Source organism: Pyrus communis, chromosome 5, assembly GCF_041283825.1.
Source record: "Pyrus communis isolate YQ-2024b chromosome 5, ASM4128382v1, whole genome shotgun sequence".
Taxonomy (NCBI): Eukaryota; Viridiplantae; Streptophyta; class Magnoliopsida; order Rosales; family Rosaceae; genus Pyrus; species Pyrus communis.
The window spans coordinates 27,492,107-27,561,686 of NC_142569.1; the positions used below are offsets into that span (position 1 = coordinate 27,492,107).

The window sequence follows — 69,580 nt, forward strand, 5'->3', positions numbered from 1 at the left end:
TGACCATCTAGCTTGGATATGCTTCAGAAAAATTGTCTTACTCATTTATTACACAATTCATACGGCCCTTCCCACTTATCCCACAATTTTATTTTCCTTTTTTTCAATGGTAACCTTGAACCATTGCTATCATAAGGAGAATCCATCAAACATGGTCACACATGAACAAGATAAAACAAAATCAGAAAATTCCCCCATTGGAAGTATATATAATGATACAAAATCCACTAAAAATTCTCTAAAAGCTTGATTTTGCACTTTGTCTTTCTCAAAGGTCTCCCCAACCACAAGCTCGACGACCTCATCATCATCTTCCTTTTGTGTAGTCGATGCACAAACACCATTCCATTTCTTGGACTTGAAATTGAGGAGACAAACCTAGGTTTTCCAACGAATTCGTGAAGCCAACACCAGAATATGATACAGCAGCAGTGGTAGAGGCAAGCATATCTCACAACAAATCGAAAAGATTTGAGTCGAAATCGAACAAATTCGAAACAAATCAATTGACTTTCGTGGCAGAGACCGTCGTTTATTTCTTGTAGTTTCACATAGGCATTGAAATCTTAGACTCCACGTCCATTTTCTCACCACTCCCTCCATGTTTTATGGAGTGAGCATTAGGTTCCTTGATTATAGTACCCATTTTCTCTCATGTTTTTACGTTATTAGCTTGATTACTTGGAGAGTACTTTTGACTCCCACACAAACCAGGAATAAAAGCACGTATTTGATAACTTGCTTTTCTCTCCAACTTATGGATCTTTTTTTAATTCTCTCTTTCTTCAAATTTTGAATTACTTTATTCAATTAGGTAAAAATACGTATTTAGAAGTGCAAATGAACTCACACAAGGTATAGATTTGCAATTTGAGGTAATCAAACAAAACCTATGAACTTCGGTAATTTATGATTCTACTACTGGATTGACATAATCCGACCCGGAATGTCCACCAGGACTCTGAATCAAGCTGTGTTGGGTGACACCTAGAAGGTGACGAAGCCATAAAGTATAGTGATGTGGAAAATGTGAATAAATTTAAACCTAAAAGTGCCTAAAGACAAGAGTGCGCTATGGGCATGAATGAACCCATTTCACACACGACGTCAGAGCATAAGTAAAGTACAGTAGTGTGGGTAAATATCATACCCTCAGAGGTAGCCACCTATACTGAGATTCGCCAAAAATCCTCTACGATACGAACTTTCATCAGCTAAAACCTGGAGGGACGAAAAACAAGGGTGAGTAGGCCTGAAAATAAAGTTTTAATAAAAACCTTTTGAAAATGTTACAACCCCTAGCTATAAAACCCATATAGTTTTCAGAAAATAATACTATGTATATAAGCAAAACAATGCACAAAGATAGTAAAAACCAAGTATGTCATGTCATAACGTTTCAACACTGAAATATGTAAGCCAGGTGTGAAAATAAAGGTAAAATAATATGCTAGCCGGAGTCACCGAATGTGACATGTACGACTCAACCTATAGCTTATTAACCTATGCCTGCACATGAGTCGGAACCAACTAATGTGGTATGTATGACAGGCTGAATGTAAATAAGTACGCTCAAGTGCTATGATCATGTGAAGGCTATGCGATGAATTGTGGGTTACCTACGAGTCGGAATCACTTATTGTGGTCTGTACGACAGACGGGCACTAGACTTGGATCCAAGGTGAGTGTGTGGTGCGGGAGGTGAACATATGTGAAAGACTGTGCCCTGGCCTCAAGCGGGAGCACTAACATCGGGGTGCAGCAATGATGAACACTAAATGCATCTATGCATAACAATGTGCAATGCAACCAATACCATCACAATATACTCACCTGAAGCTTACATGGGCCTCTGCAGCATCAAACGATATAATTCACGATTTATAATAATGCAATACTTAAAATGTAACTTATTTTCGACGTGGCATTTAAAGCTAAATCATTTTTAAAATGTTCTAGAAACTACGATACACACAAACACACACACACACACACACACACACACAAACATATATAGAAAGTAAAATGGCCACTCACTTGAAGTTCGCACTACAACTCCCTAGCATAAACATCGAGGCATCACGAACGATCGCCACTTGGAATAATTATCAAACCACATCTCAGAATCCTTATCAATAGAACACGTAACTTACATAAAACACATCCCCAAGGACATTCTAGAATGATTTGAGACCCATTGACCAAAAGTCAACCTTTAGTCAAAGATCGAATGTAGGGTTTACAACCCTACGTAACTTGATCTAGAAGATCCGCAAGTCGAATTTCCGAACCGTAACTTCCAAATATCCACATTATACTTCTAAAAGATCATACTAAAGTTTCATTACGATCCAACTGTTGGATCTCCACCAATTGCCAAAACCAAGTGGCAGCTGACGTTTTATTTTACAAACTTACAAATCCAATTCGAAAAGACCTGTGCATCGGATTCCCGATCCGTAAATTTCTGTGGTCCTCAAATATTACGTATTATAATGTATTAAAGTTTGGTGACAATCCAACAGTCGGATCGTTGATTACTATTCTAATCAAGTGGTGGACCTTAATGGAACTATGTTCAAACAACAGAAATTCGTCAATTGGACTTCACAAATGGAATCAAGGTATTCAAATTTAGCCTAGAAAGGTCAGGGAACGTCTTGGCCCACATGCCGCCGCATGTGGTGGTTTGCTGCCCAGACTTGTTAAAAAAATCAACTATTTCCAAAAATTGCCAAATTTTACAAACAAGTAGATCTCAGTAAGGGGAACAATTTTCATACTTGTGGCCAAGTCTAATTTGGCTGGGAAACACCTGAAAATCCACCTCGATTTGCCGGAAACCTTTGAAATGGGTGTTCTTGATTCGACTCCAAACAAGCTCCGACGCCTCAACCATCACTTGGGCTTTGTTCCTGGGGTTGAGGGGAGTCTATTGGTGGTGGTGGTCGACGAAATTAGCTTCAAATTTTGGTGATTCGAACCCAAAACCGCACCCCACCATGCGGGCTCTTCCAATTTCAAGGCCAAATCCCTTCATTTTTGGGGTGTAATAGGAAAGGGGAAGGTCATGAAGGGTTTTCCAAGTGGTGGTTTGATGAAATTTGTAGGAAAAAAATGAACGATTCACTGTTGTAAAATATCCCAGAAATGGGTCAGGTCACGAGTTAAGGGGAGGGTTCGATTCTCTCTTTCTTTTCTCCCTCATTTCCCCTATTTTCCTTTCCTCCTGATTGGCTGGTTCCCTCCCTTCTTTCTCTCATTCTCATCCTAGCTGTCCATTTCTTCCTTCCCTTTTCTTTTCCTTTCATCTTAGCCACGCATGTGGCATTTCACATGGCTTCAAATTTTCTGGAGCCTCCTAAAGAAGGTTAAAATCACCAAAATATCCCTAACTTTAAACGTTAATATCTCCTTTGTTATAACTCCAAATTACATTCCGGTTGTGCCCACGCGTTCGTAATGACGAATATTACGAGGATACGTCAAGAAAATAGATCTTACATGACACGACAAGGCGGTCAAACAAAATCAACTCATTTGCCTGGAAGGGCATTTTCGTATATTCACTTATTAAAATTATAAAAAAACCGTAAAATTGGAAACGGGTAATTACACGAATGCTTTTCTAATATTTCGTAATTTTGATGTTAATTTTAGGAAGAAATAAAAAGATAAATTGACTATTAATTTTATTATATTCTTCAATTAAGTTCCATTGTTTCTTACTCTTTTGAAATTTTTATCTTATTGTTGATTACTGATTGTAGTTTGTTGGGTTGTGAATGTAGTACAAATGCAAGACTAAATTACTACTTCTGTGACTAAAAACACAAGATGAATAGTATTTCACTATGTTGTGATGCAATTATCAAATGTATATTTTATTAAATGTTTGTTTGGTGTTTATTGCTATTTGCGTTCTTGAAGTATCTAAGTTATAAGACATGACATAACAATAAATAAGCGATTATGTATTCAAAACACAACCTATATGAATATACACCATATTAGAGTCCTTAATAACCTAAGGGTGTGTTTGATTGCCCTCCTTAGCTCTCACTGGACTGGACATGATTACCTTTTAGTCTAATCCCGTGTTTGTTTACAGAAGGGCCTAACTTTAGTGGGACTCGCCCCAACTAAATTGGACTAAACACTTCGCTAAAAGGGCTTAGCGAGACCCCTCGAAATTGGGCGGACTGCTAAGACCTTAGCTTCCCCCTCCCGCTTTGCATATCCATCTACTTCGTCCTCACTTCCCAGAACCATCTTCAAGACAAGATTCGGCAAAACCGAAACAAAATAGAAGAAAAATCTGCAAACTTTATATTTTCAAAACCAGATACAACACCCAAAATCTCAGAAAACCTATAAAAAAAAAATTCTGAAAGTGAGAGGAGCTTGAAATTTTCAATCACACAACACCAACAAAACCAAAAACCCAAAAAATCTGCAGTGAGGTGAGCTTGAATTTTTCAATCACAGCACCCAGAAAACCAAAAACTTAGAAAACGCAAACCAAATCCAACCCCCATCTTCTACCTTCGGGGCAATCGCACATGCAACCTGCTCCCCAACTCCTAAATATTCAATCTCTTTCTTGCTTTGTGGTTTGATTGTGAAGATTTGCAATCGATTATGAAGTAGAGAACAAAAGGAAGAAGATCGGGAGATGAACCGAGAACAAAAGAAGAAGATGGAGATGAAGAGGGAGAGAGACGAAGGAAAAAAAAAAGGGAGAGGGATGAAAAAAAATTAGGAAGAAAACAGAGGGAGAGGGGCGGAGAAAATTAAGGAAGAAAGAAGGGATGAACAGAACACAATTGAGAATGGAAGAAGGTTTCTAGAATGAGAAAATAGACAAAAGTAATAATAAAATATTACTAAATATTTATTAAATAATGTAAAATATTAATAAATAAGAATTAAATAATATAATATTGGAATTTGTTATTAGTCTGTTCCTTAGTCATGACGCTGCACCAAATGCTTCATTGAGCAAGTCCAACTTAGCCTAGTCTAAGCCAGTCTAACTTAATCCCTGTAGCTAGTCTAGTTTGAGACAATCCGGTGCAACAAACACAACCTAAAAGTCTTTTTTTTTAGTGTCTTGTCTTGGGCTTGCAAAATATTAGGGCCATTCCTCGGTCTAAATGCTCAACCATAGTTGTTGTTGGTTTTATTTATTTATTTATTTATTTTTATTTTTGTTTAAAACCAAAGTTTGAGTAATTTTTTTTATAGTAATTTATACAAATCCAGTGTAATAATTTTTTTGGGCATTTTGATCTAGATGCTTGGTTTTGTAATAATTTTTTTGGGCATTTTGATCTAGATGCTTGGTTTTTGGATTTCTTAGACTACACCTAAGACTTTTAGAGATTTGATCAAACTAATTTTCAACCATTTTAATTTAAATATTTTGAAATTTCTTAAATATTTTAGATATATATTGATTATTAAATTTAACAAATTGTGAAAGGGATCAAATTTTATAGAAATAGCAATTAATTAATTAATATTATTGAGTACATTTTTGACATAAAATGAATTAAAAAAACATTTAGATTAAGACTACCCAAAATATAAAGTTTAATAAAAACTTAACAGCAACAAGTGACACAGATTGTAACTCCTCAATAAACAAAAAATGTGAAAGGTCTCTGAACTGGTTAGTCTGATGGGCTTGCCATGACACACCCCGACCGAGATCGGAGCGTGCTGGCCGTCACACAAAGGTAACGTAGCCATGTGCACGTGCGGAAGCTAATAAAGTAGTAAAATCAAAGTACGAATAATTAAAAACTAGCATACAAGTACTAGAATAAGTGCTAGTTAGTGCGATACAAATTCAGAGCAGGTCTATAGCAGTCCAAATAAAACGACAACAGTAGTACGCCCGAAGGCGACCCTACAATGTGGAGTGTCTGTCAGAACGCCGAAAAGCTCACAAGGGAAACCTCCGCAACGGCTAAGCAACTAGAACCTGGAGGGGCGCAAAACAAAAGCGTGAGTGGGCAAAAACAAAACTTTCTAAAACCATTTATAAAATACTTTCTAACCCCTCGCCGTAAAACCTGTATACTTCCCAGAAAATAAACATATATACGTATGTGTAAACATGCAAAACATGCTCAAGGGTATACCAATCATGCTCAAGATATGCCATGCCAAAATCTCATAGTGATATGCAAGTGCCCAGGTATAATCATAATCAATATCATGTAATCAGGCAGCCGGAGTCACCTACGTGACCTGTACGGCTACATCTAGAGCTCAAATCTCATTCTCGATATCTAAACCTGCCCACGAGTCGGAACCACCTAAAGTGGTCTGTACGACAAGCCTGGGTGTAACATATATATACGCTCTAGTGCTACGATCACGTGAAGGCTGTGCGAATAATCGCGGGTCACCTACGAGTCGGAACCACCTATTGTGGTCTGTACGACAGGCCTATGCACCTAGCTTGGATCCAAGCTGAGCGTATGGTGCGGGAGGTGAACAACACGTGAAGGACTGTGCCCTACTCTGGGCGGGAGCACTAACACCGAGGGTGCAGGTTATGAGCTCTCTAAGCATCTCTAACCACTAATTAATGCAATCGTTAATTAACGCTTACCTGGCACTTACCTATGCCTCCACAGCACCCACATATAAATATGTATATGCATGCCACTACTAATGAATGTGATGATGCATAAACGTTAATAATAACATGCATGGCATAAGGCAAATAACCCTTTTAAATCAATTTCTGGGAATATAATGTATATAGGTATATACGGAAAACAAAAGCCCACTCACTGGTATGTAGAAGGGTCGTAGCCCCCCTGTCTCGCGTGTGCACGCTCGTCCTCTGGGTACGTGTCACCTAAATGCGAAACAACTATAAAAACGTTAACTTTAAAGCACATAACCCGTTTCTCGTAATAACTTCTCATACATTGCTCAAAATGGACAAATGAATATACCAACGTGCTCTACACAACCTCAGGATCACAACCATATTTTTAAAATAATTTTTTGGACCCCGCACGCGCCCCCACGCGCCAGCACAGGCACGGACCTACGCGCCCCCACGCGCGGCCACGTGCCAGGCACACTGACGGTGTCAACAGACGCCGTCAGGAATATTCCGTTAAACTGACGGAATATTCCGTCAAATCTAACCGGATACCGTTACCTCCGTTAGGAATATTCCGTTAAACTTAACGGAATATTCCGGTTTCTTCTCCGGTCGACCCTCGCCGGACTCCGGTCGCCGGAAAACTGGAAAAAGTTTAAACTTACTAATCTCCTTCGTTTCTCAACCATTTTCTATGATTCTTGGACCAAAAGAAAGCCCTAGACTAGTAGAATCACGTTGGACCACTTTTAAAGGCTAAAAATTACAAAATCTTACCTGTGCAAACAACCAAAACCGGCCAACTTCGAGTAGGACGATCCCGACGTCCAATTTCGTCCAACGAAGCACTCCGGGGCTCCTTGGGACACCACCAAGCTACCTATGAGCTTAGAAATCCCAAAAACTCAATGTATAAATTTTGCATGAACAGTACATAAATCGGAGCTTGTGAATTCGACGTGAAAACGTTGAGGTTCCTACCTGAAAATGATATATTCGTGCTCCCCTTGACCTCACGATCACGACTGCACCCTTGGTTTCCTCGATCTGTGACGGTTTGAAGGTCCTTGGTGTGTGTCCGTACACTCACAGAAGGGAGAAGAAAAAAGAAGGGAGAGAGAGAGACACGGGGGAGAGAGACAGAGGGAGGGGAAGAGTGACTGTGTGTGTGAGTGTGTGTGTGTGGTCCAACTCATGCCACACCACACAAAACAACCCACAACGTGACAAAAAAACGAACTAAGGGCAAAAAGGTAATTTCACACGTGCATTTAATAATCCCGGGACGGGATGTCACATGCCACCTGTTACCTCCATTTTTAGACAAAAAAAATGTAAAAATGCTTTAATTTAAAAAGATTTAATCTAAAAAAGTATAAAATGAATTATCTTATAAAGAAAAAAAAAAATAGCAAAATGAAATTTATGGAGAGAGCCGAGAGAAAAGAGCCCCCAAAAAAAACAAAAAACAATGAAATAAAAAAATAAAAAAAGAATTCGCCGAAAAAACAGAAAGCAAAATCGGAGGAAGCACAATTGCCCAAAAACAGAAGGAAAAAAAGCGGACATTTCCAGAACCAGACACACACAGACACTCCCTCCTCTAATTTCCTCGTTCTCTCTCCTGCATTGTACGGCCATGGAACCTTCCAGTCCAGCTCCGAGGCGGAAATCCTGAGGAGCTTCAAGCATTGTTCAGGCTGGATCGAATTCGTCACGGAATTTGAGTTTCTTCGGATTTTGGTTTTTGTTCTCGGATTCGATCGCAATGGAGGCGTTGATGGAGCTGTGCGACCTGATTGCGGAGCACCCGGCGCAATTCACCGAGAAGCTTTCGTGGATTTGCGGCCGTTGTCCGCCTCCAGAGTTTCTTCTCGGCGGATCGCCGAGGGTTTCGCGGATTCAGCTCAATGCCGTGCTCGCCATCGCTCGCTTCATCTCCAAATGCCCCGATTCCGCCGATCTCCGCCCGAAATCGGTGGTTCTCGAGTTCCTGCGCTCGGTTCCCGCGTCGTTCAATCGGTCGTTTTGGCCCCAATCGTTTGGAAACGACTCGATCGCTTCTTTCTTCTCCGATTTTTTAGGTTACGTTTCTAAAGCCACCGAATTGTCTCCCGATTTTGCTACAGAGATTTCTGGGTTCACTGGTGAGGTCATAGTTTTGGCAATTAGCAATGGCGGCGAAGATTTAGGGATTTCTCGGGCTTTTCTTATGGCACTGTCGGAACATTTCCCGCCAATTTTGCCTTCGGATGCTGAGAAGTTGATTACAATGCTTATTGATCATTTTGCGGTTTCGGGACCAGTGGTTCAGTCGCCGGTGACACCGAGGCGAATTGGGGCGAACTCGGAGACCTCATCTGCACAGAGCTCCCCAATGAACGGAAACCATTACCAAGCGAATGAGGGTTCCAGCCCCAGAAATGAGGCGAGTACTGTGTCAGGTTCATCGGGTAGTATATCGTCAAGGGGGTCGGTGATGATGAATGGGAGCAGCATTGTGTGGAAGAGTGGTGTTGATCAATTAGGTGTGAATTTCGGTCTCGGTGATGGAGGCGGAGCTGTGATGCTTAGGCAGCAAGTTTCTTCATTTGAGGAAGAATCTGTTGAGAATTTGGAGAAGCAAGATATTGCTTTCAAATTGGTAGCACATATTTTGGATAAAGTCCGCATTGATTCTGCGCTTTTGGAACAGGTCAGATTTATTGCAAAGAGGCAGCTACAGTCTATGTCATTGTTTCTGAAGGTAAGGTTTTAATGTTTTAGTTTTGAATATATTGTTTTTGCAATGAGAAGTTACTGCTTTACAGTGCTGTCAATGTGAAAAACTAGAATCGAGTTTATATGAGCAAAAGGAAATGTAAAAATATGAGATTGTTTTTGTCATTTGTTACTTGTGAGCAGATTAGAAAGCGGGATTGGACTGAACATGGGGCACTTTTAAAATCAAGAATTAATACGAAACTGTCAGTTTATCAAGCTGCTGCCAGGTTGACTCTTAGTTGCCTGTCTTGCTATGATACGGATATGAAATCAGCCAAGAAGTTGGCACATGAGAATCTGGCATTGTTGATGGATGCTTCTGAAGCCTGTTTGCTCTCCGTGTGGCGGAAAATGAAAGTTTGCGAAGAGCTCTTTGCTTCTTTGCTGTCTGGGCTTGCACAAATTGCTGTGAAGCGTGGAGGCCAGGCACTACGTATTTTGCTCATCCGCCTAAAACCTGTTGTGTTAACTGTATGCGCACAGGTGCATATTTTCAGTTGTGCTACATTTTAAATATCATTCTGAAGTGTGAAAGGGAATTTCACTTTATTTACTTTTGCTTTTCTACTATGTGATTTTACAGGCTGATACTTGGGCAACCAGCCAGGGAGCAATGTTTGAGAGTGTGATGAAGACAAGTTGTGAGATAATTGAATCTTGTTGGATCAAGGAGCGTGCTCCAGTTGACACATTCATAATGGGATTAGCTACAAGTATTCGTCAACGAAATGACTATGAGGAACAGGTTGGTTGTTGCATACAGGATTCTAATTAACAGATTTACATGTATAATGCGCATATGAACATTTACTTGCATCTGAAAGTGTATTGTTTTGTCTTTATTTTAATTTATGTCTCTACATGCTAGATGTAAACATGCTTTTGAACATATACTTTTCAACAAAATTATTGTTCCTCCCTTTCTTGTATGTACTTCTTGCGAGGAAGAGTTTTTCTTAATACAAAAATTATACCCGAAAGAATGGCACACTGTGCCTTTTCTTAGCATGTCAAACCGTGGTGCCATATAAGTAATGAGTTTCTTCAATTTTTTCTGTCTATCTATCTTGACTTAATCTAATTCTTATAAATCTTGCTAATATCAGGTTGATAAAGACAAAGAGGCACTTCCTGTTGTGCAGCTTAATGTTATACGCTTGCTAGCCGATCTGAATGTTGCTGTTAAGAAGTCTGAAGTCGTGGACATGATATTACCTCTATTTATTGAAAGCTTAGAAGAGGGCGATGCTTCAAGTCCTAGTTTATTGCGACTCCGGGTATGATATCTGTCTTTATGGCATAAATGTTATTATATAGGTTTTTCTTTGAACATCTTTAACAAGTAACTTTGATTAATATTATCCAGCAAAAATGCTTAATTATATGGTTTCTTAATTATTTATTGTATTGTACAACAGCTCCTTGATGCTGTATCACGCATGGCAAGTTTAGGTTTTGAGAAGTCCTACCGGGAGACTGTTGTTCTAATGACAAGGAGTTACTTAACTAAACTTTCAAGTTTAGGATCTGCTGAAAGCAAAACTGTGCCACCAGAAGCCACAACAGAGCGCCTTGAGGTCTGTATACTTAAGCAAAACTACACATGATACTGTTGATTGCTTGACTTGATATAAAACGGATTCTCACTGGTTCAATCATATTCTAGACTCTTCCTGCAGGATTTCTTCTGATTGCTAGTGGTCTTGCAAATGCGAAATTACGTTCAGACTATCGTCACCGTCTACTGTCTTTATGCTCAGATGTAGGCCTCGCTGCTGAATCCAAAAGTGGAAGGTAGACATCTTTCAAATAATATATCTGCTGATTGCATGCTCTAGAGTTTTTCATATAATTCTAATTTAATTAATTTACAACTTCTGCACTCGCAGTTTTTTTTCTATTTTTTGTTACTTTTTCAAATTATTTCCTTTTCTCATTGCAGTTGTGTTTCAAATTTTTATCTGATATCTAACTCTTGCAGGAGTGGAGGAGATTTTTTGGGACCACTACTTCCTGCTGTAGCTGAGATATGTTCTGATTTTGATCCTACAGGAGATGTGGAGCCTTCACTTTTAAAGTTATTTCGCAACCTGTGGTTCTATGTTGCTCTTTTTGGCTTAGCACCCCCCATACAGAATGCTCAGCAACCTGCAAAGCCACTTTCCACTTCACTCAATAGTGTAGGAAGCATGGGTACTATTCCACTACAAGCTGTGGGTGGCCCATACATGTGGAGTGCACAGTGGTCTTCTGCTGTTCAGCGAATTGCTCAAGGAACACCTCCACTTGTAAGATTTTAATGAAGTATTTTTGCTTTCTCTTGATGTTGTGCTGTAAAAGTGACTATGGACTTGCTATCTGTGCTTTCACTTGTTAGATTTATTTATTTTTTCTGTTGTTGGGATGGTAGTGCCAAAGTAATCTCTCGTTCTCTGACACACACACACACACTATGCATTGCCTGTGAATTGTCTCAGGTTCTATCGTAAACAGGAAATCATTTGTCGATGATGCTTGTACTGTGTATGTATTTAAAATTAAATACTCTTCTGTTGTCTCCTTAACATGGAAAGTTAGTTTGGGGGATGCTTTCTGGTTTGTGAGGCAACATAGTTGCTTAAATTTGTTGAAAAAACCCCGCACACTGGACCTTGTTCTTTGATGTAACCAACGGCAATAGACTAAACTAGCAAATATAGAAAACTTAGAAACACACAAGAATTATAGTGGTTCGGCAGAACTTATGCCTACGTCCAGTTGTGATTTCCCTAGGTAGAGAAATCACCTCTTCTTTGATTAATAATAGAGATTACAGAACTTATGCAAACCCTAGAACTAATCTCAAACCTCTCTGCTGTTTGGCTGTTTTCTCTCTCTCTGAAAATCAGCCTTGCCGCACCCTATTTATAGATATAGGGTTGGCTTACATGTCCTTTACAGATTATAATTCCTTTTCTAAGTGGAATAGGAATTTAGACTTCCTTTCCAATTCCAAATAGACTTCTAGGATTTCTAATCTACATTGAATAAGGAAACTAAGATTCTTTCCTAGCCCTTTTAGGAGAAGAATTGGTGCACCCTTTCCCTAAAACAATCCTAAACAGAAAAGGACACAAATTGACGAGCCCAAAACTAACAATCTCCACCTTGGTGAGTCAAACCAAGTCTTGATCGTTTGCACCCCAGAGTATCTTTGAACCCTCTTGAAGTAGCTCTGGAAAAACTTCAAGAGTCTTCACCTTGGCAACCTCCTTCTTGCCTCATTGCACCTCAGGTGAGGAGGTGCTCCACTTTAATCAATCAACGAGATTGATCAAGTTCAAACAATGCTTGAACTTCTTAGCCGGCACTATCTTTGTAAGGAAATCTGCGGCATTGTCATCCGTATGAACCTTTTCAATCCAAATTTCCTTAGACTCCACCCAATCTCTGATTCTGTGATATCTTGCTTCAATGTGCTTTGATCTTCCAGAAAAAACCTGATTCTTTGCCAAGTGAATGGCACTTTGACTATCACACTTAAGCTTCACACAATCTTGAGTGATTCCCATTTGACTTACCAAGCCACTAAGCCAAATTGCTTCCTTTCCAGCTTCGGCCAATGCAATATACTCTGCCTCTGTGGTCGATAAAGCTGTAATTGGTTGCAGTAGTGCCCTCCAACTGATTGGTCCTCCTGCGCATGTAAACACATAACCAGAAGTTGACCTTCTCTTGTCCAAGTCCCCTGCATAATCGGCATCCACATATCCTAACACCCCTGCATTTTCCTTTTGCTTCTCAAACATAATTCTTTGTCGCCAAGAACCCTTCAAATAACGCAAAATCCACTTGACTACATCCCAATGTTGCTTTCCTGGATTTGCCATGTATCTGGAAACGACACTGATTGCTTGAGCTATGTTAGGACGTGTGCATACCATTGCATACATGAGGCAGCCCACGGCATTAGCATAAGGCACCTTCTTCATTTCTTGTTGCTCTTCCTCGGACGTAGGACACTGTTGTCCACTTAACCTGAAGTGAGCTGCCAAAGGAGTCGAAACTACCTTTGCTTCTTGCATGTTGAACTTCTCAAGAACCTTCTGAATATACTTGGCTTGTGATATCCAAATCCTTCCAGCGGTCCTATCTCTCTGAATTTCCATGCCAAGGATCTTCTGTGCGGCACCTAGATCCTTCATGTCGAACTCCTCGCTCAACATCCTTTTCAAGTCTTGAATTCTAGACTTGTCTTGACAAGCAATTAACATGTCATCCACATATAGCAATAGCAATATGATCATCCCATCTTGGAACACATGATAGTACACACAACAGTCATACAAACACCTTCTAAAATTAATTTTCAGCATGAATGAATCAAACCTCTTGTACCACTGTCTTGGAGATTGTTTCAGGCCATACAGGGACTTCCTTAGCTGACATACTAGGTTTTCTTTCCCATATTCAACAAACCCTTCTGGTTGAGCCATGAATATCGTCTCCTCTAAATCCCCATGAAGAAATGCTGTCTTCACATCCATCTGCTCAATCTCCATGTCATGCTGAGCTGCCATTGCTAAAAGCAATCAGATAGAAGTATGCTTGACTACAGGTGAAAAGATCTCATCATAATCCACCCCTTCCTTTTGTGAGTACCCCTTAGCCACGAGCCTTGCTTTGAATCTCACGACATCTTGTTCATGTAGTCCTTCCTTTTTCCTAAATACCCACTTGCATCCAACTAGCTTTCTGTCTTTGGGTTTAGGAACCAACTCCCAAACAGAGTTCTTGTAAAGAGACTCCATTTCCTCTGTCATAGCACTTATCCAACTATCTCGCTCATCACTTGCTATAGCTTCTCGATAAGTAGTCGGATCTCCTTGACTAATGTTAAGAGCATAATTAACTTCGTTTTGGTCAAACCCAAACCTGTCAAGTTTCTTCTTGTTCCGCTTAGGTTTGTCCAGTGCTATGCATCTTTGGAATGCAGGTGGATTGTTGGGTGGAGTTTGACTCCTTTGGGATATCTGGCGGATTGGAGTACCTTCAATCTGTCCTGTTTCTTGCTCCACCTGATTCCTAACTGGTGAATGATGCTGATGCTCTTCTTCTTCCTCAAAACCATCAGATTCGGCCTCTTGCTCAATTTGCTCCACCTGAGCTTCTTCTTCATCTGAACTGATTAACGGAATCTTTGTTGCTTCAATTCCAGCATCATCCTTCTTCTCCCTACTGCTCTCGACTTTATTCAGAGGCATGGTTGTCTCATCAAAGACAACATCTCGACTGACAACCTTTTTCCTGTTGTTGAAATCCCAAAGCTTGAAACCCTTCACTCCTTTCTCAAAACCTAGGAATATGCAATGTATAGACTTCGGTTTGAGCTTGGACCTTTCATCACTTGGAATATGTGCATAAGCACTACAGCCGAACACCCTGAGCTTGGAATAATCCACCGGCTTCTCAGACCATACCTCTTCTGCACTCTTAAAACCGAGAATTGTAGATGGTGATCTGTTAATCAAATAACTTGCATGATTAACAGCCTCTGCCCAAAAACTATCAGGCAATCTTGCATGAAATCGCATGCTCCTTTCTCTCTCCATGAGAGTTCGGTTCATCCTCTCAGCAGCTCCATTTTGTTGGGGATTCTTCTTTACTGTGAAGTGCCTTATGATGCCTTCCTGCTTGCAGTAATCGGTGAACTCATTACTTGTATATTCACCTCCATTGTCACTTCTCAGATACTTCATCTTTCTTCCAGTTTGATTCTCGGTTTCTGTTTTCCATTCCTTGAACTTTGCAAAAACCTCGGATTTTTGCTTCATGAAATAAATCCAAACCTTCCTAGAAAAATCATCCATGAAAGTAACAAAATACCTGGCTCCACCATTTGATTGAGTTGGAGCAGGACCCCAAACATCTGAGTGAATATAGCTGAGTTGCTCCTTACTTCGGCTATCTGCACTGCTACTTGCGAATGATACCTTTCTTTGCTTCCCAAGAACACAGTATTCACAAAAGTCCAGTTTGCAAGTTGACACGCCTTCCAACAGGCCTTGCTTGTGTAATTCTTGCAATCCCTTCTGGCTTATGTGCCCGAGCCTATGATGCCATAGTTCAGTCTTGTCTTCTATACTTTGATTTACAGAAACAGCTGCTCCCCCGACTATAGTGGTCCCAATTAACTTGTACAATTTATTGGGTTGTAGGTCACCCCGCATTACCACTAGCGATCCTTTGGTTACCCTGAGTCTTCCTTTTTTAGACTTGTACCCATAACCGGCCTCATCTAAAGTACCCAAGGAAATCAAATTCTTTCTTAGTCTAGGGACATACCTGACGTTCCCTAAAGCTCGTATCATCCCATCGAACATTCTGATTCGAACAGTGCCGATTCCTCTTACAGGACATGAAGAATCATCCGCCATTAAGACTTCCCTGCTGCTGACTTCTTTGAAAGTATCAAACCATTCTTTTACTGCACACATATGAAACGTGCATCCAGTGTCCAAAATCCAATTGAAAGCCTTGGAGTCCGATGTTACCAAAAGAAGTTCCCCGTCACTCTCATGTTCGGTGACTGCACTAGCGGAACCTGAGCTTCCTTCCATCTTGGCTTTCTTTTCTTTCCAAATCTTGCAGTTCCTCTTCCAATGATCGGCTGAACCACATTCGAAGCAACCTTCCTTCTTTTCCTTTTTCTTCTTGGATTTTGACCTACCTCTGTTGCCAATTCTCTTCTCTTGTCTTTTCCCGCCCCCTCTCCTTGCCTTTGGCATAAAGGCCTTGAGAGCTTTCAGTTATATCATCAAGTTTAGCATATGACTGAAGAGCTTGAATTACGTCTTCAAGCTTCAAGGACTCTTTTCCAAACATTAGAGTTGTTCGAAAGTGCTTGAAAGACGAAGGTAGAGACCTTAGCAGGATGATAGCCATATCATCATCTTTGTAAGTTTCTTCGACTTTCTGAAGATTAGCTATGCAATTCTGGAACCTGCATACGTGATCTTCAATATCACCTCCTTCTTCTAGTCGAAGCCTGAATAGTTCATCCTTTAGAAAAAGTTTATTGGACACGGTTTTTCCCATATAAACATTCTCCAATTTTTCCCATGCTTCCTGGGCAGACATCTTTTCGGTGATGTGTGACCGAACTGATCTTGTGAGATGGATCTCGATGGAACTCTTGGCCTTCTTGAGAACCTTATTCCATGCTGCTTCTGTCATGCTTTCCGGCTTCTTACCATCAAGTGCATCATCCAAATCCTGCTGTATCAGTACATTCTTCATCATCCTTTGCCAGTCCGTGAAGTCATCCTTGCCGTCAAAGGGTTTTAACGCAGGTCCTTGATCCGCATTCATCTTCCCTTTTAACATCGTGGAACACCTTGATCCTAGCTCTTGATACCAATTGTTGAAAAAACCCCGCACACTGGACCTTGTTCTTTGATGTAACCAACGGCAATAGACTAAACTAGCAAATATAGAAAACTTAGAAACACACAAGAATTATAGTGGTTCGGCAGAACTTATGCCTACGTCCAATTGTGATTTCCCTAGGTAGAGAAATCACCTCTTCTTTGATTAATAATAGAGATTACAGAACTTATGCAAACCCTAGAACTAATCTCAAACCTCTCTGCTGTTTGGCTGTTTTCTCTCTCTCTGAAAATCAGCCTTGCCGCACCCTATTTATAGATATAGGGTTGGCTTACATGTCCTTTACAGATTATAATTCCTATTCTAAGTGGAATAGGAATTTAGACTTCCTTTCCAATTCCAAATAGACTTCTAGGATTTCTAATCTACATTGAATAAGGAAACTAAGATTCTTTCCTAGCCCTTTTAGGAGCAGAATTGGTGCACCCTTTCCCTAAAACAATCCTAAACAGAAAAGGACACAAATTGACGAGCCCAAAACTAACAAAATTTTTACCCCTCTTCTTGCTTTGATTTGGTATTTTGCGAGGATATGTTCCCAAATTTTAGTTTTTCTTTTTCAAATTACTATTCTGGAGTTAAAAACCCAAGAAGTATGCTACATAATGTAAAATAGTGAATCTCTTCTCTTCATGTTGTTTTACATCTAATGCTCTCATACCAGATGGATAACCACTATTTTAAATGGTTCCAACTACACACAACCCAACCGAGGCAAATATATTCCCCTTCTATTGAGAGTATCTCAAATAACTTTATTTGAGGGACACCTTGTGGGAACCGCTCCGTGTTTTATTTCAATTATCCAAACTGTTTCTTATAATTCATTGTTCAAAGGTCATCCTTGCAAAAAGTTACACACATTGGAAATCATTAAACATGATCTTCCTGCGAAAAAAATAGACGAACACGGTATTGAAGAAAACACTAAAATGAAAGTATTTAATGGAGTTTAAATGGTTTTGGATTTTTATGATTTTTTCCGATGATGATCTTTGCACGAAGATCTAAAACTAAAAACTAGACCGTTCCTACAAGTATGATCTTCACAAGGATGATTTTTGCAATAAAAGCTTTGAAGGAAGATTTGATTAATGGGACTCACACAAACACACACACAAACTATCTATCTATCTCTTTATCGACATCTCTTTATCTCTAAACCTATATACAGTATATTAACTCTTAATCAACACATTCTCTTCAATTATCAGGGAATTCACCTAAACCCAAATAATTAGTTACTTCTTGTTTCTCTCTCATGTCTGCTGTTAAAAGTACTTTAGGATGTTTAGACAGTTATAGTTCCATGTGAATCTGTGTCTGCTGGGACTGATTACCCCCAGTCTTTAGTAGTTTCCCTTGCACTGATTTGTTGAACTCAACTTCTGTCCAACTCAGGATGAGTGCAAATATTTATGTGATTGTAACTGATTGTTTGTGAAATTTTACGTGATAATGTCTTTATTTCAGGTTGTTAGCTCAGTGAAATGGCTTGAAGATGAATTGGAACTCAATGCTCTCTACAATCCTGGTAGTCGTCGAGGGAGTGGGAATGAGAAAGCTGCTCTAGCCCAAAGAGCTGCTCTTTCTACTGCTCTAGGAGGGCGAGTTGATGTTGCAGCAATGAACACTATATCAGGTTATTAAATTTCTTACTCCTTAGTGCTTATTTACTGCTGACGTAAATATACGTTCTCTGTATTCATTAACTGTCTACAATTTTGATTTTCATATTACAAAAAATAGGATCCCTGGATTTTGTTAACAGTTACTCTTCTCACAAATATTAAAGTATTACTTTCGAATGCTTTGCAGGTGTGAAAGCTACCTATCTTCTTGCGGTAGCATTCTTGGAAATCATACGATTCAGCAGCAATGGTGGCATCCTCAATGGTGGCACTAGTTCAGCTGCTTCTAGAAGTGCATTCAGTTGTGTTTTTGAATACCTAAAAACTCCAAATCTTGTGCCTGCTGTCTTCCAATGCTTGATGGCAACTGTGCATAGGGCTTTTGAAACAGCAGTGTCGTGGCTGGTATGGTTTTATTCTTTCATAAAGCTTCTGAAATAATAGTTTTTCCTTTTTTATCGGTTGATTTAATCTGTGCTCTTCTTTCATGTGTGCATCTGTGCTCACATGTCTGCTGTTCTTATTGCTGTTCAGGAAGATCGAATATCTGAAACAGGCAATGAAGCTGAGGTTAGGGAATCTACTCTTTCTACCCATGCTTGCTTTCTCATCAAAAGCATGTCACAGAGAGAGGAACACATTCGGGAGGTTGCTGTGAACTTGCTGAGTCAGCTTAAAGATAGGTGTCCACAGGTAAGATTATACTAGTAAAGTTACTCTAATATCAATTATTTCCCGGTTCTCATTGTCATCAATCTTGCCCAGTAAAGTTGAAACATAACGATATGAATGCAGGTCTTGTGGAATTCATCTTGTGTTGATTCCCTGCTATTTTCAATTCATAATGATTCACCTTCTACTATTGTCAATGATCCTGCTTGGGTAGTGACAGTTCGTTCTTTGTACCAAAAGATTGTTCGGGAGTGGATTGTTAAATCACTTTCACATGCTCCTTGCTCTAGCCAGGGCCTTCTCCAGGTTGGTCACTATACTTTCTATTTATGAAGTCGGTATATGTTTATTGTTGTTATCAAATCTTTGAGCATTCATGTGGTAAGTAATATAATTTTAGACAATTAGAACCTCCTCTTAACTACAATTGTTTTCTTTAAGGTTTTGGACATTTGGGCAGTCATTTTTTTTCTCTCTTCTGACATACACTGACATCAAATGGATCTTTAAGTATGCTAGTTCGGTGTAATATTCTTATTTGTAGGTTCCCATATCAGTTATCCATGACCTTATACTCGGGCTTATTACAAGAGATCTTATACACTTCAGAGTATTCTGCTTTTAAGATATTATACCTTTTTTAATTGTGTTTTTAATATACAACTTGTACATGTTTTAGTTGTAAGTTCAGTTAATGTATCTGCACATTTTTAGGTGCTGTTTTTTGAAAGTAAAATGAATTACTGAAACCGTATCATTGAATTATACATACCGACATCTTATAACTGCAAAACAAGTGGTGAATATGCTCAACCTGAAACTTTAGTGCTGGACTTCTAGTCCACTGCATTGTACTTCCATTGTTTTTATTCTGAAAAAAGCATATTCAACCTGTTTGATGATTGACGATTAAACATTTGAAGTCTTAATTCATTTTTATTTCAATATACATTTTAAGAAATGAAACCAAATATATTTTAGTGAACAAATAACAAACTAAAATCCAACCGAAGAAGTTTAATTGGTCAACGTTTAGGTGGTGAGGTGATATGATAGGTACACTGAGGATGGTAGCTGAGCAACATGAATTTCTTTTAGTTAAATTATTATGTATTTGAATCTAGAAATATAGTCTTACCAGTGTTATTGGTTGTTGAGGGTCATGTTTCATGAATATGTACGACGATGATATGACACCGTGTGATGAGATATCTCCAAAATGTAAGATCCAGATATAACAGTTAAGAAATTCTGATCATCATTATCATGTAGAAGTTCTAAATTATAATATTTTCTAAAAGAATTGAACAACCAAGATATCTCCAAATTGTATAGCCCTGTTAATTATTATACTCTTAGGCCTTTTTTTAACATAAAAGAATTTTACGACACTACTTCTCATATCCTAATGTGTATTTGTGGCACCATGTCATGTATTTATGTCGTATCCAAAAGTCAAACTTGCCGTAAAGTTAACTGGATAAGAATCTGGAGTAATCAACACAAGTCGAGGCTGATCTTGGGTGTATCAGGGCCTTCTCCATATGATATACTGCCTCACATTGGAAAGTTTGGAGTATTTGTGATGTTGGAGCAAACTTCAAATTATGATATATAAGACTATCTAAGTATGAAGCACTGCTTGATTGAGAGTCTTCCATTTTCTATTAGTGCAATTTACACATATTTTGAGTCCGTTACTGTTTGTTTTCTTTGAGTCTCTTTATCACATGATCAATGTTTTGGGCATGAAGAATTATCTTTATAAGAATTCGCAAGTGCAATAATATGAGTCTTTCAAGTGTATTAATTTGTCTTTGAGTCGCTTAGAATTGAATGCTGAACACTAAAAACTTCTCGAGTGGACGTATATATGTTGAGTGTTTTAATTCCTGCACGTCATTTGGGCTTTATCAAACATCTTTTTAGCCTCATTTTTGTGTCTTTTTTTTTTTGTTTCATTGTTCTTTTCTTTTATTTGCATCTGCAGGAAAAGCTTTGTAAAGCAAACACATGGCAAAGATCTCAGCATACAACTGATGTTGTATCGCTTTTATCAGAAATACGGATTGGTACAGGTAAAATTGATTGCTGGAATGGCCTACAAACAGCAAATATTCCTGCAGTCATGGCCGCTGCAGCTGCAGCATCAGGAGCAAACTTGAAACTATTAGAAGCCTTCAATTTGGAGGTGCTCAGTACCGGCATAGTTAGTGCAACAGTTAAGTGCAACCATGCTGGAGAAATTGCTGGCATGAGAAGCTTGTATAACAGCATTGGTGGATTTCAATCTGGTACGACACCGACTGGATTTGGTATTGGTGCGGGCCTTCAAAGGTTGATCTCAGGACCTCGTCAACAGACACAAGCCGAGGACGATTCATTTAATGGGATCTTGCTCACAAAGTTTGTGCGTTTACTACAGCAATTTGTGAATTCTGCAGAAAAAGGTGTGGAAGTGGACAAGTCTCAGTTTCGCCAGATTTGTTCTCAGGCAACCGCATTACTACTGTCAAATCTGGTAAACATGTACTATCGTTTTTTTTTTTATCCTTGCTTGCTCAATTCTTAAGCCTTTATGTTTCATTATCTGATTTTGTTTTTTCTTTTTCTATTCCAGGGCTCTAATTCAAAATCAAATGTAGAGGGCTTCTCACAACTACTCCGTCTTCTCTGTTGGTGTCCAGCTTACATTTCCACGCCCGATGCAATGGAAACTGGCGTTTTTGTCTGGACTTGGTTAGTTTCTGCTGCGCCTGAACTGGGATCTCTAGTCCTTGCGGAGCTTGTTGATGCATGGTTGTGGACCATTGATACAAAACGTGGTATCTTTGCATCTGATGTGAAATATGCTGGCCCTGCAGCAAAATTAAGGCCTCACCTTTCTCCTGGAGAGCCAGAACCGCAGCCTGAAATTGATCCTGTTGAGCAAATAATGGCTCATAGATTATGGCTTGGATTTTTCATGGATCGCTTTGAGGTGAGGATTGTACCGATTTCATGCACGAATAAATATTAACTACCATGCAGTAAAGATTTGCCTAGTAATTTGATAATGTGCTTGAACTTGAATATGGGAATCATAATTCTGTTTTCTGATAACTTCAACGATTCTAAAAGCCTTACAAGATGACTATTTCTAACTATTGGTGTATATGTAATTGTTGTCTTTTTCGTTAGTTTTTTATGGGACAAGGAAAAACAAACTTACCTAAAACTTCAAGCTTTCCTGAAACTTATTTATCCAACCTGAAAATCCCAACGTTATGCCTCCTTATTTTATCATAAAATAATTGATGGTTGGACTTGAATTTTCTTTCTTGTATCGTCTCTCGCCTAGCGTCTACCATTTTCTTTTCTCTAATTGTAGCCACTTTAATCGATCCCTATCTTGTTCTACATCATTTTGTTTTTATTTTTTATTTTTATGTATGGTGTTCCAGTTGGGGAATTTATTCTCAGTGGAAAAAATAACCGCTTAAATGATGGTTCTCATTTAGTTATATACTTTGTCTTGTGTCACTTGACATGGTTTATGTGTTCTCACCTATGTATTTTCTTTTTGATTGGCTGTATAGGTAGTTCGACACAACAGTGTTGAGCAGCTCTTACTTCTTGGACGAATGTTGCAAGGGATTACAAAGATTCCCTGGAATTTTTCGCGCCATCCTGCTGCTACTGGTACATTTTTTACTGTCATGCTTCTTGGACTGAAGTTCTGCTCATGCCAATCCCAGCGAAATTTGCAGAACTTTAAAACGGGGCTTCAGTTGCTGGAAGACCGGATATATAGGTTACTGCATTTTAGTCTTTTGCTGTGAATTTTATTCATAATTATTATATTTATTTACACACCATTGATCATATGAGGGCACCTTTACTTGCATGTTACGAAATGATATACGCACAACCCTTATCTCCTTTTATACACTCCTGCTTATTTCTGCGCTTGGTTATCATTTGATTTGTTCAATCCAAAGGCCAGAAATAAGCAGGGGAGTACATGGGGATAACAGGGATGTGGAAATCATTTCTCGTGGTAGTATGTACCTGTAGCACAATTTCTTGCCTTCATGTACATGAACGCTTATTCATTGATATTCATATGGCCTATCGACGTCTATGTATACAACTCTCTCTCTCTCTCTCTCTCTCTCTCTCTCTCACTAGAGTTCAAGGCAACCATATGTACCATCAATTGGATTCAATACGAACCAATAACTCAACTGTATATGCATTAATGCATTCTGCTTGTATACACTAGGATGTGTGTTCTGTGTTTTAGTGTTTAAGCACACTTGGTTCTATACATTAGGAAAACTAATGAAAAGGGCTTGAAAACTTTGAGTTTTAACGATAAGGACAAAATAAAGGGTAAAGTGAATGTACCGGGATTGACTTTTTAGTGTAAAAATGTGGTTTTTTTGTTAAAGTGAACAGTACCGGAAGCTTTTCGTTAAAGTTCCCTTTTTCTTTCACTTTTGCTTTCCAAGTTGTGGCCTTCTTGTCCACTGTTTATATTTAATGTTTTCTACATAAAATTTGTTTCCCATAAAAAACGACCGAGTTAAAAATGCTTTGTTTATGCAACTCTATTGGTTCAACTTGTCTTAATTTTCCCGAGTTCGTAATTATCTGAAAATTACAGGAATTGACATAATCTATGGAAGAGTATACAAATAATGATTATTTATTAATTCAGTATTCTATCTTGGATCTTAGGAGGGGAAACCCTACAGGATGGAGTTGGAAAGTATTTTTTTCCACAAATCATGGGAAATAATGGCAAACAGTGGCTGTATGGCGGAGGTTTCTGTTGAACAAGCTGAGATACAGTAGATCAAATACTAGGATCCTTAGTTGAAACACATTGTCATGCAACTAACAGAGTGGATCGTTGTATAGTGGTGGTGTCTTGGAAATTATTTGGTTTCTTCATGAATGAGGGTGCTGTTTACCCCTATATCTGGATTGGCTGCCAAATATGCCAAATTATTTAGAAGGTTTATGTAGGAGCTGGTGTTTGTTTATTTGCTTGTTGATCCGTACCCACTCCATTGCAGTAGTACATGACTGCAACTTCGGCCAATTATATTGCTGATGGTCTTAAGTAGGAAGTTGGGTACTCATTGTAGTTTTATGTGTTGTTAGCAATAAAGTTGCCTCTTTCTCCAAAAAAAAAAAAAAAAAAAAAATTGGAGAAAAAAGAAACAGGAATTTGGTTGCAAGAAATACTTTAGCATTTTGGTATATCTTCTGTTGCCAATATTGATATCAAATATATCATATTAAGATTGTCTGCTTAATTCAATAATAGGTTGACACCATATGTACCGTGTATGCATACTTGTCCAAGTCAGTAGGTGTGCTTTTAATGAATTCTTGTTCAACTTGATTGTGTTCACATTTTCCCATTTGGTTGAAACTTTCTCTTGATGCATGTTACAGGACCTCGTTGGGTTGGTTTGCCTATGAGCCTGAATGGTATGATACTAGCTATATGAATTTTTCTCAGAGTGAAGCTCAATCCATCTCCTTATTTGTCCACTACCTTTCAAATGAGCGAGTAGATGCAGCAATCTATTCTGATTCAAAAGGGAGCGGACGAGAAAATGGGACCACTTTGGTTGATGCGGTAAGATGGCTATGTTTTCAGCGCAAGATTTCTGCCAGTAGAGTTTGGATTCAATGATTCTTCTTCATGAACACGATGTCTAATGCATTCTTATTTTATTTTCCCTATTACTGGGTTCCATAAGGTATTTCTGCAATATATCTGTAAAGTCACTTAATACTTGCAGAATGATCAATATCATCCTGTCTGGGGTCAAATGGAGAACTATGCTGTGGGAAGAGAAAAACGGAAGCAGCTACTTTTGATGCTATGCCAGCATGAGGCTGACAGGCTTGAAGTTTGGTCACAACCAACTAATACAAAGTAAAATTTTGTTGGCACATTATTCATCACTTAGTAAAGGACTTGGAACCTTTTCTTAATACCCATGGTTCCATGTAAAAGTTAACATACTGCTTTTGAATTTCCTGTTATTCTCAGGGAGAGTGCCTCTTCACGGCAAAAAATTAGTTCGGATAAATGGGTTGAGCATGCTAGGACCGCTTTTGCTGTAGATCCTCGAATTGCATTATCCTTGGCCTCAAGGTTCCCAACAAACACATTTTTGAAGGCTGAAGTTACCCAGTTGGTTCAGGTATGTTTGTTAGTAGTCAGGAGAGTAGGAATGGTAAATTTGGGATGTTGCATATTAGTTAAGCTAGTATAATTATTTGCATGTCTTAAATACTTTTCCTGTGGAAAATATAACTGATGAGACATTATGCATGCATCTGTTCAGATTTCCAGAGGCCATAAGTGGTCAAGAAGAGACTGCTTATTAACAGAACAATTTGTTGTTTATGGTTTAAATTCTGACTGACCTAACTGCATTCTTGCTGGGTATTATCACAACTGTTAGTCACATCTTATGTGTCTTAAGCATCGCTAATCTGTTGCTATTGGTGTAATGTTTTCTTAAGTAGTAGGAGGAAGGGATACTACGGTAATTTTGAGAAACATTCCCGTACTTATCTGTTGCCTTATATATGTATATGAATACATGTAACTCATAGACATTCATGTGTACATACGCATGCATGCACGCAGGACACACTATAGTATACAAATTGCCTCTTAGGCAGGGATGTCTGCATGTCCCCATCATGTTGTTCAGGCTTGTTAAAAATGAGCCAAGGCACCCTTTTAGTTGAAAACATTATTATCTGAGTCCAAAAAATCTGTCCTTTTGGATACATATAGGAGGTGGGAATACTCAGTTACAATAAATTTGCTTTTGTTATAATTTCTTTATTGATATTTGACACCAATCATATTCCCATTTGTTGCTCCTGGGATGTCGTACATTATTACATCTTGATTAAACTGGGGTTTTTTGCAGTCACATATCTTGGATATCCGCCCCATTCCTGAAGCATTGCCGTATTTTGTAACCCCAAAAGCAGTTGATGAAAATTCGGCACTTTTGCAACAATTGCCACATTGGGCTGCTTGCTCAATTACACAAGCTCTTGAGTTCCTTATTCCTGCATATAAGGGCCATCCTCGTGTCATGGCATACGTTCTTAGGGTGCTGGAGTCTTATCCTCCAGACCGAGTAACTTTCTTCATGCCACAGCTAGTGCAGGCTCTGCGATATGATGATGAGGTAAGTTAATAGAAGTTTTGAATTCATTCCTTTAGCTACATTTGTTTTCATTTAGTTTTGTATTAGGGATGCAATTGGAAAGTTTATTTGCATAGGTAAAACTCAGTTTTACTTTATTGTATATCATTCTTCAATCTTATCAAATGCCCAATCAAGTTTTTAGAATCCTTGACTTCTTAATCTCATACCATATACTCTTAATAAAACAGCCAAGTGTAGGATTCTTTTTTATTGACCTGAAGATAAGATGTATGGTTTTTCTATTCATATTGGGGTGAACTTCAGGGGTCTTTACTACAAAAAAATTGTGCCTTGTGCCATTTACGTTTGGGCGATTTTAAGTACAACTAAAAATATCACAGTTCTGAAACATTTAATGTCGTTATTGCATGTATCAGAAAACCAATAAAACTGTGTTTTCTTGTTTTATATGTAGACTTCTGTCCTTTATAATAATAATAGTAATACAATTTTGAGGAGTTTCTAATGAGTGAAATGAATACTGTCCAGTCAAGATAAGATCCTTAAGATCATAAGTTTATTTCTCGATTCATCATAAATGATCCGCTTGCTCCGAAATGACCTGACCCAATAGGGAAATCCCAATTCATTGGGCCTTTGGATGCAATCAATCGAAAGCCCCAAGGCGCCATATTCTAGGAGCCCAAACTATGTGATTGAATAAATCCTCTTCTATCCACTGCTGGTCGACGACTCCTTCCAAACTCCGATTCATATTGTTCATTGAGAAATCTCTGATCAACGATAGCAGGGATTCCTGATCAACCACCAATTTGATTCAACTTTCCCAGTTGTTATTTATTATTACCGCTATAATTTTTATGCATTTTATTTTTATTTAAATTTTACAGCTAATTTCTTTATGTTTATATATTTTTAATTATTTTATAATTCGATTTGCCTCTATTATTTTCTATAAAAGTTGATTGGGTAATTGGTCAGTAGGACTAAGGTTGAGGATCCTTAATTTGACCACACGTTCTGGAGGTGCAATCATCATAGACATTTGTTCTACGTATTCCGTGTCGCTGTTTGCAAGTCTTTCTTTATATATCTGATCTCTACTTAATTTGTTTTGCAGAGGCTAGTAGAAGGCTATCTGCTTAGAGCAGCTCAAAGAAGTGATATCTTTGCCCATATTTTAGTCTGGCACTTACAGGTGAAGCCTGATTCTGCGAAACTAATCTACTTCCTTCCTTCCTCCGTCTCTCTCATACACACACAGATGCGCACACACACACACATGAAAGTCCACGTGCATATCTTTTTAGGAAAATTTGATTGTGTTTATTAATGGCAGGGTGAGACATCTGTTCCAGAATCAGAAAGAAAAGATGACGTCCCTGTGAAGGTATGCCTACAGTCTGAGAATGGCCTTGCGTTTTCATTACATGCTGTCAATTGGCAACCAAAACTTTGGGCATATTTAAAGTTTTGTTTGTGATACCACAGAATTTGATTCTATGTTGAAAGTTGATAACTAATATTTAAAGTTTTGAGTCTTTTGGTTGGAATTGTGCTGAAGACAGTCAGCATTGCACTGTTAAATCTAGAGAATATATGAGAAATGATATCATAAAGTCATATTTGAGTATAAATTAAGATATGCATAGAAACGGGGTATCTGCTACACAGTATGCTGTGATATACTAGTATCTGCCTAGGAGTTTTACTAAACATTTACAATGATACTTTGTCTTATAGGAATGGAATATCTTCAGTAAAAGGTTTGCATCATTTTCTGTAATGCGGTTCATGAGTTAATAAGTGAATTTATGGTGATTGGTGATAGATAATGCATTATTATATTTTAGGTCATCCCTGCATTCTGAATCACTGAAGGGACGGTCAGTATGAATTTTCAAGAACCAATTTCTTGCATTTTGTGTAGAAAATCACAACATTACTTGGATTAAACTTTTGCATTGGACTTGTAATCTAGTTGGAAGCATCTCCAGTTAATTTTAATTCGGTCCAATATGCGCAGTTGTGGAACAAGAAGTTTGTATACCGGTTTGATGTGTTATCATTTTTTATTTTAAAAATAAAAATCCAGAACTGCAGAGTTAATTATCAAAAGCCATTGCGTCACCAGAAAAAATTGTAATTCCGTTCAGCATGTATATCTGATCTTCGCGTGTATAGAACAGTACAAGCTAAGATATGTTTGCATCATTTTGTATCAATTGTACAAATTTTTTTAAAAGGTCTTAAGTAAATTGAATATTCACATGAGTTCACATGGTCTGGGTTTCTTCATCCTTTGTTGTTGAATAACTTGTATTTATTGATGCTTCCATTTCAGAATAGTTCGTTTCAAGAGTTGTTGCCTCTTGTTAGACAGCATATCATTGATGGTTTCAGTCCCAAGGCACTTGATATTTTTCAAAGAGAATTTGATTTCTTTGACAAGGTTACATCTATTTCCGGTGTACTCTTTCCGCTTCCAAAGGAAGAACGCCGAGCTGGTATCCGGAGGTATACTTGTACTGTGTGGGATTTTTTCTATAAAAATGGTCTTTGGATGTTTGAGCTCATAATTTATAAATATACACACACATAAGCACATGTGTGCATATACGTGTGTGTCTGTATATGCTGTTGATGCTAATATGCAATCTGCTTAAACAGAGAGTTGGAGAAAATTGAAGTTGAGGGAGAGGATCTCTATTTGCCAACTGCTCCTACCAAGCTTGTAAGGGGAATTCAGGTAGATAGTGGAATACCCTTGCAATCTGCAGCAAAAGTTCCTATAATGATAACATTTAATGTTGTCGATCGGGTTGGGGACTGCAGTGATGTAAAACCACAAGCTTGTATTTTCAAGGTAATCTTATCCACTTACATCTCAAATTGATTAGACCCATGTATGGTTGAAAGGCTGCTTATGTTGTTTAGTTTGTACTGTGGGATATGATGGATAAAGAAGTTACATGATGCAGACAATTAATCTCGGGATTTTTAAACTAGTGACCTCTTATTTATTCCTATGAAAATTTGAAATGTTAGAAATGTTCAAGTTTTTTCTTATTTCATGGCTTAACGGAGCTCCCTTTTTTGAAGGTTGGAGATGATTGCCGCCAGGATGTTCTTGCTCTTCAAGTGATTTCCCTGTTGAGAGACATATTTGAAGCAGTTGGAATTAATCTTTATTTGTTTCCGTATGGTGTGCTCCCAACTGGCCCAGAGAGAGGCATTATTGAGGTTTGGATCTTTGTCAACTACTTTTTAGGGTCCTGCATGCGTGCTATTTTGCTGAGAGATCTTATTCTTTAATTTACACGATTCCATGTGAAGCTTTAGATTTTACAGTCCAGTTCATTTTCCATTTTCATTATTTGGGTGTGCTAGGCAATGTTCAGACTACTTTTTTTATACGAGAAACACAGGTTTTATTGATAAAAGAGATACAATGTGGCAGATAAAGTGTCCCCTGAATGAACACACGGTTATTCACATCTAACAAGGTTCTGGCTACATTTGCCTTATTTCTTTTAATGATTTGGCTTTGGCATATAGTTAAATACTACAGTATTTGTAGAAAGCGGTTGAAAAAAGTCTTTCCTTGAAGCTAGCTGTTGCGTAATGTATCAGCAATGGTTTTTAAGAATCTTATCCGGATAATATTTTTGTTTTTATCTTCCCCATGAACATAAAAGGAAGAAAATAGTGGAGCCGCTTTTTCTATTTTATATTATCCTCCAACTAGTTTGTAAACTAAAACATTTTTGCTGTCAGAAGAGAAATCAGGGATCAAGTGTTTTCCTGCCACAAGGCTAGGCCCAATGGTTGTTTGAGGGATTTGAAGGGCTGCAATATTTTTCTTGTCTTTTTGGTAATCTACTGGTGGAAAATCTCTTGGTTTTTGTGCTTTGGTACAAAATTTTCTGAAGTAGGGGTCAAATCTGGATGTTTTAAGCATGGGTTTTAGATTGATTGCCTACAACTACTTTCATCAAGGTTTTATGTGTTTATGCTGGAATAGCACAAGTTATAGACATTTTAAGGCTCAAGCCAACCAAAAGTAGAAACTCCAACATCGATTGTGTCACTTAGCCAATTAATTTTGAATTTTGATTTACTAGACATTCATATCTTCAGCTCTACTGTGTGAATTATGAATGTAATTGCATCGAGTGGTATCAGAGATTCAAAACAGTAATCTGACGTTGTAATTGCCATTCCAAGGGATGTCTAAAGTTGGGGGATATGATCTCCCCAAGCTTCTTCCCTTGAGCTAAATGGCTGATCATAGTAGTACGGGCACATTTGGTTTCTTTCTTAATATATTTTTTTATTGCAGGTTGTACCTAATGCACGGAGCAGAAGTCAGATGGGTGAAACTACGGATGGTGGTTTGTTTGAGATTTTTCAGCAGGATTATGGACCTGTTGGGTCTGCCAGCTTTGAAGCTGCCCGCGAAAACTTCATCATTAGTAGTGCTGGTTATGCAGTTGCTAGCCTTTTACTTCAACCAAAGGATCGACACAATGGGAATCTTCTGTTTGACAAGTACGATCTTCGAAGCACCCTTTTACTTTCTTATTTTCTTGTTTGTTCTTTTTTGTCAAATTTGTGTTCGGAAGGACTGAGACTTATACGTAGGCACCCGGCACATATGGTACAAGCATAGCAAACTCAAAAACTGATCTTCAAACCACTCATATGTATTATTAGCCACTTCCAAATGCTATACTTGAAACATGTAAGATATACAATTTGTGAAAGTAAGGATTGATCTGAAACTGATGTCGACATGCCTGCTAATGCAGCGTGGGAAGGCTTGTTCATATTGATTTTGGTTTCATCTTGGAAACTTCACCGGGTGGAAACATGCGCTTTGAAAGTGCGCACTTTAAGCTCAGCCATGAGATGACACAGTTATTAGACCCTTCTGGGGTTATGAAGAGCGATACATGGAACCAATTTGTGAGGTAGGAAGGGGTTTGTCCTTTTTGGTTTCTTTTTCCTCACGATGTTTCTGGATAATATTTTTATGTTGATTCTTTTTGGCTAGAAGTTTAAACGTGTGTGATGTTCTATGTAATCCGTCCACAGCTTGTGCGTTAAAGGGTACCTTGCCGCCCGCCGATACATGGATGGGATCATCAACACAGTGTCGTTAATGCTAGACAGTGGGTTGCCTTGCTTCAGCCGCGGTGACCCTATTGGAAATCTTCGTAAGAGATTTCATCCAGAGATGAGTGAGCGTGAGGCGGCCAATTTTATGATCCATGTGTGCACAGATGCTTACAACAAATGGACGACCGCTGGGTATGACTTGATACAGTATCTGCAGCAGGGCATTGAGAAGTAAAAAGGAGATGTTTGGAGCTTGTTTTACAAATGTACATGATATGCCTGTAGTGTTATGGTAATTTTCATCGTCGTATAGCTGCAATTTTTTTACGGAGGAATCTCCACTATATAGTGTTGAGAGGACTCTTGGAAAGGCATGAAATCGAAATCATTGTATTCTATGGATGGAGATCCTCGTGAGGTTTGTAAAAGTACGGTGTGTAATTATTTTATTAATGGAGTTCAAACTCTGTTGCTTCCAGGTTTTAAAGACGCAAACGAATTAGGGAAGTTGCAGACGGTGCTTTACTGCAGTTGCAGTAAACAATAATGCCTATGCACTTTAGTGCGGACTCAATTCTCACCGATCTCTCTCAGTCCTACCATTTAACAATTTACTCCACTAGTTTGTCCAAAAAAAACAAAAATGTGCACTTCTCTTCAAATATCATTCCTAGTGTTCTACTTTCTTCTCTTTGGTCAACTCAGATTTAAAGCCTCAGATAGGGCAAGAGAAAATGCAATGTTACGCAGCAAACTCACTCACGAGTCCAGCAACACCGAAGCATCACTAACCTAGGCACAGGGGCAGCGGTGACGAGTGACGCAACACCGAAGCATCACCAAGCCACAATGGCACAGGTGACGGCACTCTCTCGATACCCAGACAAGTAGCTTTATGTGCTGCTTTGTTCGCTTCTTTATGAATCCAAGTCCACTGAACATGTGCTGCTTTGTTGGCTTCCTTGTGAATCCAATTCCACTGAACTTGAGCCAAGCCACAAAGGCACCGGTGACGGCACTCTCTCGAATCTCGATACCCAGACAAGCAGCTTTATGTGCTGCTTTGTTCGCTTCTTTATGAATCCAATTCCATTGAACTGGTGCTAAAGATGAAGATAACCTCCAAATCTCCTCTGTAGTAGGGTATATTTTGCATATGCTTTTAACTGACTTCTTCAAGACAATGACTTTGTAATCACTTTCAACATGATGTTCTGCAAATCCATGTCTTTAGCTAATACCTGCCTTGAACGTGCTTCCTCTGCCTCAGTTTCCTCAACAGATGATCTGAGGAGATGGCAGTGTTCGCCTCCCAAAAGGATCCCTCCCAATCTCGTATGACAACGCCCAGGCCAGCCTTGCAAGATGATCTCCATTCACCATCTACATTTATTTTAACAACAGCAGGTGTGGGAAGGGTCCAAATGGCATTTCTGCTTGTGATGGCAGAAGCTCTGGTCTCTCTGCAATGATGCTCAAGCCTCTTCGCCACAGAGCGGGAGATGATCCCTTCAGCGTTGCTGTGGTATCAGGGTCCTTCCTGAAAAAAAAGCATTGCACGTTTCCTTCCATCTCCCAGCAAATAACGCCCACCATGATAAGAAAATGATCCCTTTATGTTGTACTCCTTTCTAAGTTGGTCAAATCTTGATATATTTAAGTAGGTCGTAGTTTTACGATGAGTGGAAAATGATCTCAAGTTCAAACCAAACATTTCTTGGTCCAATGTTTAAAGAGATTCAACTTATTGATACAAACAACAAAGTACAAAGTAGATTGATGATACGAAAACACTAGCATGAATGCTCAACCATACTACCAGAACTTGGTTATGGATCGTTATTTTACACGCACGATACGGTATGATACACAAAAAAAAGTAGATTGTAATTCGAAAACACTAGCATGAATGCTCAACCGTACTACCAGAACTTGGTGATGGATCGTTATTTTACACGCACGATACGGTATGATACACAGAACCAAGATCCAACAGAATCGCTACGTACTCAGATAGCAGATGTTGCAGGTGATGGGATCCAAACTAGATGATTTTCGGGCAAGAAATGGCAAACTGGAGATGAAGCACTAGCTTTAATTCCAAGAAGGGCAAATAAGGAGTGGGCAGGGTCCCAATCAGAAGTGTCCATGTGGCAAACAGCTACAGCTTGAACCTTATCACCATTCTCACCTCCAAGTTTAACCTTGAAGAACTTGGTGTCTTTCTCAAAATGGTGGCAGAAGAACACTGCATAAGGATAGGCCAATGGATGGCAAAAAACCATTTTGGAAGCCAAAACTTGTTTAGGCTCTTCTAAGATAGTGTAGCTTTGTGTGATGGATGTTGATGTTGTGGGGTGCTCGGTTGAGAGAATGTTGAAGCGAACACCTGAACCGATGATCTTGGTAACAAAATTTGTCATGGACTCCAGAGAAGTGGCACAAAACTTCGTCTCACCCTTGATGGGTTTCATCTCACATTGTTCAAGTGCATATGCGACATTCTTCGCTTCTTGAGAACCTTGTGGGATTGAGAAGAGTTGACGAATTTGTGGGATATGTGGTGTTGAGAATGGGATGGAATCAGCTACTTCTTTAGGCAGGAAACGAGAATGTTCTTGGTTGGGAAAGTGGAGAGGCATTCTCATACCGCAGTGTAAATCATCGAACGTGAAAAATCCTTGCTTGGATGCTTCATTGTGATCCATGTGAGGTTGAGATTGTGGATGCATATGAATATGAACATGCTCATGAGAAGGCTCAACTTCTTCTGTTCCATAACTCATTTTGTAAGGAGTCTCAACTTCCTTTTTTCCTTCTTTTGTTGCATAACTCATTGTGTAAGGAGTCTCCGCTTCTTTGGTTCTGTAACCCATTATGTAAGGACTCTCTGCTTCTTTGGTTGCGTAACTCATTGTGTAAGGAGTCTCCGCTTCTTTGGTTCTGTAACCCGTTATGTAAGGAGTCCCTGCTTCTTTGGTTGCGTAACTCATTGTGTAAGGAGTCTCAACTTCCTCTTTCCTTTCTTTGGTTGCATAATTCATTGCGTAAGGAGTCTCAACTGCCTTTTTGCTTCCTTTGGTTGCATAACTCATTGCATAAGGAGTCTCAACTTCCTTTTTGCCTTCCTTAGTTGCATAACTCATTATGTAAGGAGTCTTGACTTCTTCTTTGGTTGCATAACTCATTGTGTAAGGAGTCTCAGCTTCCTTTTTGCCTTCTTTAGTTGCATAACTCATTGTGTAAGGAGTCAAAACTTCTTCTTTGGCTGCATAACTCATTGTGTAAGGAGTTTTAACTTCCTTTTTGCTTTCTTTAGTTGCATAACTCATTGTGTATGGAGTCTGGACTTCTTCTTTGGTAGCATAACTCATTGTATAAGGAGTCTTGACTTCTTCTTTGGTTGCATAACTCATTGTGTAAGGAGTCTTAACTCCTTTTCTGCCTCCATAATTTGTTATGTAATTGGGAATGCCCTGTAGTTAAAAGTTAGTTATGCAAGGATCATATGATTAATCTTAGTAATGTATAAAATTAGTTGTGTCTTCACTTACCTCCACTTCTTTCATGCTTTTTGTAGCTCCATGCCCAATTTTGTATTGTTGTTTAACTACATCCCTTGCTCCAGTGGCATAACGACACTGCTTTAGAATAACAAGAAATATGATTTACTTTTTCTATATATCTCGAGCCTCAAGATTCATTTTAACAAACGATACAATATTTACAAAAATACAGTTAACAACAGGTTGATAAACTCACATAAAATATTACTAATAGATCAAAAGTTAGTTGGTAACTTATGTTTATAATTGAGATGAGAGTAAACCTGAGCGATGTACATGGTTAAAATTTACTATGCTCTTAGAGTACTGTCTATAAAATGGTTAATAAACAAGTACATATTCACATATTCCAGAAACTCGAGAAATAAAGTTTCTGACTCAGTGAATCCTGTTAAAACGAAAAGAGGAAAAAAATGAAGACCTAATGTTGCTGCTGATCACTCTTTCTTTTTTTTTGTTGTTGTATATGGCTATAGGGCTTAAATATGAAGGTTATTTTGGAATGTTCTGTTCTATCAATCAAGACCATTGGCTTTATCCGTTTTCATTTTTATTATTTGCAAATAAATTTTCAATGGAAAATTTGAGACAAATAAAAATTATAAATATTAGAAAATATATTTCATGAAACATTTATAAATAGAAACTGAATAACTGAACGCTAGTTGGAAAACCTGAATTAAAAATCTCCCTTATTTATGTATTTCTTTTTTTATTTATGAGAAAATCTAAGTTGTTTTTCAGATTTAGTACAGTTGTAACGTACCTACCTATATTATAATAAGATTACAAAATTTTGTACGAGAAATATATTTAACGTAAAAATGAATACAACAAACTAATTAACAGTTGCCTATAACAGTTAACAAAAATTTCTGTTAATAAAACCAGAAATTTGTGAGTTATAATTAAGTGAAAGTTGGCACCACGAATACTAAAGCAGATAATAATTTAATATCTTTCTTGTCCATTTTAAAATTTTTACTTTTAAATACATATACTTAGTAGAGTAATGCTAATAGATCAAATTTTGTAATGATATATATCATAATACCATATAACACAACAAGTGATATGTTCGTAAAACATTAATATAACTTGGCATGTATAAATATTGAAATACAGAAACATAACCTCCTAGGGTCCTAGAGTATGAAATTAATTTTCTTTACAAACGATGATGTTAATGGGTTAAATGGTTAGTTGTTAAGGGATAAGAAAATAGGTGGGAATTAAACCCACATAATAGTGCATAGACATGATTATTTTCCGCTACTGTGATAATACGCCATTTGCACGAAATTAACTAAGATACAACAGTAGGACGTTTTGGTGAGGTGATAAAGGTATTACCAAAACAAACAGAAGACAAAAGATGATGATGAATCGAGAGGCCATATTTCTCTACTCTGAGACTTTTCTCCTCTTACTCTTAGTGAGGGTGTTTAACTAAGAGGGTGTGTAAGGGCTTTTTATAAGCACTGAGAGGTTTCACTGGTAATAATTTATATTAATTTAATTGATAATCATTCTTATCTGAAAGGATAAATATAATGCAACCATGTGCATGACTTGACATTTCCCCCCTTATTCGGTGGTCGTATTTTATAAGTAAATAATGATGGCAACAAAATCACATTCACAGAGATTTAAAAAAGACCATACTTTGGGAACTATATGATGAAACATGTAAAGCGTCTTTGAATGAGTATTCTTTATTGGTAAAAAATTCTTTAATGGATATGATATAAAATGAAAAAATTACATATAAAGTATACTTTTAATACTTAATTTTATATTGAGACAACACTTTTTTAATATTTCAATGAAAGACAAAAATTAATATACGTGGAAGACAACATTATTTACTTTTTTCCACAAAATTGTAAGTTACAAAAATACCCTTTATCTTTAGCATCTTTTCACACTTCTCCTTCTTGCTCTTTTCTCTCTCTTTCTCTATTTGTCTCTTTCACTCTCCCTTTCCGTTCCCCATCTCACCATTCCATACAGTAAACAAACAACCAATATCGGCATAGCATGAAAAGGATAAATAAATTTAATTTCACCAAAAACAAACAATTGAGTTTTCCAATTCAGCAAAAAAGATGCAATTGAGTTACTAAATTTTCCAAAAAAAAAAAAAAAAAAAAAAAAAAAAACACATATGGGCAGGAGAGAGAGCGTGGTGAGCATTGAGAGCAACAGCGAATTTGTCATCTTTCAACGAAATTGTAGAATTGAAAACACCACCACGCCCACCACCATTTCTTCTAACAATATTAATAATAATTTATTACCCACCACTTCTACCCCAGATGAGGATTCTCCAAAATCTGTTCTTTCCAAATGCCCAGGTACTTTCACGACTTCTTTCCCCATATAAGAAAATTTAACAAAAACACGCACATGCACATATGTTTTACATACTACTATGATCCATATAAAGAACAAATTAAATAAATAAATAAAAGAATTATTAATTTTAACTTTTTAGTTTTCTTTTGGAATGTAACTACGAAATTACAAATTGAACATAAGAAGTAGCTGATGGCATGGTGGTGCATGGCTAGGTTGATGTTACTAAGCTTATGATTGAAGATAGGAAACAGTGGATGGACAACATATTAAACATTGTTGAAGAAGATAATGTGAAATTCCTCAAAAGACTTAGAGATAAAACTGACATGTTCGTGTCTCGTCTCTTGTCTACTATTTTTTGAACCCTTGCATTTAAAGTAGTAAGGAAATGAAAGAAAACATAGGGAAGTAATTTTTTTATATTCGAATGGTGATTTGATTTAATCTAAAAAAAATTATGGGGAGGAGGATTTGACGGGTTAGACAGATGACATGTATAGTTTTGTTGAAAATATATCAAATTCATTTTACTAAAAAAGTATACAAATCTTATTCTATATGTATTTGAAGCTGATTCTGCAAAAATGATCAAGGACTGGTTAAACTGATTTTATGAAAATGCTCGATGACAGATTGAACTCATTCTGCAAAAATGTCAAAGAAGGGTTGAACAAATTCTGCAAAAATGATAGAAGACGAGTTGAACTGATTTTTGCAAAAATGGTCGATGATAGATTAAACTAATTCTGCAAAAATGGTCGAGGACATGTTGAATTAATTCTGCAAAAATGATCGAAGACGGGTTGAGCTGATTCTGCAAAAATGGTCAAGAACTAATTGAACTGATTATACAAAAATGGTCGATGACAGGTTGAACTGATTCTAGTAATAAAGGATACAAACTGATTCTACATAAGTTTCAAAACGAATTATGCATAAATAGTCGATGATGGGTTGAGCTTATGACATTTTTGCAAAATCAGTTCAACCCGTCCTCGACAATTTTTGTTGAATTAGTTCAACCGTCTTTAACATTTTTACAGAATCAGTTCAATCAATTCTCAAGTATTTTTGCAGAATTAATTCAACAAGTGTTTGACCATTTTTGCAGAATCAGTTTCAAACACATGTAGAATTAGTATTGTATACTTTTTTTAGTAGAACCAGTTTGTATATTTTCAACAAAACTATATACATGTTATCAGTCCAGCCTGTCAAATCCTCCGCACAATAATTTCGTTTAGATTAAATCAAATCACCGTTCTAATAGAAAAAAAATATATACTTCCCTATGTTTTCTTTCATTTCCTCACTACTTTGAACACAAGGGTTCAAAAAATAGTAAACAAGAGAAGAGACACGAAAACGTGTTAGTTTTATCTCTAAGTCTTTTAAGGAATTTCTTTTTATCTTCTTCAACAATGTTTTATATGTTGTTCATTAACTGCTTCTTATCTTCAATCATAAGCTTAACATTAACCTCGCCATGTTCCACCATGCCATCAGTTGCTTCTTATCTTCAATTTGTAACTTTCGTGCTTACATTCCAAAAGAAAACCTAAAAAGTCAAAATTAATAATTCTTTTATTAATTTTTTTATTTTATTTGTTTGTTCTTTATATGGATCATAGTAGTAATAATGTAAAACATATGTGTATGTGCGTGTTTTTGTTGAATTTTCTTATATGGGGAAAGAAGTCCTGATAGCACCTGGGCATTTAAAACGAACGTTTAGGGGAATTCTCATTTAGGGTAGAAGTGGTGGGAAAGAAATTATTATTAATATTGTTAGAAGAAATGATGGTTGCTGTGGTTGTGCTTTCAATTGTAACATTTCATGGAAGATGACAAATTTTATATTGCTCTCAATGTTGACCACGCTCTCTCTTTACTCCAAATGTGTTTTTTAACTCATTTTTCTTTTATTTTGAAAATTTGGTACCTCAATTGTTTTTTTTTTATTCAACCCTAAAACCCTGAACCTTATTAATATATGTAATAATGACACACCCCGATCGAGATCAGGGCATGCTGGCCGTCACGTGGAAGTGACGTAACCATGTGCACAGTGCGGAAGCTAATAAAATAATAATGTAAATAGTACGCATAAATAAAAACTAGCCTTACATAAAGTAATAACAACAAGTGCAAGCATAAGTGCGACGCTAAGTTCAGAGCATAAAAGCCTAATGCAGTCCAGAAGAAAACGACGCAACAAAAGTACACCCGAAGGTGGTCCTACACTGGTGATCGTCTGTCAGATATGCCGGGGAAAACCTCAGGGAAACCACCAAACGTGCTAGCCAACTAGAACCTGGAGGGGTGCAAAACAAAAGCGTGAGTGGGCAAAAACAAAGCTTTTCGAAAACCATTTAATAAATAAGTTTTAACCCCTCGCCGTAAAACCTGTATACTTCCCAAAAAATAGAGTGTATATATATATATATATATATATATATATATATATCATGCTCAAGAATATGCTATGCCAAAACCTCAAGGTAAAATGCAAGTGCTCAGGTAATATCGCATCAATATCATATAATCTGTCAGCCGGAGTCACCTAACGTGACCTGTACGGCTGAATCTAGAGCTCAAATCTCAATCTCACTAACTAGACCTGCACACGAGTCGGAACCACCTAAAGTGGTCTGTACGACAGGCCTGGGTGTAACATATATATACGCTCAAGTGCTACGATCACGTGAAGGCTGTGCAAATAATCGCGGGTCATCTACGAGTCGGAACCACCTAAAGTGGTCTGTACGACAGGACTGTGCACCTAACTTGGATCCAAGCTGAGCGTGTGGTGTGGGAGGTGAACATCACGTGAAGGACTGTGCCCAACTCTGAGCGGGAGCACTAACACCGGGGGTGCAGGTTATGAGCTCTCTATGCATCTCAAATCACTACTGAAAGTAAACATAAATCACAACTCACCTGGCACTTACCTGTGCATCCGCAGCACCAAACATACATATACATAAACAACTAACAATGCATAAATAACGGCAAAACTATAGGCATGGCATATAACGAATAAACGTTCTAAATAAATTTCTGGGAAAATATAAGTATATAGGTGTATACGGAAAACCAAAAGCCCACTCACTGGTAAGTGGAAGGGTCGTAACCCCCTTGCCTCGAGTGACCACGCTCGTCCTCAGGATAGGATTCACCTATATGCGAAACAACTATAAAAACGTAAATTTTAAAGCACATAACCAAACTTAAGAAATAACTTCTCATACAATGCTCAAATGGGGTGTATGAATACACCAACGTGATCTACTCAACCTCAGGAACATCCCCATATTTTTAAAATAATTTTTCACCGCCGCACGCGCCCCCACGCGCCGGCCAAGGCACGGCTACATGCGCTGGCCACGCGCAGGCACGTGCCTGGCACGCTGACGACATCAGTTCACGCCGTCAGGAATATTCCGTTAACTTTAACGGATTCCGTCAACGGCGTTAGGAATATTCCATCCAAACTAACGGAATATTCCGTCGTCTTCTCCGGCGAGGCTCCGGCGCCGTCACCGGCGCCGGAAAATCGGGAAAACTTCAAATCGTCCTATCTTCTTCGTTTTTCAACCAAATTTCACAAAATTGGTACCAAAATGAAGCTTACAACGAGAGGAACAAAATCATACCACTTTCAAGTGCTAAAATCCACGAAATCTCGCTTGGAAAATACTCCCAACTCTGGCCAACCTCGAAACTCGTGATCCTGACGTCCAAAACCTTCAAACGAACCACCCCGAGCCTCCTAAGGACCTCACCAAGCTTCCTACAAGCTTGAAATTCCCCAAAACATAAGAATTTACGTGTGCATGAACAATACCAAAAATCGGGTATCCCGAGTTCGACGTGAAAACAAAGGTATCCTTACCTGAAATGGGTATGGTTAGACTCCAATGGACCTCACGAGCATGGATATGTACTTTGTTTCTTCGATCTGTGAAGATTTGGGTGGTTTTGGAGTGTGTCTGTACGAAATGGATGGAAATGAGAGGGAAAGGGAGCTCGGGACAGGGTGCAGGGCAGGGGAAAAAGGTGTGGGGTGTGGGGTGTGGGAGAGTGTGTGTGTGGCCCAAAACATGCCAACGAAAGCCCAAAAACAACCACACAACGTAAAAATCACACTAGGGGCAAAATTGTCTTTTCACGCGTACGTTTTAAAATTTTCGGAACGGGCTGTCACAAATAAGCTCAACCAATCATCGATCATTTCTGCAGAATCAGTTTTGAAACATATATATAATCGGTTTGTGTCTTTTATTACTAGAATCAGTTCAACATGTCCTCGACTATTTTTGCAGAATCAGTTCAATTATTTCCTCGGCTAGTTTTGCAGAATCAATTCTATCCTCAACAATTTTTGCAGAATTAGTTCAACCCGTTTTCGACCATTTTTTGCAAAATTAGTTCAAGTAGAGTCCTCGATCAATTTTGTAGAATCAGTTCAATCAATTCTCAACTATTTTTGCATAATCAGTTCAACTCGTCTTCGATCATTTTGCATAATCAGTTCAACCTGCCTTCGACTTTTTTTGCAAAATTAGTTCAACTCATCCTACACTATTTTTACATAATTAGTTCAACTCGTCTTCGGTATTTTTGCAAAATCAGTTCAATTAGTTTTCGAGCATTTTTACAGAATCAGTTTAACCTGTCTTCGGCTATTTTAGCTGAATCAGTTCAACACGTGTTTGACCATTTTTGCATAATCAATTTCAACACGTGTTTATTTTTGCTTAATTGAAAAACTCAATTTTTTGTTCATGGTGAAATTAAATTTCCTTATCCTTTTCATGATATGCTGATATTGTCTGTCTGTTTGTTTATTGTATGAGAGAGAGAGAGAGAGAGAGAGAGAGAGAGAGAGAGAGAGAGAGAGAGAGAGAGAATGGTGCAAGAGATAGAAGTGTGAAAAGATGCTAAAGATAAATGGTATTTTTGTGACTTATACTTCAGAGGAAAAAAAAGTAAATGATGTTATCTTTCACATATATTAATTTTTGTCTCTCTTTGAAATATTTAAAAAGTGTCGCATAAATATGAAATTAAGTATTAAAAGTATACTCCATGTGTAATGTACATTTATCAAAATTAACAAAAAAAAAAAAAAAAAAGAATTAAGGAAAACTAATGAAAAAATGCTTGAAAACTTTGAGTTTTAACAAAAATGACAAAAAGGTGTTGTAAGAGAATAGTATTGTGATTGACTTTTTAGAGAAAAAATATGATTTTTCGTTAAAGTGAACAATACCATCAGCTTTTCGTTAAAGTTCCCAAAAAATTATTGTACCAAAACATGGGTTCATTCTTCAAAACCACACAAATATATATAGATATTAAGCTTAGTAACATTAATAAAATTTCTTCGATTAAAGTTGACATGGATACATTATCAAATCAACGAAAAAGATTATAACTGTAAGATCCCACATTACCCAAGGGTGAGGATCATGTAAGCCTTATATGTATATTCTCATCTCTACCTAGCACAAGGCTTTTTGGGAGCTCACTGGCTTCGGGTTCCATCGGAACTCCAAAGTTAAGTGAGTTTGGGCGAGAGCATTCTCAGGATAGGTGACCTATTGGGAAGTTCTCGTGTGAGTTCCCAAAAACAAAATTGTGAGGGCGTGGTCGGGGCCCAAAGCGAATACTATGGTGCTATGGTGGAGTTGACCCCGATATGTGGTGGGGGCCCGGGCCGGGATGTGACAATAACTATATAAAATGGATTAAAAGATATTGAATGGATTTTGTATGAAAAAATGAGTATTCCTAGGATGGGTGATCCATTGGGAAGTCTCGTGTGAGTTCCCAGAAACAAAATCGTGAGGGCATGGTCGGGGCCCAAAGCGAATAATATTGTGCTACGATGGAGTCGACCCTGAGATGTGGTGGGGGCCCGGAGTGGGATGTGACAATAACTATATAAAATGGATTAAAAGATATTGAATGGATTTTATATCAAAAAATGAGTACATTATATATAATAATAATAATAATAATAATAAAGGTACATTTTGAATATAATAAATTGGTATATTTAAGAATGGGTACAGTTAAGATTAAAAAAATTGAAAATTATATAAGCGGATACATTTAAGATTAAAAATTTGAAAATCTTTTTTATAGAAAACTAATAGGTAGGAAAAATTATACATAGAGTATACTTTTAATACTTAATTTTATATTAAGACAACATTTTTTAAACATTTCAATGAGAGACAAAATTTAATACATGTGGAATATAACATCATTAGCTTTTTTTTCTCTACAATGTATGTAACGAAAATGCCATTTATAGTGATAAAGTCTTTTCACACTTCAATCTCCTTCTTTTGTTGCTTTCTTCTCTCTGTTTCTCTCGTCAAAAAATATTGACCCGATTTTTGCTTCTCTTTCCTCTCTCTACTCACCTGGTAAGCTATTTCTACAGTTTAACGCCAGCAAATATTTTTCAAAAATTTATACTTCGGCAAGACAAATCAAATTTTCCCCCAAATTTCATCTAACTATTTCTATTCTTCGCCCCTCCTTGTCGTTGTCCATCATATTGTATAGGATATGGAATAGTAGGTAGTCTAAAGCAATTAAAGCTGTGAAGATTCGTTTCTCTTAATTTAGTTTGCATATCGTAGAGGGTAGTTCCCGTGTTCATCTCTGTTAGTTTCTCTGCTTCGTTATGATATATACAAAAGTTTAGTTTCGTGATCGCTCTGTGTAATGCTAATTTGGTGGTGAAACCCTAAAACTTTGGAAACCCGTGAAATTCATATTTTTCAGAAATCTGTTTAAGTAGTATGATTTGAATGGTCTCTCCGGGAATTTTGCACCTTCGAAAATGCCAAGGCCTACTGCTACAACTACAAGGTAAGAGGCGATAGCGTAAAATTGACTTGCGGATGAATCATAGCAGCAGCAAGAACAAACTAATTGCTAGTTTGTGAACTATTGCTGTCATTATTTTATAATTCCCTTCTTTTTCTCTCTTTCAAGTTCAATGTGCCTTGAAATTGGATTGAAGGTTGTTCTTGCTGCTTTATAGCAAAGCATATGATATTCAAATAAAACACAATTCATCACAGATAACCTTTCATTGAATTCCAAATTAGGATGAATTTCAAATCAAACAAATTCTAAATCAGAAGACCTTTTCCTTGCTTTTCTCCTCCAAAATTCTGCTATTTTATTTCAACTTCTACTAACGAAAAAATAATCTATCGAAAATTTATTTGATGGGAAAACCACGATTTGAATTTATAACCGATTCTTCACATCTTTATTCTGTAATAGAGAAACCGATATCCTTTATGTGGAAGGAATTGATATATGCATACACAAGTTGAAGTCATTTCCTTCTTTATAAAGCACCTTAAGTAATTAAAAAGCCTTAGTAGAAAAAAAAAAGAAAAAAAAAATCTTTAAACCACTTGCTCTAATAACGGGGTAAAATGGCACCATCCACGTGAGTTTATACTTACTTTCAAGAAAAAAGACCCAATGTACCTTAGGTTTGATAGAATCACAACGGGAAGCAATGAACCCTCCCCTTGATATTGTTCCCTCTCCAAATCATGTTAGTATTATGTTGTTATAAACTGATTCTACTAAAAAAGTATACAAAACTGATTCTACATGTATTTGAATTATGCAAAAATGATCAAAGACGAGTTGAACTAATTCTGCAAAAATGGTCAATGATTGATTGAACTGATTATGCAAAAATGGTCAAGAATAGGTTAATTGATTCTACAAAAAATGGTCGATGACTGATTAAACTGATTCTACAAAAATAGTCTAAGACGGGTTGAACTAATTCTCCAAAATTGGTCGAGGAAAGGTTGAACTAATTCTACAAAAATGGTAGATGACTGATTGAACTGATTTTGTAAAAATGGTCGAACACTGATGGAACTGATTATGCAAAAATGACCGAAGACGGGTTGGACTAATTTTGCAAAAATGGTCGAGGATAGGTTGAAATGATTATGCAAAAATGATCGGTGACTGATTGAATTGATTTTACAAAAATGATCGAGGACGGGTTGAACTGATTCTGCAAGAATGGTCGACGACTGATTGAACTTATTGTGCAAAAATGGTCAAGGACGGGTTGAACTTTTCTAGTAATTAAAAAAAATAAAATTGATTCTACATATAGTTTCAAAACTGATTCTGCAAAATAGTTGAGAATTAGTTGAACTTATGGCGCATATTAATTTTGTTGGAGTTGTGAAGGTTATGTTCTATTAACAGCCCTAAAGTGCTCATAACAGTTCTCTTTATCTATATATATATATATATATATATATATATATATAAAGCGCTAGATCATCGGCTAGTTGGTTACTATGATAGTTAATAGTCTTTGTTAATGAAATTAAGATTCCCATGAGTGACGAAGAAAGGATGGCGTGTGCTTTTAGCTACATATTCATATGTGCAAAAAAACCATCCCAGCGTCTTGGCTCAACGTCAACTCTTCAATAATGATATTTTTTTACAACCAAATAAACAACCTAAAGAAAAAAAAAATAGTTATAACTTATATAAACTTGTTCTCTTAGGCCTTAGCGTTCAAGGAAATTATGGTCATCTACCGTTTGATCTTAATCCAAAGGAACTCCTTAAAATATAGGATTATTTCAAGGACTTTAGTTATTTGTATGTTTTTGTCATCTTCTTGATTTTTAGGATTATTTTATTGTATTTTGTCCTTCACCGTTATATTAAGATCGAACGGTGATTGACCATTGTAGACCAAAAAATAATCCTAAAAATCAAGAAGATGACACATGAACTTTTTCTCAAGAAAGAGAAGAATGCCCTCATTAAATAGGCGAGACGCACCAATATTCCCACTTGCAGCTCAACATTCGTAGAGGTCCAAGGAGCTGACTACGATTACTCAAGGCTCCCTTACTTGTGTCATGGAAAAGTCAAAGGTATTAAAGTTAGAATTAATTACTAAATCTATCTTTAATACATTCACAATTGAAGATCAACTTTATCAAATAAGAAATCCCTATTACAATCAATCATGGATGCTTCCATCATCTCCCAATAAATTATCTCCTAATTAATATCTTGTGAATATTATTTACTAATTCATCCAACAAATGATACACCTTGACCAATGGAAAACCATCATATTATTTACTCATTCATCCACCAAATTTCTGGTAAGCTTTTGCTATGCACACAAGCCCTAAACACTCTCTTACCAGAGATGTTGACTTAGGCATGGGAGACAAGGTTTGTCAATTCACTACTAGGTTTAGGGGCAAAAATTAATACAGAAAATTCTAGAGTTGACACGTGAACTTTGACCCCAAGTGATGAGAATGCCCTCATTAAAATGGTGAGGCCCATATCCACAATTGAAGATCAACTTTTATACAATAAGGAATCTCTATAATAATCATTCATGGATGCTTCCTTCATCTCCCAATAAATTATCTCCTAATTAATATCTTGTGAATATTATTTACACATTCATCCAACATATGACACACCTTGGCCAATGGAAAACCACCATATGTAGGGAAAAATCTTAACCCAATGGCTAGCCACTCTTCCCGATAAATACCTCATCTCCACCAAATTTGTGGAAAGCTTTTGCTACGCATACAAGCCCTAAACACTCTCTTACTAGAGATCTGACTTAGGCATCGAAGACAAGGTTTTGCAATTCACTACTCGGTTTACGAGCAAAAATTAATACAGAAATTCCTAGAGTTAACATGTGGACTTTGACCCTGAGTGATGAGAATGCCCTCATTAAATTGGTGAGGCCTACATCCGCTCCATGGGCAATTCAACCCTCAAGAATACCTAGTTGTTGATTGTGACTTCACCAAGCTCTCTTGACCATGGAAAGGAGAAAAGTCAAATGTATTAAAGATAAGATTAATAACCAAATCCTATCTCTATACTTTTCTAATTGAAGACCAACTCAATCAAGTAAGGAACCACAATTAAATCCAATCAGGGATTCCACAATATATATTCCAAGATATTATTTATTCAATACTATCTCTGGAATAATTCTTTCATAATTCATCCAACGAATGACCCACCTTGGCCAACTGATGGCAGACACATGGCGCGAGATCTCTCTCCTCCATTGCTGGCTCTTACTCCTATAGATACTCCATTCTCTACCAAATTTTGGTAAGCTTTTCTATGCAATTAAGCTCTAAAACTCTTTCTCTTTTCAGAGAAATTGATTTAGGAATCAGAGATTCATTGGCCAAACCCCTCTCTCTTTGGGAGCGTGGCTTTGGCTTTTGATCAAATATGTTTAATTGTTTTATAGGTACAACTTCGTCAAGATTGAAGACGGAAGAGTTTTTAATCCACATTACTCCCTCCTTTCTTATAAGTTAAAACCTGAGACAACTCATCTCTAATGTTAACTTCCTCTTCAAGGTCCACATTGTTGGTTACCATAATCATTTTCTATAGTTCACTAAGCTCCTTAAAATAATTATCTTTGCACTCTTTAGTATCAAAAATATCTTTGCACTCTTTAATATTACCAAAGGTTGAAATGTTCCAACCTTGACCAAATACTTTTAGTGAGGTGATAAGGTATTTACCAAAACAAACAGAAGACAAAAGAGTTTACCAAAAAAAAAAAAAAAAACCAAAAAAAAAAAAAAAAAAAAAACAGAAGACAAAAGATGATGAATCGAGAGGTCATATTTCTCTACTTGAGACTTTTCTGTGTAGCTCTTACTCTTAGTAAGGGTGTTTAAGGGCTTTTATAAGAGAGGTGTCATTGGTATTAATTTATAATTATTTAATTGATAATCATTCTTATATGAAATGATAAATATAATACAATCATGCTATTACAATCTATTGGTATTCCTCTTCACTTGTAAGTGAAAAGTCTTAGGTTCGATTCTCGCTAAAGGCGAATTTGAACCTCATTATTACTAGCCTACTATGAGGCTAAGCTCATCTTAATTTTCTTTAGTGTAGATAATATTGTTTGGTAAAAAAAAAAAAAATTAAAAAAAAAAACCACCAGACGTTTTCCCCCTTATTCGGTGATCGTATTTTCTAAGTGAATAATGATGACAATTCATCACACTCACAGAGATTTAAAAAAGACCATTCTTTGGGAACTATAAGATGAGAAATGTACAGTGTCTTCGAATGAGTATTTTATATTTTTTTATTGGTAAAAAAATTCTTTAATGGACATGTTATAAAATATCTATGTTAGCTGAAAAAAATATAAATTTGCATACTTTATTTTACATCCTTAAAATGTACACCTCGCTAGTTAAAGACAGAAAAGTAAATGTGATCCTATATCGACATGTCCATTCAAGTAAGACTCGTATTTACATTTTTTGAAAAGAGGAAATAAGATGTAAGTGTACGTTTTACATCTCTCGATAAAGATTCTCTAATATACCTAAATATCGTGGATTAATTTTCTCACCTCTGTAAATACTATAACTTTTTTTTTTATTATTTCTATCTTATCAATTGTAACCACTAATGCTGATCATTCAGCTTTTAGCTATAGGCTCATATGCGCAGAAAACAACGTCCCAGCTTCTTGGCCCAATGTCAACTCTTCAATAGACATTTTTTACAAGCAAATAAACAACTTAAAGAAAAAAAAAATAGTTATAACTTATACAGACTTATTCTTAGACTTAGCTTTCAAGGAAATTGTGGTTATCCGTCATTCAATCTTAATTCAGAGGTAAGTATTCATTTAACTTTTTGTTGTATTTTCTCTTTTACTCATTGTTCTAAAAATCTCCACTTAACTTCGCCTAGGTCTCACCTAGGTGCTAGGTGGCTAGTTATCGTCCTGATTAATGCCTAGACGTTTGAAAATTAAGAAAGAGTGTTTAGACCTGATGAGGCGCCCGCCTGGACCACCTAGACGCCTGCCTAGCCCATCCAGACCCGCTTAGACACCTGCCTAGGTTGCAACTCACTTAGATAGAAAATAGATAACTTTCCTTTTGCATTTTATTATTTCCAATAAATTGTAAGAGACTTATTGAACACTTAAATAAACACACATTATATGTTTGCTTCCCATGTTTTCATTATATTCCAATACTTCATAATATATATGTCATTCTATTTTCTAGTTTATGGTGAAATTATATATATTTTAAGTATAAACAGACACTTATTTACACGAAATACAATAGATTTATTTAAATCTGTCTAGCCGCCTAGACGCTAGACCCCAACCCTCTACCCGACTAGCGCTTAACATCTTTTAGAACCTTACTGTTACCTAAGATGAACGGTGAACCACCACAATTTTCTTAAACTTTGAGATCTAAGAGAACGAGACTCATAACTTATAAGAGCCTCTACCTAATTAACTGAGCGTCCACTGAACAAATAAACCATTTTAAAGGTTTAGTTTATTCCTTGGAGAGGTTGGATTATTTTAGTATCTTAAGTATATTCAACTTAGTTGCCCCGAGGTAAAACGTCATTATATGTTTGCATCGGAGTGCATAAAAAATGGCACACAATGTGCGTAGCTAAGTGTAACTTAACATTTGGGTCACTGGTTCTGCTAATATGCCACATTAGATTCAAGTTCAAGAAAATGCCTTGGATCTAAGGCACGATACGTCCGCCTTCAACCGCTATGCATCGAGCTCAGTGCCTTACTTTACAAAATACATGAGTTATCAACTTCAGACATAAGTCACGCAACACCATAATCAAATCCTAAGACATTATTAAACAACCGGGTTCACGTTGTAATAATTGCGTTCTTATCATAATAACAGTGCCGATTCATTTATAACTATACAATTCGTGTTTTATAAATTTAATCAATTTATTTGATGAAAATATTATATTTTAGTAGTAATTTTTCGGTGCATTAGTGGTACGTTATTGTTATTTGGTGAAAATGTTATACTTTAGTACGTATCTAAACAATAATTTGATACATTATTGGTACGTCATGCAATCCAAATTTGTGTACAAATTAGTTTTTGATATGTTATTTATTTTTTATTTAGATATGTAATAAGCTATTGGTACGTTTATATTATCATAATTTTGGTATGTAAAAAGCTAATGGCAATTTATGTGCAACCCTAAAATCTATCGGTATGTTTCAAGCCAATATGAGTACATTTTTAGGTTGGCATGGGTATATTTCAATTTAGTAATCATACATTTTAATTTGGTGTGAATACATTTTAATTTAGCATTGGTATGTTCAATTTGAGAATAAATTGTGCTGGTACATTAATAGAATTTTTACCACAGTTAAAAGAAGGGATAATAACACTTAAAATATTTAAACCAATTTGACTAAACTTGTAGGAAGTAAAAATTGAACATAAAATTTCTAGCATTTATATATATAAAAAAAGAACGCTAGATCATCGTCTAGTGGTGGTGTTATAGTTAATAGTCTTTGTTAATGAAATTATGAGTGACGAAGAAATGATGGCGTGTGCTTTTAGTTATAGGCTCATATGCGCAGAAAACGACATCCCAGCTTCTTGGCTCAATGTCAACTCTTCATTAATATGACATTTTTTACAAGCAAATAAACAAAGAAAAAAAAAAAATTAGATATAACTTACACAGACTTGTTCTCTCAAACTTTAATATTCGAGGATATTGTGATCACCTATCGTTCAGCTCATATGCGCGGAAAACTACATCCCAGCTTCTTAGCTCAATGTCAACTCTTCATTAATATGACATTTTTTACAAGCAAATAAACAAAGAAAAAAAAAAATTAGATATAACTTATACAAACTTGTTCTCTCAAACCTTAATATTTGATGACATTGTGATCACCTATCATTCGATCTTAATCTAAAAGTAAGTAATCATTTAACTTTTTGTTGTATTCTCTTATTCACCGTTATATTAAGATTAAATGGTAAAGGATCACGATTTTGTTAGATTGTTGAGATCTAAGAGAACGAGACTCATAACTTATAAGAGCCTCTACCTAATTAACAGAGCGTCCACTGAACAAGGAAACCTTTTTTATGCGCTAAGATAAATGTTTAGTTTATTCCTTCGAGAGATTGGAATATTTTAGTATCTCAAGTATATTCAACTTAGTTGCCTAGAGGTAAAACGTCATTGTATGATTGCATCAGAGTGCATAAAAAATGGCACACAATGTGGGTAGACCTAATGCCACAGTAGTTTACGTGCGTTACGTGCGCCTTCAACTACTCATGCATCGAGCGCAGTGCCGTACTTTACAAAACAACTAATGTTCGATACAGTGGGCGAGTTAGAATTCCCGTGAGCAACATCTTACGAATGTTAAGATGATGTTATCTATACATTTATTTTTATCTTTCATAACACATCTCTCAATTTTTAACAGTTTTAATAAGAATGTGTGGAAGATAAAAAAAATGTGTGAATAACATTACCCCAAATGTTAAAAAAATAAATCTAAACATATAGCATCAACAAAAGTACAAACAAAAACCAAATATAATTTGATACAAGTCCAAAATAACAAACGCATTGATAACATTACCAATTCACAACAATCAAAATTGTACTTGACAAAATTTCATAATTTGAAAATGTATCATAATAGGCTCGTCATCTATACTATTTAAAATATCTTTATCAATGTAAGCAACCAAGCAATTATCTATCCACAAGTCACCTATTCGAGTGTATAGGTTGCTCTTCACAATATAGCAAAAATACTCGCTCAAGTTTACAAACCCAAAACAATTTTGATAATCAATTTAAAAAAATTGCAATAGATCAACTTAACAAAAACAAAATCATAATTTAAACCAATAATTTGCAAGAGAGATGAGAGAGTAAAATACAAATATTAGTGTAAAAATTGAGATGTCAAACGGATTTGTTGGGACTTGGGAGTAGACCTGACAATTTCTTATACGATACGAAAATAACGGGTTTCGGGTCAACACGATAACTAATTGGATCATTATTGGGTCACACGATAATAATTAGTTAATAACGGGTCCTTAACAGGTTTACACAAGAGTGACACGCAGGTAACCTGTTTCGACACGAAAATAAAAAAGTTATTTTGATGATTTTAATTTTTTAAACTACTAAAAAAAAACTTACTATAAAATACAATAGATATAATGAATATGTATATATTGTTTATTAATTATTATTCTGTATAAATTTTAAAATTTAAGTTTTATTTATTATAGGATATTATAGGCAAAGATTGAGATTAAAAATACCAAACACATTAAAAAAAATTATAATAATTAATTTACATGTGCAAAAAATATGAAAAAAAAAAAAAAGCCAACGCTCCTAGTCCCATCCTCTACGCTTTGAGGATGTGTGACATCCCACATCGCCCAAGGGAGTGATCCTTAAATGTATATTCCAATCCCTACCTAGCACGAGGCCTTTTGGGAGCTCACTGGCTTCGGGTTCCGTAGGAACTCCGAAGTTAAGCGAGAAGGGGGCTAGAGCAATCCCATGATGGGTGACCCACTGGGTAGTTGCTCGTGAGTTCCCAAAAATAAAACCGTGAGGGAATGGTAAGCCCAAAGCGGACAATATCGTGCTACGGTGGTGGAGCGGGCCCGGGAAGTGATCCGTCCCGGGCCGGGATGTGACAAATTGGTATCAGAGCCTAACCTTGGTCGCGTGTGTGCCGACGAGGATGTCGGACCCCTAAGGGGGGTGGATTGTGACATCCCACATCGCCCAGGGGAGTGATCCTTAAATGTATATTCCCATCTCTACTTAGCACGAGGCCTTTTGGGAGCTCACTGGCTTCGGGTTCCGTAGGAACTCCGAAGTTAAGCGAGAAGGGGGCTAGAGCAATCCCATGATGGGTGACCCACTGGGAAGTTGCTTGTGAGTTCCCAAAAACAAAATCGTGAGGGAATGGTAAGCCCAAAGCAGACAATATCGTGCTACGGTGGTGGAGCGGGCCCGGGAAGTGATCCGCCCCAGGCCGGGATATGACAATTTGGTATCAGAGCCTAACCCTGGCCTCGTGTGTGCCGACGAGGACGTCGGGCCCCTAAGGGGGGTGGATTATGACATCCCACATCGCCCAAGGGAGTGATCCTTAAATGTATATTCCAATCCCTACCTAGCACGAGGCCTTTTAGGAGCTCACTGGCTTCGGGTTCCGTAGGAACTTCGAAGTTAAGCGAGTGGAGGGCTAGAGCAATCCCATGATGGGTGACCCACTGGGAAGTTGCTCGTGAGTTCCCAAAAACAAAACCGTGAGGGAATGGTAAGCCCAAAGCGGACAATATCGTGCTACGGTGGTGGAGTGGGCCTGGGAAGTGATCTGCCCCGGGCCGGGATGTGACATCGTGTCCCTAAGGGGGGGTGGATTGTGACATCCCACATCGCCCAAAGGAGTGATCCTTAAATGTATATTCCAATCCCTACCTAGCACGAGGCCTTTTGGGAGCTCACTGGCTTCGGGTTCCGTAGGAACTCCGAAGTTAAGCGAGAAGGGGGCTAGAGCAATCCCATGATGGGTGACCCACTGGGAAGTTGCTCTTGAGTTCCTAAAAACAAAACCGTGAGGGAATGGTAAGCCTAAAGCGGACAATATCGTGCTACGGTGGTGGAGCGGGCTCGGGAAGTGATCCGCCCCGGGCCGGGATGTGACAATTTGGTATCAGAGCCAATCCCTGGCCGGAAATGTGCCGACGAGGATGTCGGGCCCCTAAGGGGGGTGGATTGTGACATCCCACATCGCCCAAGGGAGTGATCCTTAAATGTATATTCCAATCCCTACTTAGCACGAGGCCTTTTGGGAGCTCACTGGCTTCGGGTTCCGTAGGAACTCCGAAGTTAAGCGAGAAGGGGGCTAGAGCAATCCCATGATGGGTGACCCACTGGGAAGTTGCTCGTGAATTCCCAAAAACAAAACCGTGAGGGAATGGTAAGCCCAAAGCAGACAATATCGTGCTACGGTGGTGGAGCGGGCCCGGGAAGTGATCCTTCCCGGGCCGGGATGTGACAGGATGGGTATATGATCGTTTGAATTTTTAAAACCATACAAACTCTCATGAATATTATTTTTAAGGGAGTTCAAAATAAACAAAATTCATAATCATTAATGTATAAGTATGAAAGATGTGAAAGCATAATAAACGTTCATAATTGCATCCTCAATGCTTAGACGATAGTTACATGGTCGTTTAGATTTTTAAAACCCTCCAAATCTCATGAACAATGTTTTTTATTTGAGTACAAAATTAATAAAATTAATAATAATTATTGTAGAAGTCTGAAAAATGTAATCACTTGTAATGAAAAGCTTTACAACTTTCATGAAGGGGTCAACTCCAAAATTTAGTATGTATATACTAATTTAGTATTATGTTTTACATTTTTTTTGGGTCAAATTATGTTATTACACAACACGACCTGAACACGAGAAACACGACACGAATGCCAGGTCTACTTAGGAGGTGGAATTTGAAAGGTTGCAGTAGAGAACAAAGTAGGCTAAAATTACAGTGAGGATGGGCCTAGTCCTAGCTAGTCCCTTCTTCCCTCCGTCACTGGTTAGGTAGACTAAATGTATAGACTAAATTTACCTATGAAAATCATCTACTCACCCTTAAACCATACATATCCAAATTAATTTGTTGGATTATCCTTAAGGGTAATGCGTAAGTTTTTTATTTAGAAATTGTTTTGGATTGATTAAGGCCTTCCACTGTAATTTTTTTTGGTCGTTTGCTACGCTTCTACAGTTATTTGAGCGAGTGTGATACATATATAGGAATCCTATTACTTGAGTTTGATACCTCTAACATTACCACTGGCGGATCGATATAGGGATCTAGGGGGTCCCGGGACCCTTCGGAAGTTCGAAGAAACAATTGTGATCAACCTTCGGGACCCTCCAACAATTTGGGTAGGTGCAATGAAGAGGCTTGTTACCTCCTTGGATGTGTAGATAGTAGTGCTTATAATAAAGAACAAGAAGAGGTTTTTAATTTTTGTTTTAAAAGACCTAACCAAAACGACAATGTTTTTGAGCCAGGTTATTATAAAAAATTTGAATACTAAAATATCTCTGTTTTCTCTACAAAGCTTGAGAACTTAGGTATTTTTCAGTATGCCCAAATTTTATTTAAGAACTCTCAACCCCAATCGTTGCAACCTTCCAACTTTAAACCCAAGTTACCCTATTCCTCACCACCATTTGCCGTTCTACCACCCTTAACTGCCTCATTTTATTTCTTCCAAATTCATATAGTTAATCCTAGACTTTAGTCCCAACTCCCAATTAATAATATATGTGTTACATTAACAAATTTTATCTTTGTCGAGTCACTAATTGCGTTATGTTGCTGAGGAGAATTTGTTAGTTTTATTACCTTTGAGATTAATCTTGATTAATTCAATGAACCAAATTCAATAGAAAATAGTGATATGGAACCAAATTAGTCTTTTTTTTTTTTTTTTTTTTTTTTTTGAACTTTTATGTTGAGACCCCCCGATCTTGAAATCCTGGATCCGCCACTGAACATTACTGTTACGTTATGAGTTCAATATATTGGTATGACACTATTTTTTTGGCTCATTGTAAGAATGTGATTCCTATATACATACAATATATTAGTATTCACACTCGGCTTGTCTAGCCTACTATAGAAGCGGTAACCTTGCAGATTCGTTTCTCACTGGTGTTTCTCTTGTTGGCAAAATAGTTGTCGTAGATTGTTTACTATTGAAGCTCACAAGTCACAAGACTCACAACCTTAGCTGCAATTTTTCTGCTTAATTTCCTGGAAAACTTTTAATCAATTCCTACTTCCTGCTCCTCTGCTTTCAAATGCGACTGGCATCGCTCATATACAAAACAAAACCAAAAATCATCACAGCTACCCGTACCAAACAGATTATTCAAAACACTTGGATCTGACATCATTTTGGGAAGCAGAATCATCAGTAGCATTTTCAGCTTCTGCAACATGTAATTCTTCAATGAATAATCGTCAATCTATTTGACCTCCCTCGTAAACTAGCTGGGGAATATACATGGTTATAACAATTTGTTTTATATTAAAAACTAAATAAATTCTCTCAACTAATATAAAGGTTTAGTCTGGTCACCATTAAGGCGCATTAGTAGATGGTAAGTTCAATACCCAATCATGACTTATTAGTTCTCAAAAAAAAAAAAAAAAAAAAAAAAAAAAAAAAAAAAAAAAAAACCTAATGAAAGGGGCTTCAAAACTTTGCATCTTAACAAAAATAATTATTTTATTAACACCTCATATATTGTTGAATACACCAACATACTTAATACATCCCACATTTACCTTTTCAATTAAAATTTATCTTAATACACTTGCATTACTTCCAATAATATCCTCACACACTACACTCTCAACATAAACTCCACATTTTATACAGACAATCCACACTGTTATGTGCATAATTCAAACAATTATCCTAGATATGGCGATCCTTTTGGGTCCCGCATGCATAGTAGAGCTCCTCATCCCTTTCATAGGCAAGACGAGCAACCGTCACTTCCATACTTTTTTGGACATTATGCTGAAACCAATCCTGATCCATATGGGATTTACCCACATAATGAATTGTTTCACCATCCTACTTGCCCTAGCTTCTATTGCTATGACAAACACTTGCGGGGTTCAGCGCAATACGAGATGGTCAAGTGACCTTAATCCCCAAATGGGAAGCTTTGTTCATTCCCATCCAGGTAGGGTGGTGTTAACCGGTGGTGGCCGGCCATGTCTTCCATTTTCTGGTGGTGCTCCATTTGTATATTTAATTAAGTCAAAATTGTCATTACATATTAGGGTTTATAAGTTATTTAAAATGTGGAGTGTATTCAACATTGTTTGGGATGCTAATTATTTAATGGTTAGGACAAAAACCAACATCAAACCAGCCCAATAAGATGATGTTGATTGCTGGAGCACTGATGTTGTTGATGACTTTGTTATTGATTGTTTTTTGTGGATCTAAGTCTTGATTGTTTTAATTTTTCAATTTTGGCTGAGTGTGTTCTCACCGTAACAAAAGAATTTATCCCCATGAGAATGCAGGCTAGTATTTTACCATATCCAAGAGTTGCATACTGAGAAGATTTTTAAAGAACTTTTTGGGTTTTCAAGGTCACATATATTGGAAGAGGAAAATGGGTTAAGGTTTTGGTCAAAACGAGGAAAGAGCAAGAAGAGAAAGATAAGACTCTGTTTTCATTTGGGAGTTTTGGGTGTTGGATGCTATTTATCACAGCATCTTCAATGGGTGTCATTATTTAGGGACTCCAACCACCACATATAAGAACTTATTTAGAGACTAAAAGAGAATCTTTGTGTCTCTATAGGAATATTACTCAATGAGTAAATCTTTATAGTAGAATCTTTAAATTTGAGATTTTTACGATTTTATGCGATAATTTAATTATGTATGTTGTGTTAACTTTTTTTATAATTAATTTCACATTATGTTGTCGTAAAATAATTTTGTGAGCATTTCACCCAAAAAAATTTGAAATTTTTTTCTTCACAAAACCATAACTAAAATGAATCTTGACCTTTCATTTCAAAGTCAAAATGAGAGCAGCAGCGCCGGCGATGTTTTATTATTCTTGAACCGTTGATCCTCAATGGTGAAAACGAATTTGAAAGCCATAATGATTCATTTGAAAAGGAAATAAAAATGAACACGTGGGCTGGGCAAGTACACTGCTTGCTGCACAGCAGCATCCAAATTGATGCCATTGTCTGGCGCGTCAAAACAACCCGCTCGTACTCGGCAAGTAGACTGCTTGCTGCACAGCAGCAATTTTTGTTTTTGTTTTTGTTTTTTTTTTTTTTTAAGAGAATGCACAGCAGCATTTAAATTGGTAGGCCAATTTTTCCACCCAAATTGCCATTGGGCTCAATCATTTCAGTTCCTATACAGTTCTTATATGTACATTAGGTATTTGGTGAGTCCTTATAATTTAGGAACTTGCTTTTCGATCAATTAGAGATTCATTTTGTCCCTATATTTGTTTTATACTCATTTTATATGGTGGTTGTCTCTATATAAGGATTCCATTGGAGATGCTCTCATATAATGGTTAATGCCCTCCAAAAAAGTTCAAAACTTTTGTCATGTAGAAGATTGATATGTTATGTTAGTGATCCTAGATTTTGTGTTTAGATTAGTTGGTTTTTTACCATTAGTTTTGATTGTCGGTTGGATACTTATATTCTAACATAAAGTCATAATATTTTGCTCAAGACATATATGTTTTGTGGTGAGGTTAGTGTTTCATGCAATTAAAACACACAATAGGTAACGTAATTCTCTAGTTTAGTGTTTCGTTCAATTAATTTCGAATTGAATCATCACAGTGTTTCATGCAATTAAAACACACAATAGGTAACGTAATTCTCTAGTTTAGTGTTTCGTTCAATTAATTTCGAATTGAATCATCACATTCTAATCGTCTATCAAACTAATTACATAGATAATTATTGTGAGAGGAAACCATGTCTCATTTATGTACATTTGCTTTAGAACTTCATAGCATTATATTAGGTTGATCCAAAAGTCATTACTTCTGGTTGGTTATTTTTGAAGTAGGACTTTTTTTCTTGGATCTGATAAATTACAAAGTCATGGATTTGTGAATGAAAATCTATATGTTGCATTTATGGATGCCTTGAAATTATGTTTTTGTTTTATGCATATCACATTATTTTTTGAACTGCAACAAAATTACAAATTATTTCTGAAAACTGAACAAAAATAATCCATATTATTTCTGAAAGTAAACTAAAATAACCCACCATTTCTACAACTACAACAAAATTACACAATATTTCTTAAAACTGAACCAAAATAACTCACAATATTTTTGGAATAGAACAAAATAAACACCATTTTTGGAAATATAGCAAAATAGGTCACACTATATCTGAAACATAAGCAAAATAACCCACACTGTTTATGGAACCACATGAAAATATGAGAGCTTTCATGAAAAGGGCTTAGACTAAGTTTATTTTAACAAAAAATCATGCTATAACTTTATTTATGTTGTAGGCATAATTTACTGAATGATTATGGAGGTCATGGAAAGAGGGGTGCGACAATAATATATAGAAGAGAGTTATGTGTAATTTTGAGGTGTGTTCTATTCCACCCATTGTGCCTTTATTTATAGCACTATGATAGGTAAAATCCTTACCCTTTTAGGGTTACAACCCTTAATAGGTAATCAACTCCTAATAGGAATATAAGGAGATATTCCTAGATCTACTAGGATTTCACAATCACATTCCTAATCTAATAAGATTGCAACACTCCCCCTTGAGTGTGTAAATGCACAAGTAAATGGCGTATTAGGTCTTCAGCGATGAAGTAAGTATAGTTGATAAAGTTGTCGGTACAATGAGCGAATGCGAATCTCAAATCAACGGAAGAAAGCATAAAAAGGTAAAACTCACAAAACCTCGCTATAGTAAAGCCCAAGGTGAGATAAAAACCCATAGACTAAGGAGAAAAGTGAGAAGTTGCATTAAGTCAAAACTATATGTCTTCTAGACGAAAGTAGAATAGCTCACAAAGGTATGATTAGCTCAGGATGGGTGCCTCGTTAAAACCTAGTTAGGTAGCAAAAACCCAGTGGGAAAAATGCTCATAATTGTAGGGAAAAAGAGTACATTAAGATCAAGTGAGTATACTTCTAGATACTCCTTCTGAGTTTGACAGAACTTCCAAATGAGAACTATAAGCATTGCATATGAATAGTTAGGCATAGGAATTCCTCGGACAAGCTTATAGAAGGCTGACTTCGGCAGTGACGTCGTGTAGAGGTCAGCAAGGTTGTCTACGATCGACTTGCATGACTTCAATCTCTTGATGTTTTGCTGATGTGATGTGGATGCAATATATCTTGGCGTTAACTTTGTTGATGTATCATGTCTTAGTCGGGTGGATACATGTGGCATAATCTTCATGGATCGTTGTTGGGACTCAACGATGGATGAAAAACAACAAGTATTTCGAATATGCTTAACAAGAACTTCTAACCATGTTTTACTTGTGGCGTATTGAATTGAGGTGAGTCTTGGAATGATTCGAAGATTTCGCAACTAAGGTCATATCGTTGACCTCCAAGATATTGCAATATCCCTAATGGTAAAGACATAACCATTTGGGGATTTCGCCTTGTGTGGGTTCGATAAGTAACATGCATCAGCATAACAACCAAGGCAAGCATCATTCTGAGGATCAGGGGGGTCGAATCTGCTCGAGATGCGTTGGGGTTTACCCTCGGTACGTCTTTAATACCAACTCAGTGGTTGCGTGTAGACGCGGTGTTGCATCTTAACAGCGAATGAGATTTCATATCTAATACAAAGAGCTAAGTACAACGAAGCACAAAGTTGAACTTATATATCAAATTTCGGATTCCATAACCTCTTCAAGGGTCTCATTTGCATATAACAGATAGATGATCATAGGTATACTCAAAGGTAACACCTTCAGGGTGTAGTTCGACTGGTAGACCAAAATATCGTCAGAACAATGCTTGAACTTCAAGTCAAGGCATAAACGAGTTTTCCCAAGATCCTTCATCTCAAATTTCGTCTTTAAGTGCGAGGCAGATTTCTCAAGCTTTTCTAAAGTCTTAGTGAGATTCCTGTCAACGACATAAACTGTAACTCTGGTAATTTGGAATAAGACTTCATAGTTTAACACGCAAAGGCATTCATTCAATCCCTGATTCATCAAACATGCAAGGGCATTCATTCAATCCCTGATTGATCAAATAATCACTTAAATGGGTATACCATATTCGTCGGATTGCTTCAATCCATAAGTGAACGCCTTAAACAAGTTAAGAAGGTGTTCCGTGGTATGGAACTATTTGAACCAGTCCATGTAATTCTTCGGGAACTTACATGTAAATCTCATTATCTATATCCCCATAGAGAAATCCTAACCACATTTCATAATGCTGCTATCAATCACAGGACGTTTGAGAGAAACCTTACACTGTAAGATGTGCATCATATCGCACTATTTCATTCATCTCATAACGCTTCATTTCCCATTTGTAACACAACGGGGTTACCTTGGGCAGTGTAGGAACGATAGGTCCAAAACACACTTTGGTAAGGAATTTGAACTAGATTGTAATTTTGGTTGTCTAATCAGTTCTACGTTGTCACTTAATCAACAAAACACGGTTCGATATCATCGCTTTTCATTTATATCGGTTACTACCATATAAGTGAAAACATCATCGATGGTAATCTCATTTCAATTTCATTTTCTCATCCAAACTAGTATACTACACCAAGAACTTCAAGTCTCAGGAGTAATTCAGATTAATCTCATGAGATGAAAATGATCCGAGATAGTGATCAAGTATGGATTCATTGTTGTTTCGTAATCTTTCTCTTCTAGGGAAGTGAATCCTATGAACCAAGTGATCTGTCGTGCTCCAGGCCAAGACAGATTGATTGGCTATCCGTCGATGTACCGAACTGTCCAACAAGGGTGGCACATCTTTCGGGGATGTTGACTCGACGTCCGTTAAGTATGTCTTTCCTTATAGGCATGTTTGTAGCTAGTATATGATCTCGTCACTTTAGCTGGATTAGAGGAATACGTTTGGAGCAACATTTTGAAAGCTAGAATTCATCGCACTTGCTTATCACACTTGTGCGGTACGGGGATCGAGATGAGACATAGTGGGCAACATCCACAAAAATTTGCACCGTTCTATAAGAACGATGAAGTTCTTATCTCCCCCTAACAACGGGAAGATTGTCTCATTAAAGTGATAACTTGCAAATGAGCGGTAAAGAGATTGCATCCAAGGGCTCTAAGAGAGCTAAGGCGAAAGAAAATCGTAATCGACAAAGATTCACATCCTTCTTTGCGGACCTAAGTTGGTACGTTGCTGTAGTGCAACTTCGCACATGGAATGCACATCCAAATGCGTAAATACAAAAAACATTATGTTTGTACCCAGTAACCAATTATAACATCAAATAGGTTGGGTGGCAATGGGCCTCAAGGCAGACCAACATAGCTGCGTACAAGATTGCATAACCCTCAGCAGAAACCAAAAACTTGGTACGTTTACCAAAATCCAGGCGATCATTTAAATTTCGCTTTATGATCACTAGGCGAGGTTATTTGAGGTGAACATAGGAATTTAATGTTCAATTATAAACCCAAAATACATGTAATACTTTATCGAAAACTTTTAATATAAACTTTCCGAAATTATCCAGTCTCCCAGACTTTAAGGGATAAGTAGGGTTGTGAACCCTTAATTGGCCAGGGGGTTTAGCAGTAATGTGTGTGGATAAACATGTGACCAATTTGTTGATTCATCAACCAAAACCATAAGTATTTATATGGTCCACATTTTGGTTGGATTAGTCCATATATATTCCCTTGAATCCACTGTGAAAAAGGATGATTTCGTATCTTTGTGAGGGATGATTTAGATAATCAATTTCCGTAGTAAGCAGGCTTGGCAGAGTGTGCTTGTAAGTACAATATCCTTTCTGCGAGTAAGGAGATGCGTCGTGGCATCGTTGTTTGACCTAAGTATCCCAAATGGTCATGCCAAAGCAAATAAACTGCTTAATCACCAGGCTCCAGGCTAGCCATATGTGGTGTGTTCCTAGTTGGGAGACAACTCATTGGCCCCAAATCAAAGCTTTAGGCTCATTTTTAGAGGTGGTGCAAAGATATTTCACTCTATATTCTTCAATGGTTTCATTCATGATCATTGTCATCTCGAATGTCTTTAAGAAAACTCAATGACGTTCTTTCGAAACGGATAGAGTATAAGGTCTCTGACATGGTAATTCAGTACCATTCATACAATGAGGAGTGTGCCAATGCTTTTAATCAGGTTGGATAGACCTGAAGTCGTTGCTAGAGATGTGATTTAGGCATAAAGTTAGTGTGCGTAGTATCGCATTCATCCAGACAACTAACTTTCCCACATTCGTACCTAATCACGTGTTTAATTGAATTTGATCACATGTATATAAGAAAATTGAATTTGGTCACATGTATACAAGAAACATGATTCAATTAACTCGTATTCGAGGATAATATCAATAAGATTATCCATGACTTAAAACAAGCACCAAACATGAATCCAAGAACATGGAAAAATGTTCACAAAGTAAATCGTTTACTAAGGGGATTCAGCCAACAAGGCCATCCATGTCAAAATTCTACTCTTCTAACGATGTTTGGTGAAGCAAAATTAATCTCACATATTGACTACGAGAATGGTACTCCTCAATAACATTGGTAGAGGCATAAATAAGTGGTATAACCATTAAGTTATTCCATCGAGACAGATGTAGATTTTGCAGGGTTGAGGTTCAGAAATATTATCCCATATACTTGAAGTTTTAGGTCTTAGGTGCCAAGGATCATGCTTCGGGCATGATACCACACCTTGGCAGACCCTGATTTTACCATAGGTTGTAAAACAAACTCGAAATTGGATTGTGAGAGAGATAGATCCAAAATTGGATTCGATAGGCTCCAGCCGAAGCTGAAGGGGATTGTTCAGTAGGCCTCTGTCGAAGCAGAGCAATGCCATTCGATGCATCTCTGCCAAAGCAGAGCATGCCCTTCAGTGCATCCCTACTGAAGTTGGGCATCACCATTCGATAGGCTTTGACCGAACTGGGTTGAGCCATTCGATAGACTCTAGTTGAACTGAGTTTACACTGTTCGGTAGACTCTAGCCGAACTGAGTCAATACTTTTCTCTCACGTTTATGGTAGTAATCAGATCTGAAAATTTGGTAAACTTTCATTTTCTATATTGATGCTTCAAGAACGACTTAGAAACATGGAAAGACGAGAAAAGTATTTTCCAGTCAAAATTCGATTGGATTTATAAACTTCAGAATTGTATTCATTCATGGACGTAATCATGGTTTGCTTCAGGCAATGTATTTCATGATTAAACGGTCTGTAGAAGCGAGACAAAGAGTTAATGAATCCTCGTTTGGGAGGTACTTCTATGGGTAATGCTTCGGGCATAAGTCTTCTGATGAAGATCATGGCGGAGGCTTATTCAGTACTTCCATGCCATTGCTGGCTTCAATGGTTTCTCAGTGATAGAAGCATATTTATGCAACTTTGTTATCTTATTTCTTTGCATTTACTTAGTTAAAATCCATTTATTATAGTAATTTAAGTTATTTCCGTATTATTGTAAGTCCAGTTGGTAAAAATGACAACAAATAGTCAAATGGAACAATTTGGAGCAGTTTTGGACTTGGATTGGATAGCATGCGTGGATAGCATATGGGCTGGACGGTTTTGTGTTTAAATGGTGTTAGACATGTGCTAAACTCTGGAGAAATTAAAGTTGAGGCTTGGAAGACAAGAAATTACACAAGAAAAAGGAATCCTAGTTGGAGAGGAACCTTATCTTATCTTATCTTATCCAAACCTTACCCTATTTTATCTTATCTCCAGCTGCAAGGAGGAATCCTTATCACATTCCAACACTTCCTATCTGATTCTAGGAGTCCTAAAATAATTCAAACAATGTAATCCTTTTTCTCCTGGGATTCAGTTGTGCCTTTACCCTATATACACACATTATTGTCGCAAATAGGAGGGGGAGACGTGTGTCGCAACCTGCAATCATTCATTGAAGTCGCTTGAGTTTTCTGGGTTCTTTCTCTCTTTGTTTTAATTTCCAATGTTTAATTTAGATTGTTTTTCAGTTATGATGAGCATGTGTAACTAAATTTCTTTTTAGCTAGAGGTGAATTCGAAGCCATGATCATATGTTTTATATAAATTGATTACATCCAGTTATTGTTACATAAAACATGAATGCGATTTACTTATCTGCTTTATAGAGAACTTATTCTTGTATGTTTATTATGGGTGCACACTGAGTTTGCATGCAGGGATATGATGCTAGAATATAAGGAAATTTCACCTAATCGTTATGAACTTATATTTGTAAGTAGTAAAAGTCACTAGTCATGTTTGAGTTAATTAAATTCTTGGTAGGAGTATCATGCTTTCATAGTTACGAATGCCTTGTCAATGCTTATGATTTTCACATAACTTAATGATCTTTGAGATGTATCTCTATCATGCTTTTCATAGTTAGGGAACTTAAGAAGAATAATTTGGTTGTGTTGCTGAGTCCAATTCAATGAACTTAGGAAAATCTGAGAATTAATTAGTGTTGTTCACAGGTAATTTGGGGCATTGTCATTCATGGTTTATAGGAAGAATAACTGGAAATCGATTTGTATGCATATGTTTCATGTGTGGAGAAGAATCCTCTAGCTATCCTCTCACCCATATATTTCATTCACAACTTAATTCACTTGCTGGCATTTACTTTTGTTCTCGTTAAATTCGTCCAAAATCCCCCCAGTCATTGTTTAGATGTTAGTTTAACTTAGTTTTTAGTTTTACAAGTTTAATGTGTGTTGATTAGCATCCCCTCTAATCCCCGGAATAGAACGATCCCTATTTACTCATACTACAATTGCATAATTTATAGGGTTTAATTTATGTGTTAGTTTCTACCACATCAAATTTTGGCACCATTGTTGGGGATTAGCAAAATTGCTAATCTTCCCTTTTGTTTATGTTCGTGTCTTTTCTTGTGTTTCTGATTTTGTTTTTTTTTTGTTTTCTTTGTTTTAGGTACTAGTTTATGACTCAAAGTTCTCAACCTATCCGTGGGCATATATTGGAAAGCATGAAGAAAGCATTCTTAGAGAAATTCTTCCCAACTTCAAGAGTCATTCTTTTGAGGAAGAGAATTACTGGAATTCAACAAGGTCAAGGAGAACCCTTTCCAGTGTATTATGAGTGTTTCAAGACTTTAGTTGCATGTTGTCCACAACATCAAACGAAGGAGGAGCTTTTAATTCAATATTTCTATGACGGACTACTTCCACTTGAGAGACAAATGCTTGATGCTTCAGTAGGAGGTGCTTTAGTTGACAAAACTCCAGTTGCTGTGAAGATTTTAATAGCAAATTGAACCTTGAATGCACAACAATATGAAGGAGTTGGAGAAAGAGAACATGTATGCCCAATCCAAGTCAATCAGGTCAGTGCTATTTTAGAACTTCAATCTCAAATGGCTAATCTGTCTACTCTTATATCACAAGTTGTTGAAGGATCCAAAGTGCAAAGTGTAGCTACATGTGTCGTGTGCTCTATGCAAGGACATCCTACTGATCAATGTCCTTAATTAGTAGAAAATAGGGGATGGGAAAATGTCAATGCCATAGGTTAGCAAGATCAAAATCAACCAAGGGGTGACCCGTTCTCCAACACCTACAATCCAGGCTGGAGAGATCATCCAAATATGAAGTGGAGGGAACCTTAACAAACTTAACAACAAGGCGGATATAGACAGCCACCTCCAGGGCTCTACCAAAGGCCATTTGCACCACCACAGCCGCCCCCACAACCTTCCCAACCAAATTCAGGTTCGTCAATGGATTATGATAAAATTCTTCAAGCACTAACTTCTTTGACTTAGGGTTTACAAAATCAAGTCAAAGAGATGGGCGAAATGAAGAATTAAATTGGGTAGATGGCATAATTCATGGGACAATTTAGAGAACAAGGAAAACTCCATAGTTCAACCATTGTCAATCCAAATGGAGGTTTTGAAACTGCTAAGGCTATTACCTTGAGAAGTGGTAAAGAAATTTGAACCAATCCAAAAATGTCCAAACAAAGCCAAAAAAAGGAAGAACAGCTGCTGCCTGAAGAAAAAGCGGTGGACAAGGCCACGGCAAGAGAAGACCAATCCTTGCCGCAGCCTTCTAAGGCTCCTATGCCACCCAATTTAGGTAAGGTCGGTTCGAATTCAATTCCTTCTAACCCTAGTCCACCAAATGTACCTTTCCCTTGTAGGTTTATGCAATCTAAGAAAGAAGAGAATGAAAAAGACATCTTAGAAACCTTCAGGAAGGTACAAGTCAATATCCTACTTCTTGATGCAATAAACCAAGTTCCAAAGTATGCTAAATTTTTGAAAGATTTTTGTACAACAAGGAAACGGATCTTAGACAAGGAAGTGGTACGGGTAAGTGAGAATGTTTCTGTAGTTTTTCAACGAAAACTACCACCTAAATGCAAAGATCCAAGTAGTTTCACAATCCCTTGTGTTATTGGTAATACCAAGTTTGAACATGCAATGTTAGATTTAGATGCTTCCATTAATGTCATGCCTTACTCTATCTATACATCTATGAATTTAGGAGAGCTTAAAAATGATGGTGTTACTATTCAATTAGCTGATCATTCTAATGCATATCTGAAAGGAGTTTTGGAAGATGTTTTGGTGCAGGTTAACCACTTGATCTTTCCAGCAGATTTTTATGTGCTTGAGATGGAAGATTCGGCCTATTTTACACCATTGCCAATTTACTTGGAAGACCTTTTGTGAAAACAGCCCGAACTAAGATATAATTTATCTTATTGATGATCATTCTTGTTTTTCTATTGATGTATTTGATTATTTGGCGAAGGAATATCTTGAATTCTTAAATAGGGATGCCCTTGAAACAACCATTGCTAAAGGAATTGGACTAAAAACCAATATGGCCGAGCTTAGTCATGCAACAACTATCGATATAGTGGCTGCTCTTGAGTCTTTGCCACAACATATTGGTAAGCCTCCAATCCCAATTCCAATTTCCGTTTCTACTAACAAATTATTACCTTCAATGATTCAGGTACCCCCTCTTGAGCTTAAACCATTACCGACTCATTTGAAGTATGTTTTCTTGGGAGACAAAAAGACTTTGCTAGTCATAATCTCTTTAACACTCACAACATTAGAGGATGAGAAATTAGTTAGGGTGTTGAAAAAGTATAAAACAGCCATTGGATGGACTTTGGCCGACATTAGGGGAATAAGTCTTACAACTTGCATGCATCACATACTTCTAGAGGATGGGGCTAAACCAGCTTGAGAGGCTCAACGCCGACTTAACCCTCCAATGATGGAAGTTGTGAAAAAAGAGATCATCAAGCTTTTTTATTATGGAGTCATTTATCCAATTTCGGATAGTCGTTGGGTTTCACCGGTTCAAATAGTACCCAAGAAATCTGGAGTCATTGTGGTGGAGAATGCAGAGAATGAACTTGTGCCCAGTATCCATACAGGTTGGAGAGTTTCCATTGACTATAGGAAGCTCAATCGCCATAAGGAAAGACCACTTTCCTCTACCATTCATTGATCAAATGCTTGACAGGTTAGCTGGTCATTCTTTTTATTGCTTTCTTGATGGTTATTCGGGATATAATCATATTGTTATAGCTCCAGCTAATCAAGAAAGTACTACTTTTACTTGTCCATTTGGTACTTTTGCTTATCGTCGAATGCCATTTGGTTTATGTAATGCACTAGCCGCTTTTCAAAGATGCATGGTAAGTATCTTTTTAGATTTTGTCGAGAAGATTATTGAGGTTTTGATGGATGATTTTAGTGTCTTTGGTGACTCTTTTGATCATTGTCTAACTAATCTCACTTTGGTATTAAAACGCTGCATTGAAACTAACCTTGTTTTAAATTGGGGAAAATGTCACTTCATGGTAAAACAAGGCATAGTTTTAGGTCGTATAGTTTCAGAAAAAGGAATTGAAGTTGATAAATCTAAAATAGATCTTGTATGCTACTTACCTCTCGCACTTCGGTGAGAGAGAGATTTGTTTTTTTCTTGGACATGCAGGATTCTATAGATGGTTTATCAAAGCTTTCTCAAAGATTTCAACACCCTTGTGTCAACTTCTACAAAAAGATGTGCTGTTTGTGTTTGATGAGGATTGTGAGAAAGCATTCAATCACCTCAAAGAGATGCTAGTTTCAGCCCCTATTATTGTCCCACCAGATTGGAGTCTTCCATTTGAGCTGATGTGCGATGCTTCAGATTATGTTTTAGGAGCTGTGTTGGGACAAAGAAAGGACAAGAAGCTGTATGTCATCTACTATGCTTCCCGGACCTGGAATGATGTTCAATTGAATAATTCCACTACTGACAAAGAACTCCTTGTTGTTGTATTTGCTTTAGATAAGTTTCATCCTTATTTACTTGGAACTAAAGTTATAATTTACTCATACCACGTAGCTTTGAAGTACTTACTTATGAAGAAGGAAGCTAAG

The 69,580-nt window shown here is 37.2% G+C and overlaps 2 protein-coding genes across 3 annotated transcripts; one reads left to right on the forward strand and one right to left on the reverse strand.

Annotated features, from left to right (window-relative positions):
* The first annotated feature begins 8,133 nt into the window (after window positions 1–8,133).
* On the forward strand, window positions 8,134–31,926 carry LOC137724382 (phosphatidylinositol 4-kinase alpha 1). The gene is made up of 26 exons (XM_068463126.2): window positions 8,134–9,377; window positions 9,536–9,877; window positions 9,978–10,139; window positions 10,501–10,671; window positions 10,813–10,971; window positions 11,061–11,188; window positions 11,376–11,682; window positions 18,296–18,464; window positions 18,641–18,858; window positions 18,988–19,146; window positions 19,249–19,431; window positions 21,116–21,646; window positions 21,746–22,105; window positions 22,704–22,918; window positions 24,574–24,760; window positions 24,927–25,063; window positions 25,181–25,334; window positions 26,079–26,345; window positions 27,448–27,525; window positions 27,667–27,717; window positions 28,672–28,844; window positions 28,998–29,193; window positions 29,430–29,570; window positions 30,670–30,878; window positions 31,139–31,300; window positions 31,425–31,926. Exons 1-26 carry the CDS (start codon window positions 8,400–8,402, stop codon window positions 31,681–31,683), a joined length of 6,096 nt encoding a protein of 2,031 aa, XP_068319227.2. The 5' UTR covers window positions 8,134–8,399; the 3' UTR covers window positions 31,684–31,926.
* Window positions 31,927–33,161: 1,235 nt separating this feature from the next.
* Window positions 33,162–36,461, reverse strand: LOC137724993 (uncharacterized). 2 transcript variants are annotated; one of them, XM_088694817.1, is made up of 3 exons: window positions 36,368–36,461; window positions 35,003–35,089; window positions 33,162–34,924 (listed from the first exon to the last, which is right to left on the reverse strand). In XM_088694817.1, the coding sequence occupies exons 1-3, from the start codon at window positions 36,410–36,412 to the stop codon at window positions 33,458–33,460; spliced, it is 1,599 nt and encodes a 532-aa protein (XP_088550943.1). In that variant the 5' UTR covers window positions 36,413–36,461; the 3' UTR covers window positions 33,162–33,457. The 2 variants fall into 2 exon arrangements, with proteins under 2 accessions (XP_088550943.1, XP_088550942.1); XM_088694816.1 differs by having other exon boundaries at window positions 35,003–35,092.
* Between the last annotated feature and the right edge of the window lie 33,119 nt (window positions 36,462–69,580).

Bases quoted from the DNA above. Each gene is read 5' to 3' on its own strand.
- LOC137724382 (XM_068463126.2), top strand. From the start codon at position 8,400: ATGGAGGCGTTGATGGAGCTGTGCGACCTGATTGCGGAGCACCCGGCG. The intron at 11,189-11,375 runs GTAGACATCTTT...TAACTCTTGCAG, and splicing joins GCTGAATCCAAAAGTGGAAG to GAGTGGAGGAGATTTTTTGG. The intron at 11,683-18,295 runs GTAAGATTTTAA...TCTTTATTTCAG, and splicing joins CTCAAGGAACACCTCCACTT to GTTGTTAGCTCAGTGAAATG.
- LOC137724993 (XM_088694816.1), bottom strand. From the start codon at position 36,412: ATGGCCTCTCGATTCATCATCATCTTTTGTCTTCTGTTTGTTTTG. The intron at 35,093-36,367 runs GTAATACCTTTA...GTTATTCTAAAG, and splicing joins TTTGTCTTCTGTTTGTTTTG to CAGTGTCGTTATGCCACTGG. The intron at 34,925-35,002 runs GTAAGTGAAGAC...TTTTAACTACAG, and splicing joins AAAGCATGAAAGAAGTGGAG to GGCATTCCCAATTACATAAC.